A 72,089-nucleotide genomic window follows, 5' to 3' on the forward strand; every position below is an offset into this window, starting at 1 on the left:
AAAAATACTCATTTAAGTTCATGGGAAAAAATTGCTCTTTTTCAAGGCACATAGAAATAACAAAATTTAGAGGATATATGAGCTAATACTAATGTTTAAACAATATTGGAGCATGCATTAACTCATTATAGCGTATGCTACCGGCTTATAGAGTAGTAAACACATAAGCAATCATGTCAATGTACTTCTCAACTTACTGCTAATTTCGTGCTACCTGCACTATTCGAGCAGAAGGAGTTTTAATTTAAAAAAACCTTCATGATCCATAGTACACTATCATAGTCTACATTCCTTCTAATCTGTTTCCAAAGAACAGATATATTTCATACCCAGATGTATTGATATCACAGGAATGTACATTATCAAATGTAAAAAGGAACCATCATCCAATCATTTGAATTGAGAAATTTCTCAGGTACTTCACCCTTTCCATGTTTCATCTAGTCATTCTACATCATTGGAAATTTAGGTAAAAACCGTAAAATTAAATTAACAACCTAATCAATTGATTTGAAAGTGAAACTCCTCTTTCTAACTGGCTTACCACATTCTAAGATGTCTTAGTGTTTTTCAGTCTTAATATTTTTTTGAATGTTGGCCACTTCCTCCCTCAAGAAGTAGTATGACATACCAGAGCTTGTGGTTGCAGGAGAATAAAGCACCCAGAATTTGTGTCCTAGTGGCACACAGCAAACATATCTCTCTGGCCAAGAGAATAATGATAGTGAGGGCCCTTTAGGAGTCATGAATTTAACTGAAACATCACCTTCTTCATGGTTGACAGCTTCCACCAGTCCAACGTACCACACTGCTTGCTGTAAATACAAGCTGCATATGAAAAAACAGCCAAATTTTCTGGGAAACCCACCATTTCAGAACAAAATAAAATATCGTTCTGTACTCATGATCCAGGCCAGTGAACCTTGCAGTGACTTTTCCATCCGGTAAAGGCACAAAATTATGGATATTTCTTGTGCCTGGAATTGTTTTTGCCTTGGTGGATCTTTCAAAGGTTTACTATGTGTCCAAGCCACATCACTAGACTTAATGTAATGGATGTTGATGTCTTTCATATTATCTCTACAAAATTCATACATCCCACTACTGTTTGCTATTTGCTGTGTCATTCGTTTAGTGGTACCACCTAAACCATCACAGGAAGACTTTCCATGGCTTGCGGAAAAAAGTCCGGGTTGCATTCATTCCATAGTCATTATAATGATGGCACAAATTTATAAAAGACTTGTAGTTTTTACATTGCCCAGCACATCCATCTGTGAAGTACTGAACCTCTTGGATCGTAGGTGAAGTTCTCTTTTAAAATTTTATAAGGTGACATTGCTCTTCCATAACAAAGGTCATCAGATATGATACAATGGGATGAGGTAGTGAGAGTACCATCTTTCTTCAGGTAAACCAAGCAAGGGTGTAGGGTGCATGCTAGTTTGGTCCAGTGATAACTTTGAACTTCAACCTTAATTAAAAATAAAAAGTTTTCAGTAAAATCCGTCTTTTCACGGGTGAGGGTTTGTTTGCTTATTTTGAACAACTAGGATTGTTCTTTAGAGACATAACAATGTGATATCAGTTTATTCATTTTGAGGCATAGAATTTCCAAGAGTTCATCAATGGATGATGTAAACAATTGAAGTTCTATTCTACCAGAGGAAACTCACTGACTATATTTCACTGTATCAGTAGGGGTATATTCACAAAATACAGAAATGATGATATCCTTTAGCCTGGGCCATTTAGCCTTTATCTTAGGCTTTGGCCTTTAACTTGACAGTAAGAACATTTTCTTAGCATAAAATCTGCATTGTTTTTGTCACAGATGATGATATCCATCAACTCCTTATAAATTTCCTTCAATTGCAAAGCGCTAATTAGCAGTTTCACATTTTGATATATAACACAAACACAAACTGAGTGAGTCCCAGAAGCACCACCTATCACACACCATTTTGAATGAAGTAAACAAAATTTGGAGAACCCAATTTTTTCTTGTGGGTACTGCTCTTACCCACATTAACTTTATCTTTGGCTCTAGGAATCTGTATAGAATTCCAGTCAAGCTCGTAAAAATTTTTCACCAGCTCTACCGAGGAGATAGGAAGTGGTTTCCCAGCACATGATGATGGCATAGCAGGTATTCCCTCATCATCAATTAACTATTTTACTTGTCTCTTAGTGTAGCCTGAAACATGAAATTCACTTATAATCCTTTTCCTAGACCAAGATAAGGGGGCCAGGGTCAACATTTGAATTTTACCCTGCCAGCTAACTGTCGGCAATTTATTCTTTATTTTAGTCAGAAGGTCATCCAGGTTGGCTGCCTTTTGCTTGACCAGTTGACTGTCACCCTCATCTTCATCACAACTTACATTTTCCAGGATGGATTCACTAATTTCAATGCATCAGACACTATATAAACAAGGTAATGCTTAGCCAATGTTATATATCCTTTTCCATATGAGTGTCTACTATGAAAAGACAAAGAATGTAATTTCAAAGGAGAGCACTTTAAAGCCTCCAAGCTGCAGTTTCCTTCATCTTATTTTCTATGACCTTTTACCCAGACTTAACCCTTTGAGTGCGGATGGCATAGCATTGATGCCCAGCGTAGGTCCTGCCAACGGGCGGGTGGCATCACATTGATGCCACGCCGGCCTATGTCCTTCAATCGCTCCCTACGCTCCTCCGCTCTGTTCTATCTACTCTCATGATGGTTTCCCGCACACAAAATGGATTAGGCTACCTACATATGCCTTCCGTTTCTGAAAAATGGTTTATATTTTTTGAGTAAATTTTTTTTACATTTATGGAGTACTTTTTTATTTGTAAGATTTTTCGCCGTTACAAAAAAATTTAAATGTGATATTTTCTTTACTTTTCTGAATATACTAAGTGTTGCCACATTTGAAGGTTATTATTTTCGTTTTAGTCCTATTAAAATTTTTCAAACAATATTTCCTTTCATCTCATTGACGAAAAATATTTTCGTATTTCAAATTACGGTCACTATACCTACACACGCTAGACACAGTTGAATAATCTGCTGCTGTTTTTATTAATGTTTAAACTTAATATTTACATAATGCCGTTATAACTCCTAAAATTCTTCCATAATATATTTGCCACTCATTTTCTTAACGATCCTTTCAATAGGGGTCTGATTATATTGGCTATGGAAGAAGAAATAGCTTTCGACTTTTTCTCATTTATTTCGTATGAGTTTGTTAAAGTTACTAGGTTAATAATTACGATTTGTTATTCACGGGAAATAATGAAGGTTCTAGGGAAACTTTTATATTTTTTCCATTTTGAATGAGAAATTAGAATTGGGGAAATCCTTGGGGAAAAAATGATCGAATTTCGGTGCTCAGATAAAAAAGTCGTTTTCCGTCACCGCGGAATAGACTACAAGTCGCTCTGTGTCGCCTGCTATCTCTATTTTTAGAAGTATTTTTGCTATTCTAATAAGAAATCCATGCAACTATTCTGTTGTGTGCATGTCGTAGAAAAGGTCAGCTCTTCCTTCTCAGTTTTTGCGACTCTCGTTATTAGTACAGTCTCTCCTTCGGACATCTTTCGATTGCGTGCATTTTCACTCCTCTATAGAGATTTTTTTTTCTAATATTACCGTATGGCCTTTTTCCATTGAACATTTTGGTATTTTACATATATTTAGCCACTTACGTGGAATATGGGAGACATCTTCATTTTTAACTTTATTCCCATTTTCAAACCCCAAAGACCGTTTATGCATCAGCCTTTGGTCAACTAGGCTTAGAATATCTCCTCGCAATAAAACTACCTCTGGCACAATTTACTCAAGTGTATGCATGAACCACTGCATTGGGTCTTCTCCGCGAAGGTTTTTTTAACTTTGAAGCAATTTACATATTTTACTTCGACCAAATAGAGCTATTATGATCAGAAAAGAAAGTCAGCAAAATTTCTATGCGCAAAGAAACAATTATTTTTGGATTATAATACGTTGCCGTTTTATCTGGAGCATTCACGTTTAGATATTTCTTGTACGTCGGTTCTAAACTTTAACGCTTACATCTCTTTCTGACTGCAAAAGAGCAACCTCATCAGTCTTGTGCATTTTGTAAGTGTAATGTATTTTACTGTAGTATATTTTATAGGTGTTAACTGAGGTTTACGTTGAGGATGCAAGTATGTGGAGCTGGAGGAAATATTGTCGTCTGAAAGGCTTTGGTCCATATTGCCAATGCCTCTCAACATGCAGTTCTCCAAGGATAACCGAGCATAGGAATCTTACTCGTGGAGTATGGGAGACGTTTTTGGTCCGATATACCTAATGTATGATTGTATGAAGTATTGTAAGATGGCCATCCATTCCAGATTATTGGAAAAGGTAGAAAAATATCTTCGATTTTTCCCTCCTTCACAGCACTTTTTCCCGAGACCGATTTCAACTAATTTTCCATTGCATGCAGTTTGGCAGGAACCCTGGAGTAGATGATCCGATACCAAGAGACCCCTTACATAAAATTCGACCCCTTTTAAATTATTCACTCAAAGAATGAAAGAAATTTATTACACGTTTTAAGAACTCTGCTTCATTAGTGCATGTTGCTTTGGCGTCACAAACGCGGCATAACATTATGTATGCTTTTCTGAGCGTAATGGCCTCGTGCAAGATGCTATTATTTACACTGGGGCGAAGGATCCTGATGTTGGAGGCAGGGGACATGCAAACAAAGTCGTGTGAAAATTAATCGATAGATTTCTCCTCAGTGGGCACAGTTTATACAGTCGCGTAGCCACAATTTTGAAATGGGGGGTTTTGGCCGGAGGTTTGAGGGCCCTTCTGGAGGGTGCGGGGGCCATTTTACCCGTTTTTGGCACCTCAACGGGGGTTGTTACCCATAACCCCCCATCCCGTGGCTACTCTACTGAGTTTATACATGGAAAATTATAATCATCATAAAAATTATAATAATCTGTTCAAATATCTATTGAGTTACTCAAAAAGACACATCACTGAAACTCTTAGGACAAACAGAAGAAATAATCCTCCTCACGTCCTTAGAACGACTTAAGTAGCGAATCAGTGTAACTCTGATGGTGTATGATGTGTAGATGTTCCAGGGCTATGTTTGAACCCTTTTTTCAAAGAATTTCACAATTATTAGCTAATATTTTCAGCATTAACGCAAAAGAAAATGGCAAAAAGATAAAATAACTTTCATATGTTTGCATCCAAATCTAAGTTACTAGTAAATTTAAAAATTTAGATGTGAAAATTAAAATTCGAAAACTTTTATTTACCCAAAATTTGATGCATGGATAGTGGACGACATCTGAAAAATTATTCATCTTATTTTATTATTCAATTCCGCCATCATTTCAGAAATTATTTCAAGCTTCTTAGTCGCTATGTAAAAATTTGTTGTCCGTCGTTTCTAATGTTTGTGTAACGGGTTGCATAGATATCCGGAGCATTTATCACATGGGTGCGGATGGCATCACTGTGATGCCATTAACAAATTGTTTAATAAATTGTCAAAGTAATATAAAAATCCCTTTTTTATTGAAATTGTTTTCATATTTTCGAAAAACAAAGTGAATGCAGTGAAAAAAAATTCTCCGCCAATGTGAAACAACTCTGAGAAAATGTTACGCAATGAAAGGGTTAACTGATGTAAGTTCTTCATCGCTTTCGTCAATGCCATTGGAAACAATATCACTTTTGCAAATTTTGGAAATCCTAATGTCACACATACAGCAAATTTTCTCTAGGCTTCACCATGATGCCTGCTGCTCTCACGGACTTCCTTTTTTTTAGAGATATGGTCCTCAGATATTTCCTAACAGGACCTTTATGATAGGCAAAGGGGTACAGCATTTGAGCTGATAACACTCACTTTAAGTAGCAATGAAGATGATGAGAGCACACAGTCAACAGTGATGAAATAGGAATATTGCACCGCAGGGCAATGAATTCTCTGTCCACTTCTGGTAGTTATTTGAAAACAAAAGTTTGGGCTGTGTTTGTGTAGCTCTTTTGGTGAAATTCAGAACAGAGTTCTTTGCCAACACTGGACAATGCTATCTCTGACATGGCAAGACATACCTCAACACGAATAAGACATGTTACAATTAAGCTTGGCTATCAATCACACACACCAGTTGCTTAGTCTGAAATTCAACACACAATATCACTAAGGCAGCACCATACGAATGAGAATTGAATTAACTTCACTTGGACTGAAATTGGAGAAAACTTTCTGATAGCTCTCCTCTGCCTTTTATGCCATACTATTCAGTTACTTCATACCCTTGTATGAAATAGCTTGGTAGGAATAGTCCTGTAAGCAAAAAATTAGCAGTACGTTGGGAAGTACATTCACATGATTGCCTTTGTGTTTCCTACTCTAAGAACCAGGAGCATACACTATAGTGAGATAATGCAAGCTCCAATATTGTTTAATCATGAGTATAAGCTTATTTCTCCTCTGAATTGTGTAAATTCTATGTGACTTAAAAAAGAGCCATTTCTTTATCGTGACCATGAATGAGTATTTTTTTAATAAAAGGAACGTCAGACTCGCGACTTTTTTTCATCAGGATCTTTGCTCATACATTAATGATTACTTTTAACTGAACCATGTGTCTGTATTCGCATGGCCTTTTCCTGGGGATGCTGACAATGAAAAATGTTACAAGCGAGATTTTTTTGTACACTTCGTTTTTTTGCAGCTGAATTACTTCATGTACTGAATATTTAAGATAGTCGTGGGATCATTATAGACCACTTAGCTATAGAAAATAATAATGGCTTTTCATCTCACAGGAATGGAATTATGGATGAAAATAAAAATCACAATGTGTTGCATGTTGCGGCACTTTACGGGTCACGCCAAAGGTTCAATTGCTCATATTTCATTAAAAATTGACAATTGGAGGCTAAAATTGTGTACAATATCTAATTATACCAGGATGTACGATCACCATAAGTTTCATGAAAATCCGAATCGGTGGGTGTCATGACCTGGTTCATTTCAAATGGAATGACCCCATGTCAATTCAGATGTGACCTCAATGTTAAAAATTCTACAACAAGAATACTTTTATAACTAAACATTTATATTATTGTATCTTCCTATATATTTTGGTCATTAATGAGCAATTCTTTATACATTTTTTTAATTTTATGTTTCATTAAATGTGTGCAGAAAGGTTTCTCGGGTTTTCCACCGGTTGATATCGTCCATGTCTCCCGACGTTTCGATCTGCGACTTGCTGATCATCCTCAGGGGATCTTCTGAATGCCGTTCTTCAAAAATTTTCAGTATATATACACTCCATCCGAGTTCAGGTGTAACCTGATTGGTTCACGCTTGTTGAGGTTTTCCCGCCATTTTTGTCGTATATAATAGACTTCATTATTGGTCTCCAAGCATTGCTGATTTGGAAACCAGTGTCCCTGTTGAAGTTGTTGCGGTTGACGCGGATCTGAATGGCTTCCTTGACAAGGCGGTCCCAGTAGCCATGTGCTCGGCATAGCAGTTTCGTCTCCTTCCATTGTATGGCATGATCTTCATTGATGCTATGCTCCGCCACTGCAGACTTTTCCGGTTGGGCCAGCCGTAAGTACCTCTGATGTTCCTTCGTTCTGGTTTCAATAGTCCGACTGGTCTCTCCAATGTATTTCTTTCCGCACTCGCATGGAATTTCGTAGACTCCTGGTGTCTTCAGTCCGAGGGGATCCTTTACTCTCACCAGTTGATCCCTGAGCTTTGGAGGTGGTAAATGAATTGTCTTAATATTGTATCTGCCTAGAATGTGTTGTATCTTTCCGGATATTGTGGAGACATAGGGAAGAAAGGCTTTCGCGGTCGGCTCTTCTTGCGGCTCTCTTATGCCGCCAATGGGCTTGTTAAAGGTCCTTTTTAGGGCCTCAGAAATCTGATGTTTGCTATAGCCATTTTTCCGAAACGTAATCTTCAGGTGCTTTATCTCATTCTGGATGCTCTCGTTATCGGGAATCTTCTTCGCTCTGTGCAATAGAGTAGACAATACAGCTTGCTTCTGTGATGGGTGGTGATGACTCTGATTGTTGAGATATAGGTCGGTGTGAGTCGCTTTCCTGTATATGCTGTGTCCCAGGCTTCCATCTTTCTTTTTCTGGATTAGAATGTCGAGGAACGGGAGTTGGCCATTTGTCTCTTTTTCCATGGTGAATTTGATGCTCGGATGCTGACTATTCATGTGGGCGAAGAACAGGTCCAGGGCGTCTTTTCCGTGTGGCCAGATCAGGAACGTGTCGTCCACATATCTAAAAAAGCATTTGGGTTTCAGTGGAGCTGAGTTGAGAGCCTGTTTTTCAAAGTTTTCCATGTAAAAATTCGCATTTGCTGGGGATAGCGGCGAACCCATGGCTACACCCTCTGTCTGCTCGTAGAATTGTCCATCGAATGAGAAATAGGTCGAAGTCAGCACATGATGGAAGAGCTTGACTGTGTCAGAGTCGAATCTTTCTGCTAAGAGCCGCATCATGTCAGCCAATGGTACACAGGTAAACAATGACACCACGTCCAGGCTGACAAGGATGTCAGTCGTGTCCACTCGGATCTCTTTGATGGTCTCGACGAATTCCAGTGAGTTCTTCACATGATGTTCACTTACACCTACATGTGGTGCAAGAATGCCGGTTAGATATTTTGCCAGATTATAGGTTGGCGAACTTATGGCGCTCACGATTGGTCTAAGTGGAACTCCTTCCTTATGGATCTTCGGTAATCCGTAGATTCTGGGAGGCACCGGTGCCTCTGCTCGAAGGTGCCTCGCTGTCTCCAGTGGAATTCCCGCTTCTTTGATGAGCTTAATAGTCTTTCTGCTAATAGAGTCCGTGGGGTCTCGTGGAATTCTCTTGTATGAGTTGTTTGTGAGTAACTCCTTCATCTTCTCTTGATAATCCAATGTTTTCATGAGTACGGTAGCGTTGCCCTTGTCGGCTGGTAAGATGGTTACTGCAGTATTTTTCCGTAAGGATCGCAGAGCAGCTCTTTCTTTAAAACTGATGTTGGACTTGGGCGGCACAGCTTTCTTCAAAGTCATAGATATCTCTGCTCTTATATCTTCTGCGGCGTCATTGGGTAGTTTTCGTACTGCTTGCTCCACTCCACCGATGATGTCGCTGAATGGTATTGATCGTGGTGCCGGTGCAAAGTTCAGGCCCTTGGAGAGAACAGATAAGGTGTCTTCGTCTATCCTCTCGTCGGTGAGATTTATTACCAAGCGGTGGCGATCTGGTTTCGTGTTAGGTTTATTTTTCCTAGGTAGACGCTCGAACTTCTGCTTCAGTCTCTCCGTGTCACGGTTATGCAATGAATCACCCAAGGCTGCGGTGGCCCGATCAACATGCTCCCAGTCAATCTGTGAAAGAATGGTAGAGAGGCGTAGGTGAAGATCTCTCAAAGTTTTGGCGTTGTGATCCAGCATCCGTCGTTTGTTCTGTATTTGTTCTCTGAGCAGGGCAAGGCTGGTCCGTTGGAGAATTCGATCTACTTTCGTCGATTTAAGCGAGGATTTCACCTTGGCAAAAGTTGGAATAGCCTCTTCGTCGCGGCATTTCAGAAGAAAAGCAAGACTGCATAATAGTTTTGCCTTCTCCTTGCGTAGGTCCGAAAGTTTACGGACGCTGCGATGTGTCTCCTCCCCGTAGAGGTGAGTTATGTATGATCTTAGATTTTCCCGGCGTATCAGTTGCAGAAAGGTTTCTCGGGTTTTCCACCGGTTGATATCGTCCATGTCTCCCGACGTTTCGATCTGCGACTTGCTGATCATCCTCAGGGGATCTTCTGAATGCCGTTCTTCAAAAATTTTCAGTATATATACACTCCATCCGAGTTCAGGTGTAACCTGATTGGTTCACGCTTGTTGAGGTTTTCCCGCCATTTTTGTCGTATATAATAGACTTCATTATTGGTCTCCAAGCATTGCTGATTTGGAAACCAGTGTCCCTGTTGAAGTTGTTGCGGTTGACGCGGATCTGAATGGCTTCCTTGACAAGGCGGTCCCAGTAGCCATGTGCTCGGCATAGCAAGTTTCAAGTGTCCTGCTTTTCCTCCATTCATCCTTTCTTTTTAACCCTTTTGCACCTTGATGTCGGGAGGATCCAGCGGGTATTTTTATTCATAGAACACCTGCCAGTGGGTACGGTGCAGATTTTTGTCCAATATCCACGTGGATTTTTGAAAAGTGGGAAATTGTACTTCGAATTGAAAATTTTGATTGCGTGTATTGAAAATCTGTTAACAGCTAGGTGTAAAAAATGTAAAAATTGCTTGAGAAAATTAGGTCCACGAAATATATATATCATCACAGATCTAATAAATTTTTACATATCTAAATTATGAAATTAATGCAATATTTCTTCTTATCTTAGTTTTAAAACATTCAGTGTGGAGCACATCAATTGACAGGCTCTGCCAGTCAGGCCAGGAGTCCACTCTCCGCCTTGGTACGTCATTAATATCCAATCCAAGTTCTTCCACCGTGCCTATGAACTTCAACAAGAATCCCCCTTATAAACCGTGTGCACCATTTGTAAAAAGCAGTGTTTGAATGGAAGGTATGTTATGGAAAACTCCCTCTGATTTTTTTTCTTATTTTATTGACCAATTCTAAGGACTTTCATGAAAATCACATCCACATTGAATGTGCAATATGTTAATAGCTAACAGGATGATACGAATAAATAAAATGCTTAAGAAAATTAGATCCACAGAAAAATATATAAATTCATAGAGTAAATTAATTTTATTGATCCAACTTATAAAATTGATGTTATTTTCCAAGGGGCCTACTTTTCCTCTTATTTCTTTTTTAATAGGGTGCTGTCCTCCTTTTTCATCTCATGGTATCTGGTCTCCCTAGTCACACAAGCAAGGGTTACTTCCCGTATAAATGCATTCAGTTACATTGGGCTTAAGCAATTTTGTCGAGCAACATAGTAAATATAAAAAAATAAAGGTCGTATAACAAGGGTTTCACTTTGGATGAGAATAAAACTTACCAACATATTATCTCTGAATTGATGTGAGTCTGGCACAGGAATGTATATTTCAGTCCTTTGGACTGAATGAGTGAGATGTGAGGTGCCTTGTATCTCATCTAGAATGAAGTCTTTTGTGTCAGCAGAAGACCCCAACATGTCATCAGCTGCCTCATCCCCTTGGATACTCTGTGGAGAAAGTAACTGCGATAAACTCACCTCCTTCAATGTCAACAAATGAAACTTACTCCTAATATTGATGAAATAGGATTTTCAATCTTATACTCAAGCATTTGCATAAAATTGACATGTGTCTCTTATTCAATAAATCAAAAGCTAAATAGCTATTTATCCAAATTAGGCTAGAAGATACTTCGTATTCTCAGTTTACGTAGTGCCTGTATTACATCCTTGGGGCAACGGAAGCAGAAAAGAAATGTTTTCAACAATGGTGTCCTAAAATGTGATCCAATCATGTAGCATATGTTTTGGATTCATTTCTTTTATGATTAACCTCTTCTTTCTATGTGCTCAAAAATGGACTCTGGGATTAAAGAGGTATATCTCCTATGTTGGCCACTTTCTGGGGGGAAAAGTATGAAGTCATCAGTCTGATCCTGGATGGGAGAGTTATAGGAAAGTACTTAAGAGGAGAAGAAGATGTTCAAAGTCCCAAAACACCAAAGATGGGGCAGCAGTTAGAGATACTTGGGACCAATTTCAATGGGCAACAGAGCAATGCCTAAACAGCCAATCTACTGAATAGTGTACGGCACATCAAAGAACATAAAAAGGAATCTAAGAAATTCTGACATCTCCACACGAATAGTCTGGTGGATTAAACCTTAAATAATTTAGGAGATTTTTAATTTTCAAAGCACATCACTTATAGAAGTATATACAGTTAACATGCTATTTGAGTTCTACATATAGGTGAAAAGTTCTTGGCCAAAGTAATTTGCATACATTTGAAAGTAAAACAGAAAAAAATCTAAAACATCAAATTCATTCCATTCTGTGCTCAAGAGTTCTGCTCTGACTATATAATCATAATTCATTAAACAAAATTTACTTACAAAGTGGATTAACAATCCATTCCCTGTTCAATGTAAAACTTATTAAAACATTTTCCTGGAAAGGTAAACATCTACAAAATAACCTATAGAAGACATATTTCGGTTAAACAAAACATACCTCAAAATTTATCAAAATTACCAAAATACCCAGGGCCAATTTTACACAAAAAAACTTTCCTGAACAACCCCTAAAAATGAAGGATATGACATGGCAAGCCACGATTGTGAAGACTGTTACATAGGCTAACCATATCAATTAATAAAATATGGTATTACACCAAATAAGCCATCTTTAAAATCAAGTAAACAGAGCACATCACATACAGTGCATATCTTAGTTGGTATTCATAGAAAAAGAACATTTGATAACACGAAAATTTGAAACAGAGAATGCAATTTTAACTAATAGATTATTCAAATAAACTTTATTTTTACTCATAAAGAAAATTAGTAGTAATAGCTGAAGTTACATACATTATTCTAGCTCAACATACTCATACTAATAAAATATTTATGCAAAAATAAAAATGTAAATACAATCTTGTATCAAATAACTAACAAGCATACTAAACATATTGATACTTAAAAGATATGTCACATCTATCTTCTGATCGTTCTTTATTGTACGTCAATTGTTTACAACGTTTGTGATGACATTTTTGCAACAATCATCTCCAAAGCTCAAACGTAATTTTAAACACTTACGCATTCATTGTACCTCTCCTCTTTTCGCATTATAAGCCATGAAAATTGAGAAAAGTTTTTGAACCATCAGCAAGTATATATTGTTATAAAATAGAGAAAACATCAATAATTCACATTTTGTGTGTGTGCAGTTGAGCCTATGCTTGGGCACTAACTTACAGATGCATTTCAGTTCACCCTTACAATTAGCAGGAAATGGTAAGAGATCATTTGTTCATTTTGGCATGCTTCGGTTACCCAAGTGAGTAAATATATTATAAGGTATTGTTTCATAGCATAGTGGGTTCATTGCCTTTTTGAGTTGGTGAACTTGAATGCCCCACTTTGTTAGCTATGATTGTTTTACAAACACATATTTGAATGACACAAAAAACCTTTTTGCGTATCACCACTAAAACATCAATTGCAAGGTAACAAGCACTTGGCACGGAGATTGAGAAACACATGCTGCGGGAAACTGGGCTAGCTTCACTATTCCGTCAACCATGTACGACTGCCTTTAAAGTTCTCCAATATTATCAATTAACAAAAATAATGCTCTATTTATTTTTAATCTCTAATCCAAGTACTTTTTAAAATGAAGTTGGATTTACCACTTTCAAGAAGTCATACAATATTCTATTTCTCAAGTCGTGGCATCAAGTGAATAATCAATTACAACTTTGAGTAAATCAAATCAAACAAGTGCTTTGACAAGTTGCATCCACAAATAATGATTCAACTGGATTTCTCACTGCTGTAGACAAATCCAAAAGACCCTCACTTGACATTTACCGAAACATACCATGCACCAGTCTTCAAAAGAGAATAAACGAAAGTACTCACCTTAAAGCAATTCACCCCAGAAAGTTTTCTCAGCTTTGCATCCGATTGTAAACAAGTCATTTTGAAAACACTGAATTCCGTGAGCTTTTTCAAACATAGTGGTTACAGGGTGGTGGGCAGGCCATCTCCCACAGCAACCTAAGATAGAAATCATCACGCTATACATTGGGGAAGTGCGAAATGATGCTCATAACACGGAATAATGAAAGCAATATCAAAAAGATGAATCAAAAAAATGTAGGCAACGTGCCACTTACTACCAAACCGAGTAAACCATTTAGGGCATCCTTCACAGTTATTCTGCGAGCTACGTTGGAAGTGAATATGTTGTAAAAATAATCATTATTCTTCATGCATAGTCTGCACAAGGTATCCTCAGAATTCCTTTCTGATGAAGTGCTGAAAATCCCGGCGGTACGATTCATGTTTCAACTTCAATCACTCATTCAATCTTTAAATATGTTAAATCGTCGATGAAATTATCAACACACAACAGAATGAGATCTTCAGATTCGTCACGGGAACTACGTGCAATTCGATGATATAACCTATATTATGAATGCTCACGGTTAAAGACAAGTCTAAATTTCAAAATTTAAATAATTCATAAGCACCTCAACGGAAAAATACACCACAGCAAAATGGATAAGACGGTTGACCTTGCAGTTCTCTGTAACAACGATTATATAAGATCATGCAAGCAAAGATTTGTTTGCTTTCCATTAGTTTTAGTTTATATTTTCGTCGCTAGAGGCACATATAAATAGCAGGCTTCTAATGAAGACGCGTTCCGAAATTCACCGGCAACAGCATGGAAAAAGGAGGAGACTTTTCATTTAAGACTATGGGTGCTTTCCATTCATGCGACTCACGCGTCGACTTGTGTCTACTCGCGTCATTTGTTTATAACTCTCCTATTCCTGAGCGTTACCGTTTGTTGACTTGTGTCACAACAGTCGGCGACACACACCGAATGGAACACGAAAACCGCGACGCAAGTCGACTTGTGTCGACGTGTGTCAATGAATGGAAAGCACCCTACGCAAGCAATATTAATGCTTTCGGGACAAAGCAGTGTTGCACGGTGTTGATGGGACACATCAAACGACTATAAAATGGTAGAATGTTTAGAGGCAAATGGGTAAAGCAACCATGTAAGAAGTCTTCCATGAAGCAACATAAATACAAGTCTGCAAAGAGTAGATAACGTGAAAACTATCTATGTAAATGATAAATTATATTTCAATTGATATTTACTCAGAAAAATACGTTAATGACACAAAATTAACTTGGAAAGAAAGCCTTCGAAAACAACTTTTTCATTTGAATTATATAAGTGAAGGACTTTGAGTGGAATATTTTGTAAAGAAGATAAGAAGATTAACACTTTAAGTACCCAGAATATAAAAATACAAACCATATTCAATTTATTGGCATACTCCGTCTCATACTTAATATTCACTTCTACCCGAACGAGCCTTGATTAGAGGCCTGCTATGTATATCTGTTTCTAGCGGTAGAAATGAAAACTAACACTCCGCGAAAGCAAACTAATCTTTATTGCATGCTCTTATATTAACATTGATTATTAGCGTGAAGTAGAAGGTCAACCATAATATCAAATTTGCTGTGTATTTTTTCGTTGAGGTGATTTTGAGTTATTTAAATATTAAAATTTAAACTTTTCTTTCACCGTGAGCATTCTAAAAATATGTTGTATCATTGAAATCTATTTAGCTCCCGTGACGAATCTGGAGATCTCAGTCCGTTGTGTGTCAATGATTTCATCGACGATTAAACATATTTGCAGATTGAATGAGTGATTGAAGTTGAAACATGAATCGTACCGCCGGGATTTTCACCGCTTCATCAGAAAGGGATTCTGTGGGTACCTTATGCAGACTATGCATGAAGAATAATGATTATTTTTACAACATATTCACTTCCAACGTAGCTTGCAGAATGACTGTGAAGGATGCTATAAATGATTTACTCGGGTTAGAAGTAAGTGTTTCGATACCTACAACTTATTTATTTTTCTTTGTCATATTGCTTTAGTTATTCACTTTCAGTAGTTTCTGCTCTTCTTCAATGTATAGCGTGTTGATTGCTATCTTAGGTCGCTGTGAGAGATGGCCTGCCCACCAACCTGTGTCCACTATGCTTGAAAAAGCTCACGGAATTCAGTGTTTTCAAAATGACTTGTTTACAATCGGACGCAAAGCTGAGAAAACTTTCTGGGGTGAATTGCTTTAGGGTGAGTACTTTCGTTTATTCTCTTTTGAAGACTGGTGCATGGTATGTTTCGGTAAATGTCAAGTGAGAGACTTTGTTTTGTGTCGACAGCAGTGAGAAATCCAGTTGAATCATTAGTTGTGGATTAAACTTGTTTTAGCAGTTTTTTTATTGGATTAACTCAAAATTGTGATTGATTATTCACTTGATGCCACAACTTAGGAAATAGAATGTTGTATGACGTCTTGCAGGTGGTAAATCTAACTTTTTTTTAAAAAGTGCTTGGATTAGAGATTAAAAATAAATAGAGAATTATTATTGTTAATTGATAATATTGGAGAACTTAAAAGGCCGTCGTACAAGGTTGACGGAGTAGTGAAACTACCCCGTGTCCCTCAAGCTTTTTTTCTCAATCTCCATGCAAAGTGATTTTTACCCTGCAGTTGGTGTTTTTGGTGGTGATAAGTAAAGAAGTTTTGTTGTCTGATTCAGCTATGTGCTTGTAAAATAATTACGGCTAACAAAGTGGGGCAAATTAATTCCTCAACTCATAAAAGGCAATGCACCCACTGCGCAATGAAACAATCCCTTTTAAACATGTACTCACTTGGGTGACCGAAGCATGTTAAAACGAACGAAAAAATCTCCTACTGGTTCCTGCTAATCGTAATTGTGAACTTAAATTGAGCTGAAAGTTAGTGTCCAATTATAGGCTCAACTACACACACAAAATGTGAATTCTTGAGGCTTTCTTTATTTTTTATAAAACATGCCTGCTGACAGTTCAAAAACTTCTCTCAATTTTCACGGCTTATTATACGAAAAGATGAGAGGTGCAATGTATATAGAAGTGGCCCAGTATTTGAAATTAAGTTTCAGCTTTGAACTTGATATGTAGTTGCAAAAAATGTAATTACTAACGTTTTAAACTATATGCATAAAATTAAACAAAATGAGAAAATGAATGTGATGTATCTTTTAAGTATCAATTTGTTTACTGTGTTGGACAGTTACTTTGTTAGAGGGTAATGTTTACATTTTTATTTTAGCAAAAATGTTTATTGATATGAGAACATTATATTTGCTAAAACATTCTATGACACTTCTGCTATTACAAAATAATTTCGTTTTTGAGCAAAAAAAAAAACTTTCTTTGAATATTATATTTGTTAAAATTGCATTCTGCATTGAAATTTTGGTGTTTTAAAATCCCTAGGTTTTTTCTTTGAATACCAACCAAGATGATCACTGAATCTGATATTCTGCATTTTTTGGGGATGTTGAGGAAAAAATTTTTGTGTTAAATTTACACTTGGTATTTTGATAATTATGATAAATTTTGAGGTCTGTTTTTTTTAACTTCAATATTTTTTCAGATAAGTACTTTTGTTAGAAATTTACCTTTTCAGAAAAGTTTTTTGTTAGTGATTCTCTGTACAGGGAATGGATTGGTTTTCCACTTTGTAAGTAAATTTTGTTTAATGAATTAGATGTTTTAGAATTTTTTTCTGATAAAATTTCAACTCTATACAGGTTTCTTTGGCGAAGAAATTTTTCACCTAAATGTAGAGTTGAAAAAGCATGTTAGCTGTATTTACTTTTTACCTTATTCAGTGATGAGATTTAAAAATATAAGAATCTCTTAAATTAGTAAGGTTTCGTCCACCAGATGATTGAAGTGGACTTGTCAGAATTTCCTAGATTCTCATTTGTTTTCTTTGCTATGCTGTACACTATTCTGTGCATTGGCTGTTCAGGCATTGCTCTCTTGCCCGTTGAAATTGGTCCCATGTATCTCTAATTGCTTTCTCTTCTATAATGTTTTGAGTCCTAGAACAATTTTTTCTCCTGTTTACCGCTTTTCTTAAGTCTCCCATCCAATATCAGGCTGATGATTTCATACCCTTCTGCCTAAGATAGTGGCCAAAATATGATATATATCCCTTCTCTCCCAGAGTTGGTATTTGAGTACATAGAAACAGGAGTTCAATTCCAATAGAAATGAATCAAAAACATATTCCACATCAAAGATTCACATTTAAAGACACGTCTGTTGAAAATATTTGTGTATTTTCTATTTTCATGCCTCATGTACGTTGTACTACGCCCACTATGTGAACTGATTATACCAAGTATTCTCCTGCCTAATTTGGTTTCAGAAGCTTTTTATGTTTTGAGTTTTTGATTAAGAGAAACACGTCAAGCTTTACGCAAATGCTTGGATATCACATTGAAAATCCTATTTCATTAATATTAGGAGTATGCTTCAATTGTTGACTATGAATTAAGTGAATTTCATATCACTGTTACCCTATCCATAGAGTATCCAAGGAGGGGAGGCAGCTGATGAAGAGTTGGGGACTCCTGTTGACACAAAAGACTTCATTCAAGATGAGGTAGAAGGCACCTCACATCTCACTTACTCAGCCCAAAGGACTGAAATATACATTCCTGTGCTAGACTCCCAACAACTCGGATCTAATATGTTGGTAAGTTTTATTCTCATCCACAGTGAAACCTGAGTTTAATGACCCTAAGTTGTTGACATTTACTCGGTTGTTTTACATAAGTGGCCTTGTGCTGTGTAAATGAATGCCTTTCTACAGGAAGTCACCTTCGCTTGTGTGAATAGGGAGACCAGATGCCATGAGGTGAAAAATGCAGGACAGCTACCTATTAAATAAGCAATAAGAGGAAAAGTAGGCCAATTGAAAAATAATGACAATTTTAAAGTTTGGAAGGGTGAAATGAATTTGCAGTATGATTTTATATATTTTTCTGTGTATCTATTTTTTTGAGTAATTTATGTATTTGTATAAGCTAGCTAGCAATTAACACATTCATTGCGGATGCGATTTTCAAGAAGGTCGTCAGAATCGGTCAAATAAATAAGAAAGACAAAGAGGGAGTTTTCCACAACGTACCTTCAGTTCAAACAAGGCTATTTACATAAGGGGTGTACGGTTCGAAAGAGGGTTCCCTGCTGGAGGTCATACGCACAGTCAAAAAACTTGGAATGGATATTAGTTACTTACGTAGGCAGAGAATGGCCTCCTGGCCTTACTGGCAGAGCACTTGTATTGACCAGCTCCATTTATTGACTTGGACGGGACTACGTCAATTGACATGTTCCACGCGGAATGTGTTAAAAATGAGATAAGGAGAAATTAGGCATCTTGAAAAATAACTGCAATTTCACAAATTAGAACTGTATAAATTAATTTACCCTATAATTTTGTAATATTTTGTGGAAAAATTTTTCTTAAGCTATATTTGTATTTTTTACAGCTTGCTAGGTACCTGGTAACAGATTAGCTATGCACAAAATCATGATTTTCAATTAGAAAGAAAATGTCTCATTCATAAAAAATCCACCCCGATACCAGACGAATATCCCAACTCTACCCAATGGCAGATGTTTTATGAATAAAAATGCCTGTTGGCTCGGCCAGACATCTAGTGAGAAAGGAATAAAAGGAAAGGATGAATGGAGGATAAGCAGGACACTTGAAACGTAATTGCAAATTCATAATTTAGAGCAAAAGGAGTTATTTAGCACTGTGGTTTTGTTTTCTTTTGTAGATCTAACTTTTCAAGCAATTTTTGCATTTTTGACAGTGCTAAGTTTTTAACTTTTACTGAGGCCATGTTCCAATCCACGGTAAATGCACTTTTGCTCTACTCAGCACTTTTATGATGGTCACATTTGGGAAGTGATGTTGTCACCTATTGAGATTCCAGTCCACTACGGTCCTGCTCTGAAGAATGCTTAATCGAAGAGCACGAGAGAGGGCAAGGATTCACCCTTACTTGCTCTTCAACACTTTGGCTACGACCGATAGAGGTAGAAATTTCTGTTCATTATGTGAATTCGGATAGGATATGATTTGAGGTGATGAATTGGTTCTTTAAATTGTTCATAATGAATCGAGTGATTATCAAATCCAAATTAATATCGAACTCATGTGAATCTCAGTGTGCCCAGCGACCTGGAAGATCGGGAATTGTGATTGAATTTTAAGTGTCTGGAATTATGCATGAATTATTCATGAAAATTTTCTCCAGCCTGACAGTTAATATTCATTTCAGGAATAATTTTTTAATGATAATTTGATAATGAAAATCATGATTTTGTGCATAGCTAATCTGTTACCAGGTACCTAGCAAGCTGTAAAAAATACAAATATAGCTTAAGAAAAATTTTTCCACAAAATATTACAAAATTATAGGGTAAATTAATTTATACAGTTCTAATTTGTGAAATTGCAGTTATTTTTCAAGTTGCCTAATTTCTCCTTATCTCATTTTTAACACATTCTGCGTGGAACATGTCAATTGACGTAGTCCCGTCCAAGTCAATAAATGGAGCTGGTCAATACAAGTGCTCTGCCAGTAAGGCCAGGAGGCCATTCTCTGCCTACGTAAGTAACTAATATCCATTCCAAGTTTTTTGACTGTGCGTATGACCTCCAGCAGGGAACCCTCTTTCGAACCGTACACCCCTTATGTAAATAGCCTTGTTTGAACTGAAGGTACGTTGTGGAAAACTCCCTCTTTGTCTTTCTTATTTATTTGACCGATTCTGACGACCTTCTTGAAAATCGCATCCGCAATGAATGTGTTAATTGCTAGCTAGCTTATACAAATACATAAATTACTCAAAAAAATAGATACACAGAAAAATATATAAAATCATACTGCAAATTCATTTCACCCTTCCAAACTTTAAAATTGTCATTATTTTTCAATTGGCCTACTTTTCCTCTTATTGCTTATTTGATAGGGAGCTCTCCTGCATTTTTCACCTCATGGCATCTGGTCTCCCTATTCACACAAGCGAAGGTGACTTCCTGTAGAAAGGCATTCATTTACACAGCACAAGGCCACTTATGTAAAACAACCGAGTAAATGTCAACAACTTAGGGTCATTAAACTCAGGTTTCACTGTGGATGAGAATAAAACTTACCAACATATTAGATCCGAGTTGTTGGGAGTCTAGCACAGGAATGTATATTTCAGTCCTTTGGGCTGAGTAAGTGAGATGTGAGGTGCCTTCTACCTCATCTTGAATGAAGTCTTTTGTGTCAACAGGAGTCCCCAACTCTTCATCAGCTGCCTCCCCTCCTTGGATACTCTATGGATAGGGTAACAGTGATATGAAATTCACTTAATTCATAGTCAACAATTGAAGCATACTCCTAATATTAATGAAATAGGATTTTCAATGTGATATCCAAGCATTTGCGTAAAGCTTGACGTGTTTCTCTTAATCAAAAACTCAAAACATAAAAAGCTTCTGAAACCAAATTAGGCAGGAGAATACTTGGTATAATCAGTTCACATAGTGGGCGTAGTACAACGTACATGAGGCATGAAAATAGAAAATACACAAATATTTTCAACAGACGTGTCTTTAAATGTGAATCTTTGATGTGGAATATGTTTTTGATTCATTTCTATTGGAATTGAACTCCTGTTTCTATGTACTCAAATACCAACTCTGGGAGAGAAGGGATATATATCATATTTTGGCCACTATCTTAGGCAGAAGGGTATGAAATCATCAGCCTGATATTGGATGGGAGACTTAAGAAAAGCGGTAAACAGGAGAAAAAATTGTTCTAGGACTCAAAACATTATAGAAGAGAAAGCAATTAGAGATACATGGGACCAATTTCAACGGGCAAGAGAGCAATGCCTGAACAGCCAATGCACAGAATAGTGTACAGCATAGCAAAGAAAACAAATGAGAATCTAGGAAATTCTGACAAGTCCACTTCAATCATCTGGTGGACGAAACCTTACTAATTTAAGAGATTCTTATATTTTTAAATCTCATCACTGAATAAGGTAAAAAGTAAATACAGCTAACATGCTTTTTCAACTCTACATTTAGGTGAAAAATTTCTTCGCCAAAGAAACCTGTATAGAGTTGAAATTTTATCAGAAAAAAATTCTAAAACATCTAATTCATTAAACAAAATTTACTTACAAAGTGGAAAACCAATCCATTCCCTGCTGGGAAAACTGTCAGTTTTCACTTGTTTATAATTTTTGCAATAGTTACACTATCATGCTGGAAGAATCTTGTAAGAGATCAATTTGTTGTTACTTTCAGGAAATATTATTAAAGAAGCTGAAACTTCAATTGGTTGGGAAATATATATGCTCCAATTGTTTGAAAACAAGAAAAATGTTCCAACTTCAACATTTTTTAAAGCAATAAAATACTTTTTACTGTTCAGGGTAATGAGTTTCATCAACATTCATGGTAGGTGGGGTAGGTGTGACAAATTCAGCCTTAACTTTATGGAACCAGAATATTGGAAAAATCTCATTTTAAAGATATTCGACCATAATCATTAATAATCAGTGATAATTATTGCCTAAATTTGCAATCAAAACCATCTCTTTATATGTTAAGCTCCCCTCATTAATCCTACATTTTGACTTTGCTCTTGACCCATCTGAAAATAAATTCTTGCAGCGAACATAGCCACTGCGTGCTGCTTTGCAGCACTTCTGTCCAAATTATCTTGGAGTGAATGTGGCATTCAATGGATCGCACCAGCAATGAGCAAAGTTGAGTGGCAGTACACACCTATTCTTTTCATTACGATGCACAGTTTGTTTTGAAGGATGCAGTCACAAATGATACCTCTGTACTCAATGATTCAACTGTCATCAACTTAGGGAATATGTTGTTTTCCTGCTGAGTGGCATTGGGAATATTCAACCATGGAATGAATTTATATGATAGCACAACTTCACTGAACCATGCAAGAGTTCACTCACCAATTTATCAGCTGCCAATGGATCTGTTACATCTCTTGAAATTTCCAGGGGATTTGGAGTGTACATCACAGGATTATTCCCTTCACTGAGAGGGTCCTCGTTCTCCTTTTTCACGTGAAACTAGAACAGAATGCTAGGTGTTACTAAATAAAGGCAAAATAATAGTACTAAGACCCTCTTTAACACATTCAATGTAGGCCTCCAGGGAGAGGATAGAGATGGATGGGACGGGATATGAAAACAACCGTGTCCTTAGGGCAATGAGGGCCACTACTAGCAAAACCATAATTAGCTGTTTTTACAGGAATGAAATATTTTCCAATGAGGAAGAGAAAACCTAAAATTTTCTGTAGATAGTCAATAGGACAGCAAAAAAGAAAGGCCCCATTCCATCCTGTAAAACCTTGATTTATGTTATCATTATGGTGGCATTATAAAGGGTTTTCAACATGTGTGCAGCATGGCAATAAGTGAATAAGATCGATTCATTCTAATTATTTGCTAAGGACAGGAAACCATGAATTATCCGTGCACATTTTTGAAGCTGCTGATGGATGGAATTTCAAACAATCTACCAAGAAACTATCATCTACACTGATAGTAAATGAAAAATTTACACACATGTACTCATATGTTATTTTTTTCATTTATGAGCAAATGAGGAGATACCCATGAAAAAATACCTTCAAATTATATTGTGTACCAAATACAGGCACCCCACACATAAAACAGGTCTTGTTCAAGCAGTATGATTAAAATTTTTTGTGCCATTGGCTAGCTTTTCTGGGGGTTATTTCACATCCATGGCCATCAATACAGTTGTTACAGAAAAGTTATTCAAAATCCAAGTGATCATAACATGTTTAGCACACATCACTTCATAAATATAATAAATTGAGTTCTTCTTATCTTTTTCCTGCTTTAAAAGAAGTTCCATGACAGTTTTTGCCAATAGTTGAGGAAAAGCAGGAAGATGACCAACTACAGATCAATCTTGAGAGAGTCGTGTTATTGGGAAGAATATTTATTGGCTGGAAAGTGGACTTGAGACAGTTTAAAATAGACCTCCAGAGAATTCATGATATTTCAGTGTGAAGATAAGCTAAATTAAAGTCATGATCGAATTTTTCAGAAGTAATTACTTCATAGCTACAGGTATAGATAGAACTGTGTTCTACTTTGCTTTTCCAAAGCCTATACAGAGGTAAAATGAGAGTTTAGGCAAGATTCTTAATCAAGGTGAAGCAGGAAGATTGAACTAACAGGGAACAGCCTTTAGACCAATCAGTGTTATACATAAGAATATTTATTAGCTTGCAAGCAGAATTGAGCCACCTCATTTCAGGCCAACTACTTGGGATAAGCAAAATCTCTGCCTTTATATTAATACTGTTCTACTAAAAAAACCCCGCATGTGTAAATAGATAATCATGATTTGGCTATTTGAGTGACATTGACGTGTTGCATCGCACAACTGAAAGTAATAGAATTGAGAGTTGTACCTATTCACGCCACGCACACCAATTTTCATACTAAATATGAGAAATTTACCCAACTCAAGGCCGTCGAACTCAGGTGTTACAGTAGATGAGAATAAAACTTACCATAGCATCTGGTCTCGTTTCTTGGCAGTCTAACACAGGAATGTATACATCAAAAGTTTGGACTGCACATGGGAGCTGTGACGTGCCTTCATTGACAAATTGCAAGCAGTTGTATCTCTCAGCAGAAGACCCTAAATTGTCGTCAGCTGCCTCTTCTTCTTTGATACCCTGCAGTGAAAGTAACAATGAGATGAACAACTCACCTCCTTCAAAGTCAACAAATTAGGGGCACACCTAGTTGTAATGAAACAGGATAATTGAAATTTTACCTCTAATACTAGAAAAGATTCTGTGCGATTGAAGGGCCAAGCATGCATTGCTTAGCCACTCCAATTGATCTAAATTTAAGAACAAAAGACCTGGAAAACATTGTCTTGAGAAAGTGGTGAGGATATTTCAGGATGACAATAGTACGCATACAGAGGTATGGTTATTAAGGTGTATTCTTCAGCTAACATTTTATTATTTGGTTTATTTAAGAATTCTCCCCAAATAACTGCTGGAAAGGAGAGAAATGAAGCAGAGGAGAATTATTTTGGCTGAATACCTGAGCCTCTTCAATAAATTAGCAAGCAGCGAAGGAAATTTCAACATTGGGAGAAAAATATTGAACATCATTTATGCGAACCAGCTCTTCCCACTGACTAGGTAACTTAATGCATATTGGAGAACAACACATTTTCCCCAAACATAGGTTAGCTAAATAGAATCTTAATATTTCCCCAACACTATGCACTATTGACTGCCATAAAAATGATCCCTTCACCCTCAGATGACCTCTCAGCACTAAAAAGAGGCAACAAACTGAGGTCTCTTGAGGTAAAATTAGAACCAGTTAAAGAGGGTTTTGAAAACATGCAATCAGCATGGCCACAATGCACACACTTCCCCTTAGCTTTCTATCTGCAACCCATGCATCCCAGACCACAAAAGTCTTTACCACATTCTGCCTTCCCATTACTCAATGGACCATTACTGGAACAAAATTATGTCTCCTCACTCTTTAATAACTTGACCACATGTATTCCACTTAACTTCACACCCACCTTTTCCCTGGTGCTCCCAACAACTTACCAGGCTGCCTCCAGGATTTGATGCTGCTAGCCAGGGTGCATCCATCAGCAATGAACATTCTATGCACTCTTCATCAGAGCACTGAGCTTCAGTGATGGCCATACCAAGCACAAAATCCATGTTCTCCTGTACTTTTCTAAGACACTGGAAGGCCTCATTGTTCAGTAAGTAGGTTGCATGATGACAGAAATCAAATCCAAGGAAAGGGTTAATGCAAGCCCCTATTATTTTACAAGAATAATTTATGTCATCAGGTAACTTGCCCATGAAATTCACTGTCACGTTCCCACCAGTAGAGTGAGTTAACCTCTGACCATTCACCAAATCTTGGTTTTGTGACGGCAACAAGTTTTTCCCACAAAAGCTGTTCATAATTCGATACTCCTTCCATGGTAGAGAAGATTGTAGAGAGGTAATTACATATTCCTGAGATTTTATCAACACTTTCACTGTTTTTTGTTCACTGATCCATTCAGGAAGTCTTCCCAGACGCACCACCACATTAACAGTTTTGGTGTGTAATGATGATTTATATCTCATGATATCCTAATACAATTTATAAAGTCACTACAGATGAATCCAACAGAACTCTCTGCTTTTTAGTCAACAAATAATCTGCATGAAATTTGAGATGATGTTCGAGATTAATCTTCCACTATTTGCGATGTAAAATATGAACATCTACAGCTGTACATCATTTCCCAGGAAGGGTATCATTAAATGTCCATGGCTGATGTTTTAATATCAGTAGGCGAACAAACCCTGAAAAAATAAACATTATTATATATGTTAAGATCAAAGAAATTCACAACAGAAAAAAACATGGCCTCAATGTTGTAATTGAAACCCATGGAGACATTATTATCTTGTTAAGAGATATTAAAGAGATTGTATATGTTCCCCAAGTTTGAGTGCCTTTTGATCCCTTATTTTTCATTCTAACGACTCACAGTTTGGATGCAAGGAAGCTAAAACTATTCCCAACTGTTTGAGAGTGACAAATTTTAAAAAACCATGAAAGTTGAAGAAGGTGTTTAAACGATGCAAATATCTGCCAATTTTAAAACCAATGGCTCAATCGAATACCTACTGGTACTGTTATGCAATGCATAATGTCTTCAATGCAGCTGGTAAGAGTTTATAAAAGAGAGAATCAGTCAACCGTAACCCTCAATTATTTTAGGTAAAAAAACTAGTGCTGTTGCTGATCACGCCTTCTCCCATGGAATCTCCTTTAACATCAGTCTTGCAACGACGCAATAAATTTCAAGCAATTACTACCCAAAATGTTATCAAAACAACTAAAAAAAGGTTTTAACTAATAGACCTAATAATAGATTTTAGGAATTTAAATACTCTGAACATACATTATTACACCTCATTTGAGTTGGTAGCCCCAAAAAAATTAAAAACGCAATAACCTTGCCAGGCATTCATATAATATTAAGAATTATCACAGGTTTGCCCGGCATACATAATTGTGGAAGTTCACTTGAGAATTCCATTGGGTCAGGTTCTCCAACTCGATCTCACAATCAGCCGAAGTTTCGATGCACAAGTTGTCCATCATCATCAGGGCACCTGGGCAACTGGTACATAGAAAATTGAGCCGAGATTGAGTTGAAGAATCTGACCCAGAGTAATTCCTGGGTAACCTCCTGCATAACATATCCTTAGCCAAGATTTTGAAGGCTGCTACGTAGGATACGCACTCAGTACTTAAAAAATGTATTCCTCAACAATGGTAACAATAAAGGTACAGGTAACTTATTTATGCTAAGGTCATGTTTAAACTTAAACCACAATATATTTTAATATAATAAATAATTTTAACTTGTTAACCACAATATTCATAGAAAATTTTCAAAAGTTATAATGCATTTTAAAAAACAAACTAGTGTTTATCTATAAGATTATTTAAAGAAACAGTTTTTACAAGCACAAACACAAATAATTTCAAAAAAGGCACTATCAGGAAGGATTTTAGCCATGTATTTTGTGATCTAATTAATCAAATTTGACGCTAATATTAAAATTATATTTAAATATTGGAAAAAAGTACATACAAATAAACTGAACAGCTACAGAAAAGATATATCACATCAAAATTCCTGATTTTTTTCTAATTTTACATTTTTGATGAATATGTTTTCTAGGGTAATTTTTGTGCACTAAAATTAATTTATGATACATTGCCAATCTTGCCATTGTGGCACAATATCCGCCACAAAACGCAGAACAGAAAATCGGGAACGTTCCAGGAACTTCCAGCGCGGCGTTCGCCGTTACTGTATAAACAAGTGATCTCGGCCAACAATGATTCAGTCAGTTGAATCTGTACTTCGATGTAAGAACATTCACTTCATAACAGAAACGACACAAGTGTGTTATTTAGCGTACAAAGGTATTATTCAGCGTAGTAAATCGCTACACCTTCATTGTACTCACCATCTATTCATCGATGATGCCTTGAAAATAATCAATTTTCGAAATGTCGCTTCGATATTTTTAGTTACACATAATCTTAGCCTGATGAGATCATAGTTAAAGCTAAAGAAGAGGTCACAGAAAAAGAAATATATATTATAAATATTTATATTATGTTTACATTCACTTGGAACTATATTTGACAACCAATCGACAAACTATATTCAAGGTCTCTCACATTTCATTATTTAGCAGCATATGGTCAGAGAGCAGAGTATGGTAGAGCCGAGTACGTCGATTGCCTTTTTAAGTTGATAAATGGTGAATTTGAATCCCATACTTTCCTGAATATCACTGTCTAGTAAACACTAAGTTTTACCAGAAGACTGAATGTCTTCATTCTTTGCCACTGAAAAACCCACTGCAACATAATAGGCATCTTGCCAGGGGCTCAAAGATAGGGAAAAACCATTTATGGGATGTTGGACTTATTACACTTTTCCGTGTACCATAGACGAGGGCCTTTCATGTACCCTATTATTGTAGATTAACAAAAGGTATGCTAAATTATCTTTTGACTGTTAATCAAAGTGCCTTTTAAGTTAGTATTCGATTCAATGGCCACCGGTCGTTCAATATGTGTCCCCAAGAGATTAATCGATTACAATATATATAGAGTTAATCCTCACAACTTTATACCATAACTACTTCAGTCCGCAAAATTTAACTTTCAAGATTCCTACCGTTGTCGACAAAAACCGAAGAGTGTCACCTTTAACTCTGCCATACTTATACTGCGCCAGTCATCAAATAAGAAAATAGGAAAAGTACTCACCCTGCAGCAATTACTCGACAAACTTTTTTTCAGAACTGCGTCTGATTCTAAACAAATCTTTTTGAAGACACTGAATTCCGTAAGCCTCTTCAAACACAGTGGACACATGGTAATGGGCAGGCTATCTCCCACAGCAATCTGAGATATTAATAAACAAATTATACGTCAACATAAGTCGTAATTATCTTGGAAAAAAACAAAAAGAAGTAAGCACCATTGTAAAGAAAATCGACAGCATTTAATGCGCCACTCACATGTAAGCCGACTAAATCACGTATGGCACCCTTCACAGTTATATTGCATGCTACATTCGAAGTGAATATGTTGTAATAATAATCATAATTCTTCCCGCAAAGTCTGCAATTAATTCCTGAAGATTCCGTGAATATCTAGTCGCTGGTGCGACTTATGTTTTCACTTCAATATCTCATTCACTATTTAAATCAGGTCTATCGTCGAAGACATCATCTCCTCAGTGACCACAATCACAAAATCTCTCAAGGGAACTACACTCACATTAACTAAGTTGATGTTTGAAAATGAAAGTACTCAATACCCAACGAAAGGACCAACAACGCCAACAACAATCAACAATCGCCTGAGAGACATATCGCGACTCAATAGCATCGACTGAGAATGTTTTCAACAATTTATGAGACGATTGCAAATTCCAGGGAACACAACATTGATCCGCCACGCTTATTTGTTAATACAAGACCATGCAATCAATCCTCAACATAGAATCGATGATATCTAGTTGTCATTTTATCCGCAAACAGCACACCTATAGAACAGGCCAAACATCCGCGTTCGATGATTATTTTCTTTCCATTTGACAAAATAAAGGAACATTTATTTTAATTCGTCAATCTTCTTTCAATTAATGGTAGTATAATAATTTATAGTTGAATATTATTCAATACTTAGGCCAGAAACAGAATTTAAGCCCGTCTTCACCTTCCCCACGGTCACAGTACATTTACGGTCTTGAAAAAGATATCAAAATATCTTGACAGTTGAATTAAAAAATTTTTACAATATTTATGTTTAAAATAATACAATAAAGCTCAATGCAATATCACTCATCGTTGCAAATATCTTATTTATCTATTGTAGGCCTACTGCGCATGTTGTCGACTAGTGATGACCCACTATGCTAAATTAAAATCAAAACAGTTGGTACTTCTGCCGGTGAATTTCGGAACACGCGTTGATTGAAGGCCTGCTATATAGTTGTGCCTCTAGCGGTAGAAAAGAAAACTAACACTCAGCGACAGCAAACCAATCTTTCTTGCATGGTCTTACATTAACGATGGCTACTGTGAACTGCAAGGTCAAACGTAATATTTTGCTGTGGTGTATTTTTTTGGTTGAGGTGATTATAAGTTATTTAATATAAAAATTTAAACTAGTCTTTCACCGTGTGCATTCTAAACAATTGTTGTATCATAGAAATGTATGTAGTTTCAGTGACGAATCTGGAGATCTGAAATCTGTTATACGTTGATGATTTCATCGACTATTTAACATATTTAAAGATTGAATGAGTGATTGAAATTCAAACATGAATCTAACCGCCGGGATTTTCACCGCTTCATCAGAAAGGAATTCTGAGAAAACCTTGTGCAGACTATGCATGAAGGATGATGATTATTATTACAACATATTCACTTCCAACGTAGCTCGCAGAATAACTGTGAAGGATGCCCTAAATGGTTTACTCGGTTTAGTAGTAAGTGGCACGTTGCCTACATTTTTTTGGTTTATCCTTTTGATATTGCTTTCATTATTCCGTGATATGACCATCATTTCGCACTTCTTCAATGTTTAGTGTGTTGTAGTGATGGGTCGATCATGAACGATTCGATCAAAAAGATTGAATCACTAGGTGAATCAAATGACTCATGATTCATTTCGTTAAACAAGTCGATCATCAATCATCAATCACTCCGACTTCCGGTTTCATATCAATCATCTCGGTTTCCGGTTTGATTCAAAATTTGGAACGACCGATGCTTAATCTCTTTTCGTCAGGGCAGAAATAGTTGTGATAAAATTAAATAGTATGTTATGAAGAACTGAATACTTGTGTAATCTTTTTCTTAAATGTTTTCCAGCAGTTATCAGTATTAATAACACCAATACACGTAAAAGGAAAATATTAAGATGACTCCTGTAGTGCCCCGTTCACATTACCATCTTTCTTAACCAGCGTAAGATGACGTCAGAACCAACGCGCGTTCACACTCAACCATGGTTAGACCCTGGCGACATCTGATGAGTGGTAGAGTAATTCCAAGTGAAAAATGAATTGACAAGAGCGAATAACTTGTTGGAAGGAAATATAGAATGTGCAGGGAAAAGTTCTTGTGTTAATTGCAATGATATTGATGATGAATTTAAACATATGTGCATATTATGAGCTGCTTATGAATTAAAAATTGCATTCCAGCGTCGACAATCATTGTTCCTTGCTACGTAGAAGGTAATTCAAATGTGCTCGTCCAACTAATCATTTCATCCATAGTGTGGCTTGCATTCTTCTACTGCTCTATTTAATACGAATGAAAGCGAATATTACTGATAATTAGGTTGATATCAACAACATATACTACTACTTGCCCTTGATTCGGATGTGTCGACAAATCATTGATGTAGGTGAAGAAAATCGAGGACCTAATCTTGAGACTTGAGCCTCAATTTGAGACACTTGTGATTTGGGATGGAGATACACTTTTCGCTGCATTACATTCTTAGCTATTATTGTTTTCTGACTTTGACAAAGGACATGATCCACTCTGATGCTATACCGTAAATTAAAACTCTTTTACCTCTTCTTCAAATGTGGACGAATAACTTGCAGAAATGTGACGATTGATGAAATTTAACTTATGAAATAAGAGAGAGAACGTGGTAATTTTTGCGATATGTGGTATCACCCGACGTTTCTAAATTTATTTTCTATCGTTACATCTGACTAGCCGTTAGCCTGATACTTTATATTGATATGGGAAGAACATTTGTTCAAGGATGAACATAAGTGATCTTTTTCAAACTGGGACAAAGAACTCTAACCAAAACATTAAAATCATTGTGACCTTCGGATTTTTATTATGGTAGTTTCGCACATTTTACTTAATTCTAGCAAAATATTAGTATAGATTATTCAATCTGTCCGTAACAATACAATACGAGCTAATAGCTAATTCACTACGAACTATAAAGTATATCGCATAACTTAAATCAGGTTTAAAATCTCATACTATACAACACATTACGGAATGAATCAATAGCACTTTCCTTTGAATTAATTCTGACGAATATAATTCAACAATAACGGCCGTCTCCTCTTCGAAACTTTATTTTCTGTTTTCTTTCCTCCTATCCCACTTCGTTGCTGCTTCGCCTTCTTCTTTTTCTAACCAGCTTTTAACCAACTTGCGTTCACACACGCATGAACTACCGCCAACCATGGTCGGAAAACGGTGGTCAGAATCCCAACCACGGTTAACGGGAACTTGCGTTCACACCTCGTTTTGTAACCATGGTCGGGGCTAACCGGCGTAAAAAGGACGTAGTGTGAACGGGGCATAGGAGAACGTTAGGAAGTAGAAGTTAAAGCTGGTTATATTTTATTGTGCCGTTCATAAAATTATCCTGCAGATCAGATTCATGCATAGTGTGTGGTGTATTTTGTGTTATATTTTGATCAACTATAGTTAGAAATTATTTTATTAGTGTTAAGAAACTGTGGCAGTTTCGCCTTCCCAAATATTTTCATGACACTGCTTCCTTCATTTTTGCAATCTAATTTACTCATCTAGGAATTCACAATTAAAATAGTATATGAAATGATAATATGGATAGCAATCAGCGTTACCAATGCTCTTCGCAGATGAGGCAGTATTTATTCGATTATTCAAAGTGATTTATTACATCCATTGATTGAGTCTTTTCGATCTTGATTCCTTTTGAGTCTTTTCGATCATGATTCCTTTTGAGTCTTTTCAATCATGACTCCTTTGAGTCTTTTCGATCATAGTGATTGAATCTTGATTTGAGTCTTTTCGATCATAGTGATTGAATCAATTGATTGAATCACTTATGTGACTCGAGTCAAAATGATTGAATCACTAAAATGATCGACTTTGCCCATCACTAGTGTGTTGATTGCTATCTTAGGTTGCTGTGGGAGATGGCCTGCCCACCACCCTGTGTCCACTATGTTTGAAAAAGCTCAAGGAATTCAGTGATTTCAAAATGACTTGTTTAGAATCGGACGCAAAGCTGAGAAAATTTTCTAGGAGTAATTGCTATAGGGTGAGTACTTTCGTTCATTCTCTTTTGAAGACTGGTACATGGTATGTTTCGGAAAATGTTAAGTGAGAATCTTTGCTTTGTGTCGACAGCAGCGAGAAATCCAAGTAGATTATAATTTGTGGATAAAAAGTTTTTATAGGAGTTGATTCATTGGATTAGCTATAAATTGTGATTGATTATTCACTTGATGCCACAACTTGAGAAATAGAATGCTGTATGTAGGTGGTCAATCCAACTTTATTTTAAAATTAATTTGGATTAGAGATATAAAATAAATAGAGCATTATTTTTTTAAATTGATTATATTGGAGAACTTTCGCAATCTCCATGTAAAGTGCTTGTTACCTTGCAGTTGATGTTTCAGTGGTGATAAGTGAAGACGGTTTTGCCTGATTCAGCTAAGTGTTTGTAAAATAATTATGGATTACAAATTTGGGCATTCAAGTGGACAACTCATTAAAGGCAATGCACCCACAACGAAATGTAACAATCCCTCTTAATATATTTACTCACTTGGGTAACCGTAGCATGTTGAAACGAACAAAAAAATCTACTACTGGTTCCTGCTAATTGTTATTCTAAACTTAAATTGAGCTGTAAGTTAGTGTCCAATCATAGGCTAAAGAGCACACACTCAAAATGTGAATTCTTGAGGTTTTCCTTATTTATAAGCAAACATACCTGCTGATATTTCAAAATTTTCTCTCAATTTTCACGGCTTAATCGTTATACGAAAAGATGAGAGGAACTGTGATTGCATAGCTGGCCCAGTATTTAGAATTAAGTTTAAGCTTTGAAGTTGATAGTTGCAAAAATGTCATTGTTAACGTTTTAAACTATACACATAAAATTAAACACAATGAGAAAATGGATGTGATGTATCTTTTAAGTATCAATTTGTTTAGTTTGTTGAATACCCTGTCGATTTCTGAAACAACAATGCCTGTTCACTGTCCGTTTGATGTCTGTTAATAGCCTGTTGGAGATTAGTGAACAGAGTATAAACAGCCAACGAACAATCTAGGGTCACACACAAGAAGGAACAACTTACGAACAGCCTTCCAACAGTTTTACTCTGTTTGCAGCTTGTTCCTTAACAGGCAGGCAACAACCATTTCGGGAACAATAGTGAACAAGCTTTTAACAGGCAGGGGCCAGTTGGTAGTATGTTTCACCGAACAGGGAATGAACAGACAAAAATGAACAAACACTAAACACCCTATCGATTTACGTAAAAATAATGCCTGCTCGCTGTTAGTTTGGAGCCTTTTGGAGATTTTGAGAACAGATTATGAACAACGTACGAACAATTGTTTTAACAGACGGGCTGGTTGGTTATAGGATATACGTAACAAGGAACGAACAGTGAACAGGCACTAAACAGACAGGGGCAGGTTGGTTATCTGTTTCACCTAACAAGGAACGGACAGTGAACAGGCACTAATCAGACAGGGGCAGGTTGGTTATAGGATATACCTAATAAGGAACGAACAGTGAACAGGCAATAAACAGACAGGGACAGGTTGGTTATCTGTTTCACCTAACAAGGAACGAACAGTGAACAGGCAATAAACAGACAGGGACAGGTTGGTTATTTGTTTCACCTAACAAGGAACTAACAGTGAACAGGCGATAAACAGACAGGGGCAGGTTGGTTATCTGTTTCGCCTAACAAGGAACTACCAGTGAACAGGCACTAAACAGACAGGGACAGGTTGGTTATCTGTTTCACCTAACAAGGAACGGACAGTGAACAGGCACTAATCAGACAGGGGCAGGTTGGTTATAGGATGTACCTAATAAGGAACGAACAGTGAACAGGCAATAAACAGACAGGGACAGGTTGGTTATCTGTTTCACCTAACAAGGAACGAACAGTGAACAGGCAATAAACAGACAGGATCAGGTTGGTTATCTGTTTCACCTAACAAGGAACTAACAGTGAACAGGCAATAAACAGACAGGGGCTGGTGGGTTATCTGTTTCACCTAACAAGGAACGAACAGTGAACAGGCAATAAACAGACAGGGACAGGTTGGTTATCTGTTTCACCTAACAAGGAACGAACAGTGAACAGGCAATAAACAGACAGGGACAGGTTGGTTATCTGTTTCACCTAACAAGGAACTAACAGTGAACAGGCAATAAACAGACAGGGGCAGGTTGGTTATCTGTTTCACCTAACAAGGAACGGACAGTGAACAGGCACTAAACAGACAGGGGCAGGTTGGTTATATGATATACCTAACAAGGAACGAACAGTGAACAGGCAATAAACAGACAGGGACAGGTTGGTTATCTGTTTCACCTAACAAGGAACTAACAGTGAACAGGCAATAAACAGACAGGGGCTGGTGGGTTATCTGTTTCACCTAACAAGGAACGAACAGTGAACAGGCAATAAACAGACAGGGACAGGTTGGTTATCTGTTTCACCTAACAAGGAACGAACAGTGAACAGGCAATAAACAGACAGGGACAGGTTGGTTATCTGTTTCACCTAACAAGGAACTAACAGTGAACAGGCAATAAACAGATAGGGGCAGGTTGGTTATCTGTTTCACCTAACAAGGAACGGACAGTGAACAGGCACTAAACAGACAGGGGCAGGTTGGTTATATGATATACCTAACAAGGAACGAACAGTGAACAAGCAATAAACAGACAGGGGCAGGTTGGTTATCTGTTTCACCTAACAAGGAACGGACAGTGAACAGGCACTAAACAGACAGGGGCAGGTTGGTTATAGGATATACCTAACAAGGAACGAACAGTGAACCGGCAATAAACAGACAGGGGCTGGTGGGTTATCTGTTTCACCTAACAAGGAATGAACAGTGAACAGGCAATAAACTGACATGGACAGGTTGGTTATCTGTTTCACCTAACAAGGAACTAACAGTGAACAGGCAATAAACAGACAGGGGCAGGTTGGTTATCTGTTTCACCTAACAAGGAACGGACAGTGAACAGGCACTAAACAGACAGGGGCAGGTTGGTTATAGGTTTCACCTAACAAGGAACGAACAGTCAAAAGGCAATTAAGGTGGTCCAATAACACAGATAATATTCTTTTTTCAAAAGCACTTGTAAAAAAGTACTCTTTATTTAATATATATATAAATACCCAAACAAAAATTCTTTCATATACTCTGTACAAAAATTATTTTTGAGTAACAGTATTTTTTTTTAAATATAAATTAATTTTTATAATCTTGGATCATAGAAATGTTTATGCAGACTAAATCCTCATCCATGGAAAGCATGGCTACAAATTACTTTGTAAAGAAATTATCTCAAGTGTAGCAATTATTTAAAAAATTAACTTAATTTATTACAAACGACATGAGGGCAATGAATATGCAGATTAATTATTATACCATTGAAAGAGTTACTTCAAATCTACACTGCACTAAGATAATATTTCAAGAGTAGCAATTTTTAAGAAATTAACTTCATTAATAACAAAAAATATCACAGATATGTATATGCTGATTAAACACTCAACCATGGAAAGCATTGCTACAAATCACACCATACAGAAATTATTTCAGAGTGGCAATTAAAAATAATAAACTTCATGTATAAGAAACAAGATCAGTGAAATGTATATGCACATTACACACCCAAGAATGGAAAGCATTGCTACAAATCACACCATACAGAAATTATTTGTAACAAAAGTTAAAAAAAATTAATACATAGCAAACGAGATCACAGAAATTGAAAATGCAGATGAACATTTTTACCATTGAAAGAATTACATCAAATCTACACTGTACACTACAGAAATAATTTCAGGAGTAGCAATTTTAAAAAACTTAACTCAATTTATTACAAAAAAGATCAGTGAAATGAATATGCTGATTAATTACTTTACCATTGAAAGATTTGCAGCAAATCACATGATACAGAAATTATTTCAGGGCAGTAATTAAAAAAAAATAACTTCATTTATTACAAAGAAGAACAGTGAAATGAATATGCAGATTAGCTATTCAACTGTGCAACCAAACGGAATAATCGACACATAATTATGACACCCTTGAGACATGCGAATGCACGGCTGTGCAAGGTTTGCAGGATTTATGCACTGAAGTTTTCCAGAATTTTCATAGAATTTGATGTGATCAGTATTTGCCATGATATTTGAAACCACTCTGGTATTTGAAATATTTAACACCTCTACTATAATCGCAATAGAGCCATCGATCAACAGGAGAATATGATTCACTGACACATAGCGCCCATCAGATAACAATGCACATGAATCATCATTCTTCTTTCCCTTGCTGTACACAGCTGTGCAATATTTTGTACGGCCACAAAGTATTCTCTGGTAGCATTTGTAATACTGTGACACATTGGCATACTCTGTAAGAATTGTTTGTTCATCCTCAGTTAGAGCACACAGATCTCCACCCCCTAGGAGAACGAAACCATCCTCGGACTGCAAACACTTCTTCAGTCTTGATGAATTTTCTATTTCGGAGCAAAATTCAATAGTTTTTTTTGACTTCACCAGCTTTGATTGCAGCTGTGGTAATGAGCGGAAGACTATGAATTTTTTGGCCATTTCCAGAATAATTGATGATGGACACTTAGATAATTTTCTGAGGTACCTGTTTTGAGCCTCATACAAGAAAGCATTATGGGTCCAGAGAGGTCCAAAATTTTGAACGCCCTCGGCTACATGTGAGAGGAGATGAACATTATAACGCATCTCCTCTGGGCCAAAGTACTTCTGGAAATAGAAGGAGTAAAGCATCAATAACTTGTGGGCCGCATTAATTTCTTCCGATGTTATTGATTTCTTTAAAAGAATGTATGTGCTACTGCTTAGCATAGCCAGATGACGTAAATGCTTTTCTTTTAACAGATCTTGCAGGCTAGGAAACATGTAGAAGAGTAGCCAGGCCCTCCATTCACTCGCTCGCCATGTTGCAATATCAGTCAGAGGGCGACGGTCCCTAATCACTGAGGAGTTGGACTGCAATCTGGAAATCCTTTTATCAATGATGCACTTTAAGTGCTTCATTCCCATTCTGTCGTTCATGCCAACCCAAAATTTATCTTTCCGTTCTGAGGCCAGAAGCATTTCCATGTGGTGCTTTGTTGTCCCAAGTAGAATGTTGTGCATATAGTCCACAACAACACTACATTCAAAATTAAAATTACTCAAATGCATGAGAGGAGTCAAACCGTTGACACCTCTGTAAGACTTGTCTTTGACCCCAGGCATATTCATACGTTCAAGAACTTCTTTTAAATCCCCACGGATGCTCTCATTTGATCTCAAAGGTGCAATCTCACCAATGGGGTATCGAATCCCCTTTCTCGTATTTTCAGCCCGTTTGTAACAAAAAGTACAGCCATGATAAGCATTAAACTTTTTCATGTTGAGTATTTTGTGCCGAGCACCAGAATCTGCTATGCAGCATAGCGGTATGAGACGGCTTGTCACAGGCTCACCATTTTGGAGCCATTGGACTCCGTGTTCACTTAGCTCATTGGCCTCAGTCACAAATGGTTCCAAAATGTTTTCGAAATTGGGCTCCTTTTTTCCTACATAAAGGCCAGCTAATATTAAATATTTCGACCTCTGACCATAAGGCAATTCATTGATAGTGACATATATAGGCCAAACACTTTGAGTAGATGAATCTCCATATGCCAAGCCATCAAGGAAATAAGAATAAGAGAAGTTGTATGGGTTGGACAATATTCCTCCATTATCAAAATATTTCCTGTACACAGATCCACCATAAATGTCTGAGTATACTCCATCACAGGTTGGCTTCTGAAACCTATATTTCAGAACCATTTCTATGAAGTTTTTGTCCTTCAGATATGAGAGCAATTGCGACTTCATAGAAAGTGATAAAAAATAGTTCTGGGAACTTTTCATTTTTAAATTTGCCTTACAGTCCTCATTTGAACAATTTCCATCTAGCAATTCATCTCTGGGCCCTAAATATTTATCACATACATGGCAAAATATGAAATTTAACATTTACTTCATAATTCTCAAAATTCTTTAACAGAGATTGAATTTTCTGTGGAAATCTCTTACCAGAAATTGACTGGAAAGCTCTCAGAATGTCATTCTGGGCTGCCCAAGTTAATCCATGCCTACAACCCAAAGCTAAAGTCATAAAAATGACATCTCCAGCAGTTACATCAGTGCATGGGCATAGCTTTTCAAAGTACTGCCTATTGAATGGGTCATCATCATCACTTTCGGGGGGAAAACTGTGGGGGTTCTGAGATTCAACGTTAGTTGGAGAGTGGCAGGGTGAAAAGGTGGATTGCATTCCAAGGGGTGTTGGTGGTGCAGATACCGATGACCAGGAATGGTTCAAGCCTTGCAAACCTTGTGAAGAGTAAGAATAGGATCCATCAGAAGAAATGCCACCAGAGCCTTCTTCTGAAGTATTGGGCTGAGAAATGTCCTTTTTATACTGACAATGAGGCTTCTTGTATGACTTTCGCTTCTTTCTCCTCCTCTGTCCCTGAAAAATATAAGAAATAAAATTATCAGCTGTGAAATATATAATAACCATTTCATTATGACATGAAATATTGGTAACCAATTTGGTGAAAAGTTAACCCCCAAAATAGTCAGATTTACAGAAGGAAAGTGAGACACTTACTTCCCTAACTGCCGTTGAAGGAACATCACAATCAGAGTTACTCGAGGATGTTGAGCCATCGTAAGAGACATAAGAGCAACTGAATCTTTCGGAGTCTCCTACCTGTGCATGAGAAAGTGAAAATAAACAACACACTATCAGCATCATTGGATGAAGTCTACCACAGTCATTGCTCATCATTACACTTAGCACTGAAGCATTCTTCTTTAATCTCTGGGGGATTTCACTTCAAATCAGGCAGAGGGGTGTCAGGTGACCATCACCAATTTCTCTGAAAGTTATATACTTATATGAAAGCAGTATCCTTACAATGAATAATGATCACTTTATGTCACTTCAAAACCGAGCCGTTAGAGAGTTATTATCCCTTGAATGTTGCTAAGTTAGGCCTCACAGTAAAAAATGAAAAATCACATAAATGCTGATTATTGTTTCATTTAGAAGAATATGCATTAATTCACATTATGACATAACTTTCAAGTAATTTTAAATAATAATGTACACATAGGACTTGTTTAGTAAAAATGAGTGATTATTTAACAAAGTATTATTTAAAAAGGCCACCTTTTATTTTCTTTTAAATTTCTCTTATATACTCTGCGTAAATATAAATTTGTTAGTGTCACAGCTTGTATGCATGTGTGGTTTGACCCACATTTCTGAATGTACTCCCCAGAATTGAAGTTTCTCAGGTTGTAGTTTGTGGCATAATGCTTGTCCAATTTACAACTCCAACTTATAAATTCAGGTATAAAGACACAATATTCCATATCCCACCATGAATGACTTCATTGGGTGTTAATATACCCGTACATACATTTAAAGATACCCTAACATTCAATTTCTTTATGTCCCAATCGTCGTCGGTTTACATAGTTAGTTGAAGGTTTCCTCCATTATTCAGTCAGTTTGAATTGCGTTCTTTGTGTTAAGTTCTATGTATAATATTTTTTAAAAGTGAAATATGTGTGAATTTCAAAAAAAACTTTGGGCGCTGATGGGTTAAAGATCTAAAAATATGAACTCTGTTCAATCTTTCTTGTTGTCTTCTCCATAAATACTATGGTAACAATATTTTAGTAATGAAGGATCTAAGGTTTTCCCGGTGAATAGATTGGAGGAAGAGTTCTCGGGTTTCCAGCCGGGTCCAAGGGTTTATCAGCACCGACGTTTCGAAGGCTAAGTCTGCCATCGTCTTCAGGGTCAGTCACCCTGAAGACGATGGCAGACCTAGCCTTCGAAACGTCGGTGCAGAAAAACCTTTGGACCCGGCTGGAAACCCGAGAACTCTTCCTCCAATATTTTAGGAAACTTGTAATATTTGCAAACCTTATTAGTATCATAATTAACCTCAGCTAATAAAAGTTAAGTGATCAAGACAATAATGCTTATAAAAATACTCACTTTTAATATTGAAATTTGCTATCAACCTTCTGATAAATGTATTTGAAATACCACTTTTCATAACATGAGCCAAACAAGTGGTTGACCCGGCTTGTCCTGTACATAACGGGCACTTCTTTAACTAGCAACAGTAACGACAAATGGTTAAAGCAAATACTATATCTTGAAAAATGGTTTAGGCCAACACATAACAGTAAATAACCCTTTCAACAAAAACAAAAATTATTTGTAGAAAATAACATTTTGATGTTGAGTTGAAAAAACAGTACAAATGTCCCGATCGCAATGATGAAATGGCCCTTTCACTTACATAACTTTCAAATACATCGGTGATGGTCACCAGATATGATTCTGCAATATCTGCCTGATTTGAGATAAATAGGCCCCTCTGATTTGCAATTCAGTACCACAGGTTGTTAAAAACGAGGCAAGGGAAAGTATTGGTAATTTTACTTACTTGTAAGTCATATACCTAAGTAATCTAACCTCAAAATAAACTTTAAATGCTATAAATAGAGGCAACATTAAGTTTTTAACGCTTTACTACAATGAAGGCAGCCATTTACTTCAGCTGCAGAGAAATGTTTTGGAAGAGGCAAAAAGTCATAAGAGTGAAAGCAACTCTACTTTAATCTCTCTGCCATAACCGTACAAGCCCACAATAAGCTTCTTTGTATTCACTTACATTGTATTCATCTTCCAGGGCCCCATTTTCATAATCAGTAGAATTCCTGGTACCTTGTCTCTGGAGGTTCACTCCCTATACAAGAAAAAAGAACTTGAGGCGTTAATTTTTTCTCATTTGTCTAATGCCTTGGCAGTGTAAAACAAAACATCAATTACAAGAAACTCACCTCTTGAAGCGCTGCTCTCCGCTGCTGAACTTTCCTTCTGTTGTAAAGCGTAGTTCTCGGGACTTTCCCTCCATTTAGCAAATACAGCCGGTATTTCGGCATTTTTTTCACTATCAAGCTAAAGTTGTGCTGACCTTGTCGTCAGTTGTACCTCGGGATCGTGATATGTATAAATATATATATACATATATTTAACAGCAAATTTATGAACGCAAATAAATGCCAATAGCACAAGGTGGGGAACGACGATGTTTAACCATACCAACTTCAACATCCGCCAACTACTATTTTAAAAACTGTAACAAAAACTGTTTGGCGTTCTCACCCTTGGCCTGTGCGCTTGTGACTTTCTTTTGTTAGAATATGAAAAATATTCAAGAAGAACATTCTAAAAATTTACTCACTATATATATATATATATATATATATATATAATGTTTTGGAAAATATGATATGCACGTGGCACGTAATATAAATAGTTCAAGTTAATAACGATAAACACAGAGACACAAAAAAGAAACACTCACATTGAAAAAATAAACTCGTCGAAGCTATCGAAGCACTTCAGGCTTCTTCGTCAGCTGAAGAATGAATGGTGAGGAAAGGAGAGGGTTGGAAAAGGGAAAAGAGGGGTAAGGGGAGAGGTGTATGGGGAGGGGGAGTTAGGAATAGGGGTTAGGATGCAACGTTCAGACCCGGAGAGCTATTGGCTTGAAAGTGCCAAATGCACGCCAATTCGAGGGTGTGGAGGTTGAGGGCGGAGTCGGTGGGAGGGAGGGAGGCAATAATGGATACTTTGTAGCAATGATTGAAAATGGAATCATGTGAAAGACAATGTGTAGGAACTGGTGAGAGGTGGACTTGTGTTTGGAAAGGATGGGGTACAGGTCCTTCAATAAGTTTTGTAGCAACCTACTTCCCTGGTGCTCATTTGCATAATCAGATTTTCTCTCTCAGATTTTCCCGTCCACTCCTCGGATAACATTTAAGAGACCACCGAATTTAAACACCATATTTAAAGCCACCCGCCCTCTCCAAAAGTCACAGTCAGTCACTATCTCCACACCCTCACCTTGCAATCGTCCCAGGTGTAAAACCTGCAAGATATTCTCTCCACCCCCTGCCTCTTTTCTCCCCAAGCTTAAATGCCTACCGATTTTCCCCTCCACTACTTGTACTTCCACCAACATCATCTACCTTCTTCATTGTAATTTCTGCCCTGCTTTCTATATTGGCCTATGCACTACCCCTCTCAATCTCAGAATTAACAATCATCGCGCCTCCTGTTGTCCATCTTCCCCCCACTCCTCTCTACCAGTTCCTACACATTGTCTTTCACATGATTCCATTTTCAATCATTGCTACAAAGTATCCATTATTGCCTCCCTCCCTCCCACCGACTCCGCCCTCAACCTCCACACCCTCGAATTGGCGTGCATTTGGCACTTTCAAGCCAATAGCTCTCCGGGTCTGAACGTTGCATCCTAACCCCTATTCCTAACTCCCCCTCCCCATACACCTCTCCCCTTACCCCTCTTTTCCCTTTTCCAACCCTCTCCTTTCCTCACCATTCATTCTTCAGCTGACGAAGAAGCCTGAAGTGCTTCGATAGCTTCGACGAGTTTATTTTTTCAATGTGAGTGTTTCTTTTTTGTGTCTCTGTGTTTATCGTTATTAACTTGAACTATTTATATTACGTGCCACGTGCATATCATATTTTCCAAAACATTATATATATATATATATATATATATATATATATATATATATCTTATATATCTTATATAATGTACACAAAGTATACCAAAAATGAATTGATCATAACTAATTTTTTTAATTAAACAAGTATGACATGTGGAATAGGTATAAAAGATAACGTTGATAATTTATCCGTATGAAAAATTTTCTGTGACACAGATACATTGCCAAAAGGTAATTTATAAGGGACGTAGAAAATTAAGACAAATCCAATAGTAAATGACGAAACTTACTACTGAAATTTAATCTCTCCAAATGTATTATTACTTTTTTGTAATTCATAAGCTTTCATCTTTACTCCCAAAATGCACTTGGCTTAATCCCGCGCATATTCTTGTGACGCTTGTGACCTCATGCTGCATGACGCCATTAGCTGCCATTAGCACTGATTTTGTTGTCACCATAGAGTCACATAGCTGTAGCTGCAACATTTATCGCTCTTTTGGTTTAGATACTGCGTCTAGTGAAAGATGGCCGATGTTCCATATAAATTAATGTACGCCACCGTGAAGTACAAGGATGGAAAGGTGGAAGATGTGCCCGTTGTGGATATTTCGGATGTGGACCATAGCAAAGGGTATGCAAGAACCCCTTTCCTCCCAAAAAGTTGTGCCGACCTCGAAGCTGGAAAATGGTACAGCGTCAGAACAGCTACGGGCATGGCTGACGGTCGGAAGCATTCCTACTATGCTAGGATCGGAAGGATAGCAGGTAAGGTTATAATATCATATAGGCCCATCCTGTGTTCATGTGTTCGCTTTCATGTGAGATAATATTTCATGGTGAACTAGAGATTAGTGGATTTCATTATTATCGTAATTGATTTCAGCTTCTAAATCAGAATTGAGGGATTCGAAGCGTGTAAACTGGCCCGTGATAAGGTCTGAGGAGGTATCCGGAGACCCTTTGACGTCCGGAACGGAAGAGGAGCTCTTCAATGCCTCCAAAGTATTGCAGGATGCCAGAACGGTGAAAGTAAGTGCATTTTCCTATGCGAAACTGTAGGGTTGAATTTACTTTTAAATGTATTTATTACTTAAGCGTGATTTTTAAAAACCATAACGAAATAAAATTGTTTCATTTTTAAAAATATTTTTGCAGAAACATAATTCGGCGCTGCGGTGGAAAAATGATAATCTAACCCTTGAGAAGCTATCGGAAGACGGTTTTTTCTCGATGCGAGATGGAGTAGGTGACGCCGAAAGTAGTGGGTCTTCCGAAAAGGGTTTAAACGGGAAAGAAGAATTGGTAAGGCTCCAGGAGCGTGTTAAGGTTTTGGAGGGTGAATTGAGGAAGGAGAGGGCCTCGTCAAAGCTGAGGGAGGAAGAGTTACGAACAGCTAAGGATGACGAGTTATTTTTTGAGAAAGTGGAGGCCATGATAAGTTCTAAAATGGAAGCCCTTCGCGAAAGCCTGGCAGAGGAAATTGCCGGTGCCATTTGTGCCAGGATGAGCCCCCTCCTGTGTAAGTGCCTTTCCTTAATAACATGTGTGGGACTTGCTTTCCACCCTACCTCACTAATTGTTTAAGTTTTGGGCTCAGAAGAGTACCATTAGGGTAAATGAGAGGAAGTCATGGTAATAGAATAATTTAATTTCCTTGCTATGTTTTTGTGAACTAGTCCATTGATACATTTAACTCGTTGGCATGTGTCATTGTAATGAAAAAAATCTAGTTCTTGTTAATCATGTTTTGAAGGCTATTAAATTTTATTCCATATTTAGTCTTCATTCTTGGAATCAGGATATTTCATACATTGCCATTTTGATCAATTATTCCCTAGTAAGTATGTAACCTTCTCTGCGAAAGGGTTATTCCGGGTCAAATCACCATTAATCATGCTAGATTTTGCCCACCATCTAAGAATTTCACTCGCTGATATGTTGAACCATGTGAATTATTTCCTCTCTTTGCAATTAAACGTGTGCTTGTTGCCTTGTGGCACTCTTTTCCACTTAGGAGAGTGCTATAGATTAGTGAGATTGATTCTTGTCAAGGTTCATTTAAATGTAGTCACTTATCTTCTTACAGGTGATAATTTTCACTCAATTATATGCATTCTTTCATCTTCTTACAGCCGACCGTGGTAGTAGCTCAAGAGGGGCCAGCTCTGACGGCAAACTTGCATTGGATGGTGAAATACCAAGTGCTGAGTCTTCCAAGGTGAATGCCTCTTTCAATACGTTATTTCATTATGGTATTTAAAATTATGGTTTCCTTAATGTTTTCCTTTTCTACTATAGGTTCTAATTGGGGACGTCTGGTGCAGTGGGGGAAGCTATAAATTGCTGAAGTGCAATCCAGGCAACCTGAGTTTGTGGCATAATGCCCTCTTAACAGGCTGTTATGCTGAGCCTCATAAAATGAGGGTGCGTAAAACTGCAAATACTGAAAAGTTCTCAAGAAAGTTTTTAGTTGCTGCCCAAGGTAAGACAGTGAAATCAAACTGATTACAATCAGGCTTATGTTATTAGGAAAATAAATCTAATGATGAATTATCTTTACACAGATCTGTATATGGAATGGCTGGAAGGCTGCAAAGGAGAAGGAGGAGAGAGGAAGTACAGCCCTTCCAAAGTGGTGGAGCTGGTGGCAGACTTGCCTCGCAAGTTGGCGGAGTGTGCCACCAACATGGGACCGAAAAGAGGCATCGATGCCAGAATTAAGGCAGCAGTAGCAGAGGGGCGCAGTCCGAATGAAGTTTTGGCAATGGTGTCTCCCAAGGCGAGAGCTAAATTTGAGGAGCGCCAGGTAGTGAGGCAGGCCAAGAGGACTGCAGATGATTTACTGGGGCAGGCTGAGGCCCCTTCCGATAAGCAGGCAAGGGCCTGTGAGGACCAAGGCAGTGAAAGAGGCAGTTTCAGAGACCATTCCCCTGTAGGGTCCCCTGTCTCACCTCCACCAACGTCCCCTGTTTTACCGCCACCAACAGGTGGAATGAATTTTTAATGTTAAAACAATTTTACTATGGAATTAAATAATCAATTTTTTATCTTCAGTTTAAGTGTTTTGATTGCATCAGAATCCAAGACCTTTTCTTTTTGGTCACCACCTTAACCTTAACATGGTGTGTCTGTGAGGTAAAAATACTTGCCGGTTATCAAGATGGATGTAGTATCACATGATTATTAGCTGGGCTCCTTTAGTAAGATTTAATGCTGCAAACTATGTTGTCTTTTAAAAGGAGAAAACATTGCATCCTGGAATAATGAGAGTACAAGTATAATTTTCATGGTTTAATCATGTTGAAGAGGAATTTCAGTAGAGATTTGTACTAGTTTTTGTGTCACTGTCTTGAAGTATTTTTTGTTGGGGTAAAAAAATGATTAGTTGATCAATAAGTGCTTAATACTCAAGTGTTTATTAATCTCAAAAGAGTGGTAAGTTCGTAGTTTCATTTCTGCATATTTTGGCCAGCTATAGTAGACCAACGAACTTGAACAAACAGACAAACAAACTCTCAGCTGGAGGACTTGTTACATAACGCCTTGAGAACGGGCTATGAACAGCGTATACACCATCAGCAAGCAAAAAGGTAAAAGAATATTACAAGGTAAGAACCGTCTAGTAACAAATTATGTGGCCAGGGAGAGAACAGACAAGGCGTTCCAATGTACATTCTACAAACAGTTGCCTGCCTGTTCTCTCTTGGTCAAGGAACAGGGAACTAACAGCCTAAAAAACAGGCAATGAATTGACAGTGCACAGTCCCCCACCTGTTCACTGGCTGTTTTCCAACAAGTAAGGAACAGAGAATGCTGCTTCCTTAACAGGGAGAGAACAGACAAGTAACCCTTTTCTCACAGACAAGGAACAGACAAGGCGTTCCAATTTACATTCTACAAACAGTTGCCTGCCTGTTCTCTCTTGGTCAAGGAACAGAGAACTAACAGCCTAAAAACAGGCAACAAACTGACAGCGCACAGTCCCCTACCTGTTCACTGGCTGTTTTCCAACAAGTAAGGAACAGAGAATGCTGCTTCCTTAACAGGGAGAGAACAGACAAGTAACCCTTTTCTAACAGACAAGGAACAGAGAAGGCGTTCCAATTTACATTCTATGAACAGTCGCCTGCCTGTTCTCTCTTGGTCTACGAACAGGATACGAACAGCCAACTGAACAGACAACGAACAGACATTATTGTTACAGAAATCGACAGGGAAGTTACGTGAAATTTACTGTTGGCAATAAAATAACCAAGAGCATATTCCTTTGGGTCAACCCACTAATTATCATCATTAGCTAAATGACAAGAATAGTGAAAGATATATTTATGCATGAACTAAGGCAATGTTCTTCTCGGACACCACTGAAAATATGAGAAACGGCAAGCAGAAAAATGGATGATAATGGACGATGGTTACTACTGTAAACGATTAAAAATATGAGAACTTCCTTCAATTACTTAAATGGCTCCGAGCATTTATAAAGTTTGAAATTTTAATAAAATCTCATCAAAATATTCAATAAAAACAACTGAAAGATTGCAAAATCGGTGATAATATGTATACACCAGCTTTTTGAACCTTATCATCTTTGATAAATAGATTGCATAACAAAATTTTGTGGTTGCAGACACATGATTCCAAACCACTGGCAAATGGATCCCAATTCAATGGGCCAAGCAATGCCGTAGAAATTAAACAAAATAAACCAATGCTCATCGAAGAGATAGAAAAACATAATTGCATGAGGAAAAATATAATTCCGGCCACCAGAAAAGAGCAGCCAATGTTGCGAAAGGATTTATGTATACATAGACTTTCAGTTACGTTGTGGAACTAATTAAGTTGGTAAGCCAAAAATGCTGTATTGCGAGCAAAAATGTATGGCACACATGAGTTTTGAAATGTAATCTTATAAAGAAATGCAAGTCCTCCAGCATAATAACTAAAAATGTATTTGAAGAAAAGTCCCTCCCGACAGATGCTCGAACTGAAAGTGAATATCAAACAATTATTGCATAGTAAAATCACGATAATAGATTTTTAAAAAATAATGAATAGATAAACTACGCTACATCTCATGCAATTATACTACATGGTATCAAAAATTAAATAAAAGATCCACATAGAAAAATGGCTAGGTGAACTATATATGAATATCAGGAAAAATAGAACACTCAAGACAAGAAAGAGCTGTAAATGGATTTATGCGTACGATTGCATTCAGAAAACTATAAATAAAATTATGTTGATTAGTCAAAAGACTATTTTCTTACAGAGACTGCTAGTTCTATTATTCCCTTCCTTAACATACTCCAAATCGAGGCAAATGAGATGCTTGCAAATGGAGCATGTATAAATAAGCAAAAATTAATGCAATTTATATTCCTCACTCGGAAAATTAAATGATTAATCCACTTAATAATTGAAAACGCACATCTCTGAGTGTGTTTATCAAATTTATGTAGGCAGTGCGATGTACAATAGCATGATATGAATAAACAAGATTTAAGTTTTAATATACAATAAGAGTTATGAATACTCGAAACATAAGAAAAAGAGAGAATAGCCTGTATTACGAAACATTTATAGCCAGGATGAAATTAAAATGAATGTTAAGGAATATTCCTCTTAAGGACTGGCCCTATAGAACATTCCGAAGTACATTAGGCCACATTCAGCACTGAAAGAAGAAAAAAGAAAAAAAAATATGTCACCTTGATAAGTGTTAAGCAATTATAGCGAAAATGAAACAGAAATATTGGGTCAATATATTTATAGTAAGACAAGTTCCTGGCCCGATTAACGAAACAACTTAAACAAAAATTACATAACCGTTCGCATTGTCCCTAATCTGAAAAATCTGTATTCTGACAAAAATCGTTGTCTTAATGAGTCAAAAGTGAACACTTTAAAATAATGTATAAAACCTATATAAATAAACAACATACTGAAGTTAAGTGGATTTATACTTTCACTCTTCAAACATTTGACATTCAGGAGCATATTGTAGACATAAAAATTTTTATAATAATGATGTAAATGATATTGTCACTCGAAGTATGGATTATCATACTTCGAGTTCGAAATTCGAAGGGAATTCACTTAGGCAGTTGAGAGCTTAGTAACGTTGCAGTTGTTGGACGCTGAATGTGGACTTCTTTCTGTAAATGTGACTACGAAGTAACGGAGTAGACTCACATAGTAAATAGATGTAAATTTAATAGTGATTTAAACATATATATAGCAAGCACTGTATCTCAGCAGATATTCTTGTATCTCCCCCAAAATGAACTCAAATGTCTCTGGAAGCAACATTTACATTCAAAAGGCAACATAAAATTATTAAAAGGGACATTTACTATAAGAAAGAATTGTAAGAACATATATCGATACATCAACTTATGCCATAAATTAAAATCTGAAGAGAAAAAGGTTAAAAATGGAATGGATTAATGTTTTATAATAGTTGTTATCCATAATACGTTAATGTTTCAAGTGAGAAAACGGTACTTTTTCCTTTACTAAGGTAATGAGTTTCAATTAGAAGGGGTAGGCGTGAGAAATACGGTCCAAAGTTTCTTGCTTTACTTTGTGGAACCTCGATACTGGAAAATAAAATTTATTTAAATGATATTCGAACATATTTATTAATATTAAATGACCACAATCGCCTCAATTCGCATTAAAAACCATCTCTTCGATTTCATAATCCCAGTTTGCCCACCCTCGTTCATTTCCGCCATCTTCACTTCGCTCCTGACCGGTCCGAAAATAAATTCTCGAAGCGCCGGTAGTGCCTATGGACCGGACCTCCGGAGCAATACCGTCAGTAGCGTCTGGTAGCGAAAGTAGCATTCATTGGACCGCACCCTAGATCTCCTTCCTCGAGGCTGCGGTGTTGTCGGATAACCCTTGCTACTGCGCGGGATTGGCCTGATTTCTACACACTCTCTTACAAGCTTTGGTAGGGAGGCAATAGTGATCATTAAAACGGACTAGTATTTCAAGAGATGATAAGGATAGAACATAATTAACGCCTGTAGGAGTGTTCAGAATTCCGGCCAATCACGGCCTAGCAGCAAGAGTAACCGGACAACATCGTGGCCGTGAAGCCCGTATGACACTTTCCAATTTATTGGCCAATATATTGGCGCGCAATATTGGTTAAAATATTGAACTTTAGGCATTGTACGACACGTACCAATATTTACACCAATATTGGCCGTTATAGTGTTCTACTACTCCACTAGAGAACGCCACATAACACAAAATGACAAAAGAGCATCACAAGACGCAGATTAATTGCCAATGAGCTACAAAATGGGAGGTGGCATAATAATTGTAAATTTAATAACTATTTCGAGGGGCTGCAATGGTATTCTCGAATTGCTCGAAATTTCATTCGGGTGAGTTCCTTGAATGATGAGAGATAGGAAATATTGTGATCTCATAGGTGAGCCAAGATAACGTAGCGGCTCGTTTTGGCTGGAATTTGTTCATCGAATAAACAGAGAATTTGTCATCAATTGGGACTTTCACCCGAAACTTTAGCGCTCAAATCATGAAAAAAAGTTTAATAACTGTAATTTAAGCAAAATGTAGACGCAATCGAGGAGAATCACGACGTTTTTATTCATTAAATATCCGAAATGTTATTTCCGAATTACCCACTCTAGACAGTTGATGTTTGTGAATTTATGTTCTCTCAAAGTACATATTAATTATTTGAGCTATTCCATGGATTGCTTTGCTTCTAAAGTTTTTATATATGATATTAAAATTCCGAGGTGAAATGTTTTGCAAAGAGCTTCTAGATTTGGCCACTAGGAGTCGACGAGACTGAGTTCTGATTGGAGATTGGCCTCGAGAAAATAGAACCCGTTCTAAAATCTAGATTGGCCAAGAAATTGTGCCCAATATTGTGAAACGGAGATTGGGCTAGAAATTGGTGTGTGTCAGTGGGTCCACAATCCAATATCCAATGGATTGGCCAATAAATTGGGAAGTGTCATACGGGCTTGAGGAAGTAGAACTATATAACGCGACAAAATTACGGAAATTATCACTTTGACCTGAAGTAGCCTGGTGGAATTTTGGCGTAACTGTTGTCACTTCTGATGACTAAACGCGCCAGAAAACCGGGAAAAGAAGAGATCTCTTTATATCTGAATATGAAGTTCATGACTACAGTGTTACTGAATAAGGTAAACCCAAGACATTTCTCCAACGTAAAATTAAACATCTTATGGAACACAAGGAAAGAAATTGTATTTTGTGCCAGAATTTAAATTTCACCACTATATGCAAAACATTTCTTCAATAAATGACCCACTTTTGGGAAAACTGGGAAAATAAAATGATAAATAACTAATACAATCTTTCAAAATGGCGTTATATGTCTATAAAATCGTATATTAAGATATTTTCATTTATTTTTTTGCATTAACAATGAGGAACAAGTCTGAAAGGCATTTCGTCCAATTATTAGGATGGTTCAGAAAAAAACTATTACAATAAAGAGGACCACTTATAAGGCAGCAAATAATATTTGTTGAGGTGATATGGAGAAAGGGGAAGTTAACGTGTGAAGAATAGAAAAAAAGACTCACCCTCGTGTTGGCTAGCATTGTTGGCATCACAAAGTTAAAGTACATTGCGTGGAGAAGAGGGGATTCCTCCTGCAGTTTAGCTCTTCCTTCTTTGAATCCATGTAAAGCGATAATACGTGGGATACCTGCTGCAAGATAAAATATCTGTGCGTGCTGTGTCCTCCGTTCAAATGCAAAAGTGAGCCAAAAACTAATTTCCTCCCCAGTCTTCTTCTCAACCTCTTGTAAGGACCTCATCCACTCATACTCGCGTTCGATATCTCCCTTTTTGTAAGGCATCCATTCATTTTCAAAGACTAACTTCAGACATAATTGTGAGAGGGCCTAAGCTAACCAAGCACATTTGTTTATCTCACTGTTAACATCGCTAACCTTTGCACCCAAATATACAGTCTCACTTTGCAAATCACAAAATGAATTCCATTCTCTGCCACTCTCTTGAGTCCAATCCAAAAGCACAACCTCATTCTTCATCCTTTCTATGTTCTCAGAACCACAGTCAACAACCACCTTCACCCGATCATATCCACTTAAACACTTAACAATACAAGCAGTGCCATCGTCTTCATCATAAAGTCTCTCATACAATTTTCGCATAATGTTAGATCCATCTCCGTACTTCACTATCGTCCTTTCCAACATGGCGTCCACAAACTCATGTCTAGCTGTAGCTCGATCTGAAAGAGATGGCCACACCCCAGCCTCTCCTCTTAGTACTAACTTAATTAACCCTACATCTTCAACCACTGACGTCACTGCCTCTTCCACGGAACGCAACACTATGTCGCGTCCTGATACTTGCGCCTTGAGTTCCTCCAAGGAGAAGTGCAACTCACGCACAAGAGATTTCATCTGTTGCCTCAATGAGTCCACGGAGGAATTCAAAGATTCAAAATGTTGATTTGGAGAACCCAAATCTTTTTTTTTTCTGTGAGCACTATGACTTGATATTGACTGCAGATGGTGCATCATCTCCTGATTTCTCATGTAAGCCAATGTCACCAACTTAAGGACTTGCAAGCAGTCCAGGTCGTTAGGGAAACGGCGACACCTCTCTTCGGCCGAAGAAATTGCGTTCAATCCGGTACCATCAACAAGGCATGGGTCAGCTCCCCTAGCTAACAGTTCCTCCACCCAATCGGGCTTCCCTAGCCGCACTGAAACATGCAAGAGTGTTCTTCGCCAATCTCCACGCACATTTACACCTCTCAAAATGTCCAGTGGCTCTTTATACTGGAGCACTGAACCAGAATGCAATCCTCTAAATAGACTTTCCAAAACAGATTCCTCACTTCTACTGACAGAAATTTGGCTCGCCATTGTTGCTAAACAATGAGGTAATTATTTTAAAGTTTGTTGAACTTGGCAGACAGAAAGTTGCAAGTAGAAACAATGTGGTGGCGGTGGTCAGCGAGGAGTAAGAACCTTTCTCAGTGTTAACACGTAAGGTTGAAAGATTGACTGGAAGTAAACAGAATGAATATGCCTTTATAACATAATACGTTGTCAATATTTGTGTTTGAACAATAGAACTAGCGTAAGCGTTACTTTTGAAACCAAAATTTCCCGCCTACTGCGCAACCCGGACTAAAAAACTGATCACAAGTGGCATCCATCAAATTTCATCACATTCAATCATCGTTTTTGCGACTAAATAACAATCTCTAAATGTACTGAAACAATCTGGTTGAGGAAAAAGATTTCGGAGACGGTAGTGAACGTGCAAAGAAAACTATTGCCTCATTGACTACGTAAAAATATGATGGGGACAGTGCACTTGGTTTTAAAGAATGATTTTGTGCTTTCCCGGCGAATGCTGCTGATAAAGTCTTCACGGGAAATCAGCCGGGTAAGGATGGACATTGTTGACCACCCCAACGGTGTACATAAGCCAGGTAACAACCAGGTCCATGATTCGCCTTGAAGACGATGGCAGAAAAGGCAATTGAAACGTTGGCAGCAATGTCCATTCACACCCGGCTGATTTCCCGTGCACTCGGTTTTGTTTCATTATTTAGTCACATGATAATTCTGAATTGTGGCATAGCCAGGAATATGATTAGTGGGCATTGGATGGCCTAGAAAACACTTCCCATGTATTGGTGGTTCCAGGGAAGAAATGACATGCCTGGAAATTCATTTTCCATCATTTTAACACAAAACCTTTAAATAAAAGCCAAAGTAGTAATTAAATTGTTAAACAAGGCAATTTTTAAATATTTTTTAATGTCTGAAACTTTTGGAGGATCTACCCGATCAACCTCTAATATTTACGCCACTGATTAAGTTATAGATAACAAAATTCAAAGCTTCAGAAAAATCTTTGTAACCAATCAGAGATGACCCCAGTAGAAAACTGCTGAAAAGAATATCATGAAAGCGTTTAATATTAATAGCATCGTAGAATGATGCTATACATTGTCCAAGTCCAAAGACACTAATTAGTAATGTGGATTTGGGCGCATTTTTTTTAATAAGAGGTTTTTTCTCAAAAGTAAACATATAATTTTCATCCTAACTCCCTTTCACTGGAAAAATGCCTTCTCATGATATCCTGTGCAAATCACTACTAGAATTAGCGCTGATAAACTGCAACATAAAAACATAATACCATGCTGAAAAAGATTTATAATGATTGACCACACTGAAAAAATGCATGCCATTTACCCTTTTCAAGATTTATAGATAGGAGGGGAAGATGACTTAGACGATTACTTTCAGATTCCTGACATGCTCCCCATCGTTGCGGAGATATTTCAAAAGTCTTATCCAATTTCTATCCGATTTTTATCCCATATCACCCCACATGGAAGAATGAAGCTTATTTGCGTCATATCTTTACTTTTCAAAGACAGCGTAATTTTTTCTTGGTATTGGGTTTGATGCTAATTACATAAAATGACAGAAAACTTCAGGTCACCCTTAAAAGATTTCATGATACTCAGCCAAACTTTTCAATGCATAAGAAATCCTTTTCCAGGTTTTTTTTTATTTTTGTTCAAGTTAATTGGAAAATTCTGATGTCCTTCTTTTTTGCAGTAATTTATGGTCACTATGGACACAAGTGACGGAGAATTTTCCGGGGGGGCATAATTCTCTCTTCATTTCGCTGAGAAAGAATTGCAAATAATCAGTAAAAATATTTTCTATCAATTATTTATGATATCACCTGTCCAATATTCTCACTCATTTTACTATCATAGTAGGTCACTATAAAATGTTTCTATTGAAACTTTTATTAAAAATTGAAAATTTTATCAATCCTCGATAGTAAGCCGAAAGAACATTGGAAACGATATGTAAAAGATAAATCAATAACCGGTGAATTGTATTTTATGTTACGTAACCAGAAACGCAAAGTTCTGAGTAACCCCAACGAATCAAGTAATAATAAAAGGTGTAGACGCAATTTCTATCGCTTTGTTTAAAGTTTATAACTGCTGAATTATTCCTCAACTTATATTTCATTTGTGCGTTAACCATTTCCCTATTAAAGACGTAAATATGCATCTGGACGTTTCTTGACCCGAAAGACGAAAGCCTCATATTTTCGTTGGAGATATTTCCTACGCAGGTCAACAAATGCCGAATATATATGTTTCCTAGCTCTTCCCCTTTTATGACAATCGCGGGTGTGCCATGTCTTTCTTACGGGACCCAACACTGCGGGGCATAGGCCGTACCCTCGAAATTCATGAGCAGGTACCCGGACCACACGCCTTATATTACCCCTCCTAGCGGTAAGGGGTTTGCGGTCATACAACCGTTTATCCAGTCATTTTGCGAAGTAATATTTATTCGTTTCTCAAAATATGTAACTAAAGGATTGAATTATTACCCTTTTGAGCTGCGTTTACAATTTTAAACAAAATTCTTCGATAATCACTTAATTATGTCTCGATCTCAGTATAAACATCAGCATGGAAATACTTACTGCATTAAATGCGCTAATATAGACAGTAAAGCTCCGTTAAAAAAATACAATAGCTAAAATAAAACAAAGAATTCAATTCAAAGTCTGCCATTTACGTTCAAGCAACAATAATCCATACAGCTAATTCATATAAACAAAGCATGAGTGATTGCAAACCAATGCCACTGGTAGAGTTGTAAACCCCGAAAGGAGGGAGCCCAACTACCCTCGGAGTCCGAGATGATGCGGAGTCTCCGCTAGGAAGGGTAAAAAAGGTTAATGCTGTGAGTGTGTGATTATCCGCGACACTCTTTTTTACGAATATTCTGCAATAATGCTCTGTACTAAGGGTACGTAAGATTCTCTCGGGGCTCAGTACAGAAGTCATGCTAAAGCGAAAACTTCACCGTCTCGAAAGGGTTAACTATTCGAACCAATATTTCGGTAAATAGTTATTTGAAACAGAATCCAAAACTGATTTAAAAAATAATAAATCATCATTTTTAATAATCAATACTCCGCCATGTTTCTAAATATGCTTATAAATGAAATAAGAAATGAAATTTAAAAGGAAAAAATAGAGCTTTTTTCGTTTTTTTTTCTTGTTCTGGATGTACCATTCTACGGGAGTGATGTGAGGTGTTGGATACAGTCGGGTACACACACAAATGAAAACGTGAATTTACAAGAATATTTTTCCAGAAGCATAGAAAATATTAAAATAACGTCAATATTTCACATATATCATAATCATTTAGAAAGTATTGATGACTTTAAAAACCCAGCGGTCTCTCAAAAACTGGTTATGGGTAAGTTCATCTAAAATTAGAGCCAAAAATAATTTCGCTTGAAATATAGTTTTGAAATAGCGTTTTAACTCTGTTTGTGTGGCATAAGACTGAGGTACACTGTGGGGAAAAACTTAATATGGATACAACAAAACAAATATTTTCTAGGTATTATATACCTATCATATATTACGTTCAAACTCCGTTGGTCGATTGCATTAAATTAAACGTTTCGCTTCACGGGCATGATTATTTAAAGAATGGCAACCACGTAAGAATCGATTATTCAAAGAAAAGCATAGATTAAATGCATTCGCAACTACTTACCAAATAGGCTAGGCAATCTAAATGAAAATGAAATTTATTACCCCCTTGGCTCCTGAGGAGGTCCTGAAATGATAAAATAAATTACTTCAGTAACTGATATGGGAAAATTATTACAATAGTATAAGGAAAACATCTTCCTTCCATTCTTATTAAGACTTACAGAAATCTAAATTCAAAGTGACGGATAAATTCTTCTCAGGAGGCACGAAGGTGGTTATTTGAAGAACCGTATGGCGGATCAGTTTGTCAGATTCAACTCGCTCAGGATGTGCTCCTCATTTAGCTAATATAGAGGTATTTATAGCCACAGATAGCGGTAGTATGTAATCATTAGTGCAGCATTAAAATGAAGGTATATAGATGGTCTAATACCGGTACTGTCAGTCAACGCTCGGGCTAAAATTACATTAGTAATCTCAACTGGACATGCTGGATAGATGAATATATATCGCTCTTTACGCTTTTTCTTTGGATTGTTTGCGATCGTTTACAAGACGATTGATGCATAGGGCTACGAGATAAAGGTGAAGGAAATCGATTTTAAGCTGAGTAAACATGGCTGAGTAAACGCTCCTCTCAATTACCCCCACGGAAGACCAGGTGGAGGTAATAGAGAGGTAACGCAATCTGTTAACCGTGGTCATGCGCTAACATAGGGTTAGAATGTCTAGTGACCTGAAATAAACATATGTATTATGCAAAATAAGACATAATATTGCATTGCATAATAAGACATATAATGCATTGGGCAGTGACCGGGGCACGGCGCATGTTGAGTTGTTCCTCAAATCGGAGGGACGAGAAAACCAGGGAAACTTCACCCCAAAATGGAGTTCCATTCAAAGAGGTTTAACTCCTTATCTTCAGGAGTAGCACTTATAATTAAATTAGGATATAATATTAGGATTAAATTAGGATAAAATGTTAGCTAACAGCCTGTGCGGGAAGAAACAGAAATATTTTACCCTCTACCCTGCCCTAGTGTCTCGCTTGGAGTCTCAAGTTATTTTATATCCCATTTATTAAGCCATTTCCGGGAGCCTTTTCCGATTTACTTTCTCGATATCAAGGGTAGCAGGCGACCGTTACTGACTGCAACAGTTGTGAATTACAAACGCCTAGTACCATCAACACTTAAGTTCTGCATTTTTTACATCACTAATGTATTGCATTCACTTAGATTTTAAGTTGATCGAACAACGAAGGGAAGTGTTTAAGTGAACAACGTCAAAATCGAATTGCATTGTTAATTATTGTATTGTAATTTTCAATTCAGTAAATGCTCAGGCTTGATTTTTCTTTCGTTTACCTAAAAAATGTTTCGCTCTATCCGTAAATTTAAATTGAGAAGCAGGCATATTTTCGATTACAAACGTGCATTTTTAGTGACAGAGCGACTCTTTTCCCGGAGGTTTTCGGCGAAAATGTAAAAATATAAATAGAAAACAAAGTATAAAGATTATTCGGTATTATGCCACTGAAAACATTATCTTACTTTGGATTTGTCATTAATATATATCATAATTTGGCGTTTTTAACGATGAAAAGTTACATTCGAAGAATAAACGATGGTTGCATAACAATCGCACAAAACCATGAGTGTACCCAGCGGGAGGCGGAAGGGGGCAACTGCCCTTAAAAACGGAAATAACTTTAACTCAAAACGAAAATTACATGGAAATATAATAGAAATAATTTTTTTTGTCAAGCAAATAATTTTATTAACTGATTAAGACTGTCATAATTTATGTTAAATTTTGGTTCCCTTAACATTTTCTGTACAAAAACGTAACAACTTGAACGATATTGGCTTGAATTCCCCAACCCCACCCACTGCTGGTCCTGGATGCCCCATACCCAAATCTGTCTTTAGTTTCGGGAATAGGATACAGAAAGTTGAAATTATTGCAATTTTCGAAATGACAGCTGTTATTTTGCCAGCAAATGTTGGGTCAATCGATTGAAAAAATACCGAATTGTCTATTGATAATCCTGCCTCTAGGCAGCACATTAGAGGAAAATGGATGTAGTGGTAAGGATATTAGGAAGAGAATTGCATTAGCAAAGGAGGCGTTCATGAACAGAAAGGAGCTTCTGGGAGGTTCACTATGTAAGAATTTAGAGAAAAGGTTAGTGAAGAGCCTGATCTGGAGTGTAGCGCTTTACGGTGCAGAAACGTGGACACTTAGGAAGGAGGATGAGAGAAGACTCGAGGCATTCGAGATGTGGGTGTGGCGAAGAATGGAGAAGGTGAAGTAGACGGAGAGGAGGAGGAACGACGAAGTGCTGGACATGGTGGGTGAGGAGGATAGGTAGCTTTTAGATGAGATACGGAGAAGGCAGAAGGTATGGATGGAGCGAGTACTTAGCGAAGATGGGATGTTGAAAACAGTGTTAGAGGGAAGAATGTTATGTAAACGAGGGAGGGGAAGGAAAAGAATAGGATTTATAGATAGAATGAAAGGTATAAGGTCTTACTGTGCGCTGAAGAGGGAAGTGCAAGATGTAAGGGAATGCTCCCGGAATCCTTCGTAAACACTCCATGGAGACCTAACTTAATCGGTAGAATACTTTAATAATAATCCTGCCCCTACGGGAAAAACTGTACTAATCTAATGCAAATTAATTCATTTCGATACGTATCACTGCTTACTATCATGGAACCTACCGCGAAAAATCCCGAAAGGCATTATTTTAAGAATAAAGAGAAAAACTTGATCATTCCCCCCAAAGACTGTTATAGCTGTGCCTGGGAATATGGCTAAATGCGCCAGCATGCAGCGACCCCTAGCCTTCACTTCTGGCCATTACGGAGAATATGAGTCGCCCCCTCCAGTAAGCTCTATGGTGTCCCCTTTGTCTTGTCGCCTCGCCTCACAGCTCTCCATTGTTAGTGGGAGCTGACGATCGATCTTATCCCCACAGTAGGGTGTTGCTTATTTTTTATTTTTTCTCGGATTTTCTGGGGCCCACAGCCCTATCTACGTCGGTGTGGCCCTTGATTTGCAGATCAGATACATTTAACACGAAATTATATCACATTCCATCGGGGAAAGCTATCCTGTTGCTCATTCACCAAATCGCAAAATACTGAAGACTTCGCCCCTGCAGTTTACTGAGCAGTCCGGTACACTGCATAATTCAAACCAGGTCCGTATGAAAGGGGGTCCCAGGTTCCCCACCCCGGGAGCATCCACCAACCAAGGGCCATCCACCGAGAAAAAGCCTTCCGTCAATATAGATTAATTCACACATAATCGGAAAAAATAGAAATAAACCATCGCGCATGAGAGGATTCGAAGCAAAGCTGCGTTTTTTTTGGCTAACATGAATTCGTTATCATTTACGCCACTAAATGTTAAACGCTGCTGATGAAAAAACACTTTATTCAATGGTGTTGTTAATCTCATTAACCCTTTATATCCCAGTTTTAATGCTTCTAAGTAACATCAAAAACGCGTACATTTACAGTTTTGTTCAGAAAGCATTTTAACCCATTAATGCCCAGACGTATCTTTAGATACGTCATACTTTAAAAATTCCTAAATACTTTTAAGTATGTTGTTTACGCAATTTATTTATGTAATATGACAAAAGGCAGTCTTCGAATGGCATACAAGCGATTTAGATTATTTAAGCCTATATTTGCAATTTTTATGCTTAATTTCACATGGCTGTCCATGAACTACTCTGAAATCGCTACGCTATGGTCATGTGAAAATTTAATTTTCGTATAAAGTATTTTAGTTATCTGAATCCAGTTTTTACCTGTTTTATCTTGAATGTTTAAGAAATATTATCTGTATAAAGACATTTATTTTTCTTTCAAGCTCATTACAAAACTAATCAGTAAAGTTTTGACGTATCTAAAGATACGTCTGGGCACTTGTGGCACTAAAAATTCAAGTTTTGACTTGTAAGTATGTTTCATTTTATTTATTGATTAAATAAATAAATAATTATTTTATAAGCCTAATTATGTGATAGCTTGAAGACAATTTTATATTTCTGCCATTTCATGAAGTATAATATTGAACAATTAGGTAAATACAGCAATAAACAGTTATTTTCTCCGAATTGTGGTGTATCCTCATTTGAATTGTGATAAATTACCTTCATTGGTAGCATGAAATGAATCAGTATTGAATTTATGGAGGCGCAAATGCTCGCTATATCAAGTAGCCTATCCTGGTACAGTTGCGCAAACAGAAAAAAATTTCAAGGGGGGTGCAAAAGATATCTTGAGCTACCTATACTTGTATCGTAACGGAAACTAATCAAGTCACGTTCAAAGTTTAGGAAAGGTATTTAAAATTATTATACACGTATATGTACAACGTAATGCCATCTTATGATGTCAAGGAGTTACAATTGTAGTTCTGCAATGTTAGACAATGCAGGCGGCCACGTAAGAGGGGGGCGCGCGCCCCCTTCCCACCATGCGTACCTGCCGCTGTCGTGGCATCACTTGTATTCTTTATCGCCGACGGTGGAATGGATTGATAACTTTGTTTCTCGTTAAACTTTCCGCTGGCAATGATATTCAGATTGCAAAACGGAAATCAGAGTAGGAAATAAGTAACTTTAGTGAACATTGGTAAAGAAACTATGTACCACGCTATGTCACCCCATACTTTGTATTTTGTATTCGAGTCTCCGATGGATACACCTGACATAAGGAGGAATCGGAGCTTTAAAAACTTCTCTACCGTTTCTTTTGTAAATGATTTTTTGTTACTTTTGTTGCACACCCCTTGCTATGTGAGTCAGGAAAACATCATAGGGGCTCCCATTTACCGCTGAGAAGAGAAGAGGTACCTTCGTGAATGAGCTGAGGTGAAACACATCTGAAATAGCTCTACCATCAACGCTGTCAAAACAAAAATTCAAGACAAGTTTTCTGAACAATTGTTAAAAATGTTAGTACATTCGTACGTACAAATCGAATACATATATAAAGTGTTATTTATAAAGGAATATCGTTACTCTCAGGTTATCATCGTCTTCCTAGTCGATGGCTTTATCGGAGGTCATCTCCAGACTGCACCATCGAAATAGTTTCTCAATCAATGCGAAGGAACAAGTTTGAAGATATTTTAAGGTTTCTGCATTTGGCAGATACTTATTATAATGGGAAAAATGATGGCAAGGATAGGCTACATAGAGTTCAACTTTTGTTTGAGATTTTGGTCAAGACTTTCAAAATTGTAGAGAACAGATCTTGGTCAAGGAGGAGATGTAGTTTTAGGACTGGTGGATGAGTGTAAATTACCACTAGGTACAAACATACTTGTTTAAATTTAAACTTATTCACATCAGAAAAGCTGCTTACAAAGTTGACTGGAAGGAGCTTGTGTGGCACTTGAACACTTCGTGAAAATAGAACCAATAATGTATATAACCTACCAGAAAAAGCTGCATTTCAAAAATCAAAAGCTGTAAAATTTCAAAGTGCAAATGCAAATTGTTCACGCAAGAATACTACAATAAAACTCAACATTATATTATTTGATGCACAAAAATTCAAATTCACTATAATTACTTCATTACTATATTAAGAAACTACTGATGAAGGCATTAGTAATGAATTATATAACAAAAACGTGCATTAACACAATTTAATGATAAAGTAAATTTTTTTGACCCCACAAGTGCCCAGACGTATCTTAAGATACGTATAGGATTAAGTACTATGCAAATGTTAGAGATTTTTTTGAACATTTTTTCCCGCATCTAATATGATGTCTAATCAAATTTAAGCAAAAAAATTAAAAATTTTTGAAAAAAATCTTCTGGGCATTAATGGGTTAACCACGTGCTCCTTTGTTTGATGGTAAAGTATGGAGCTTTCACAATAATTATGATTAGTAGAAAATTTTCACGTTTTTAACCCTCAGGTAACCTGCCCACATTTTATTACGTTAGTTACCGTTTTTGGTCCTTTAGGAACTCAATATTTTCAATTTTTTCTTTCGGCCCTAGTACCTTTGTCATCCAATCACACGACTCTCATCATGTTTTGAAACCTTGTGCGGGACATAAATGCTGTGAAAGAGCTCTACAAATGCTGGTATCAGTTGACCCTAACTCCTTTACGTTCTTATTCGCACATTGAAGAGCACCTGCAGTGAATACTAATCCATTATATGCATCAAGTTCATCTATACTCAAAATTTCCAATTGTTTTCTTCATAGGGCGTCACTGACAACTCATTTAACACTTTTTGGGGGCACAAATTAGTGCATTTACTTATAATACCTTTGATATCGTCGTTCATAAACAGATTAAAAGTTTTTCAAATTGAACAAACACAACTGGGATACTTTGAAGGACCTTATTTACAGTTAGTATGTTTCGTTGTAATGTTTTTGTAGTTTCTGAAGGATTTTTTTCCCACGCACGCCTTGATTTTGACACCCTAATATCAGAGTAATCTGTGCTTTTAATTACCTCCACATCACGGTAAATATCTTCCTCTTCAAGCAGTTGGTCAAATGGCCCCTCCTTGACTTCTTTCAAATTATCTTCTGATTCAGATGTGAATTCTGCTGGGAGGAATTCACTATTACTGTCAAAAAAATCGTCGCAGTCACTGTCCTCGGCGATTCTCTCAATTCCCTGCTCTGTTAGTAATCTTTTCGAAGTCATTACTATTTAAAAAAATATTTTACCTCAGTATGAATATAATTATTTCCCAACATAGTGAGTATTAGCAAACATTAATAAGAAAACAATATTTTGAAAATTTAAAGTATCTCATTGAAAGATAAAAAAATTATTTAAGCAGTCAATTTAAAAATTACTTATATTTCTATTATGATTCTTGTAGTTAAAATAAACGTAAAAACGTTTAGCGCTAGCGCAGGCAGCATAGTCGTGAGTGACACTTGCACGTTTTTATCTAAACATTTGTGAACTTACCTCTATGCGTGTTTGCACGTGGAGAATATTCTTCCTGGTGCACTGGTTAGTTGAAGCTGCTCTGGCACACTAATAGATATTTCTGCAGCAATTGATGTCACTGAAACGGGTAGTTAGCTTTGCATGTGAATAATTACACGTGAATATTACAATGTCTGTTTACAGATTTCTGCATACACCTTCGTTGAGTTCATCTTACTTTTCATGCCTCGATATAACATCTTTCGTTTCATGAAGATATGCATACTTGGTGGGAGCTCACTTCTGTCTTACAAATATTCTCGCCTAATTTTGTTACTAAATGTATGTAATTTATAGTGGTATGATTCGCACGTTGTTTAATGACAGCACATAGTTTTTTTGAAAGTTCGAAGTGGAACGAAAGCATGGGGATGGCTTGATGACAATTGCAAGAAATGTACGGCCGTGCATTCGCCCCGATCAGGTTTGAGTACCTACCTAATATTACTCAAAGTCAAAGATTAGCGATAGATAGCAGCTTCATTGGTAAATAAATGTATTTCAATGCTAATTTGGGACCAGAGACATGTGCAGTTGATGTCAATTTCAGTTCAAATTATAAATATTCTTCGTTAACATTTCATCCGCTTATTCCATTCCGTTAGACAAATTTATAATCATCGAATTTATCGCACATTTTTGTGAATTGGCAGAACGTAAGTTCTGGCTAACATTCGTCCCAAATTATCAAACGCGAATCGGCAGGGTCAAATATTATCTGATTAGGTAATGATTATCTAGTGCAAGCAAATCAAAACACAAATTTGCAATTGCAACAAAATAAATTCATTTTTAGTGTTACAGCACTCCTGTACATTTCCTTTGTCAGGAATCTGCTCATACATAAAATATGAGTAAATTAATACATATGATCCTGTTTTATTGAAGTATTTTTACAGGTTGAGTGAGCTGATTTCAGGCATGTATCGATCCATCCAATGAAATATCGGATGACAAATATTGTTAAGACCATTTAATTTTAAAGCTAAAACCCCTCTGAAATCTGAAAAAGGGTTAGAAATTTAAAATTGTCAGTAAAACATTATCTCAGACGATAAAAGTATGATACAAATGAAATAATGTTCACCCATCTAAATCTATTTCCCACTTTTGCTACAGTGATCCATTGTTGCTGAAGGCTTCCGCATGCAAATTATATTTTTTCATTGTTGCTATAAAGAGGCCTTTGCAATGTAGATGTGTAGGGGGTTATTTCCTCTAAATATACAAAATACAGGTGAAGGCATAGTAAATGTGAGGGGGCGGTGAGGTATCGCAAAGGGATAGCAAGCCCCTCTTACAAATTCAATGCTTCTCCATTAATTAATGGACGCTAGGATTATCCACGACAGTTGAAATACTTGCAGTGCTATTACAATTTGTTAGATTGGCTAATATCACATACTCGAAGACTTCATACTAACCAGAAACTAAACTGAAACTTCGAGAAATATGTCATTTTGTGGTAGAGATAGGTACATTCCATCAGCGTTTCAAATGAAATCAAGATCTGCGGACGGACAAGTCAATTTTTTACTCTTTTTATTGAAACGCGGTAAAAGGATTCTTATTTAATTCACGGCTCGAATGAAAAAACATGCATGATCGCCTCAGGGAGCAAATAATTACTGTGGAAACTCCTTCGTGGGAAAAGGACCGTGCGAACTTGATTTTTTTCGGTGAGTTAATAAATCGATCAAATCATACGGCAACTTCTCCGTTTCTTAAACCAGCTTTCATACTAACTTTTCCCATGGACTTTGATGCATAATTGACCCCACCGTAAGTTTTCCTTACGAATAAATAATAGCTTTCCTTTATGACTGTAACTCAGATCTCAGAATCATGAGCAGTTTACATCAATTTTATTTAAAACTGTAAATATTCTTCGTTTACATTCGAACCACTTGTTCCATTTCGTTCTACCTATTTTTCGCACATTATTTTGAAATTTACAGAATTTGTTTCGTAAGACGTAATTTTTAGCAAATATTTATCCCAAATATTCGTACGCGACTCGGAAGGAGCAAACACTATGCGATAAGAAATATGCTACTTCAGCATATAATATTCTAATGTAAATAAATCAAAACACAAATTCGCACTTGCAAACACATAAAATACCTTTTGCGTGACCACACTTCCTGTACGTTTTAATTCTCAGCACAAGGCTAACAAGATGAGTGTGTTGATAAAAATGAAACTTTAATATTTGTAAGGATGGAGTGAACTCTTTCAGAGCATATATCGCTCCCTCCAATGAAACATTGAGAGTCAAATATGTTCGAAGTTTCTTTAATTTTGATGCTAAAATCTGCATTCTTTTTTAGAAATGTCTATAAGTGCAGGTAAAGTATAAATCTCGCGTAAATGATTCATAAATACAAATAAACATATGCTTCGACAAAATAACATGAGAAAAGTGAATTCAAAATACAATATAAACCATAAAGCTAGAAAGAAAAAATAAGTAAGTACCACGAGTCGTATTATTGATTACCAGGATTGATTTCTACTGTTATCAGCACAACAATTGTCTCACTCGATTGAGGAGAAATCTTAATGAATATGTCATCTCAAATACGTGTGATGTGTAAATCTATTTCACATGTTTACTCTTGCAAACCCATCTACCTTAGTACTTCCACTTGCGAAGGATATTTAATCCATCACTTCTGTCAAGCGGCCTTAGAACCAATCGATGTTGGGAGTTATTTCCTCTTAATCGAAAAAAGAGAGGTGAAGGCAAAGTCAATGTGAAAGGGAGATAACGGTAGCGGAACAGAGAGGTCCTTACCAACCTCAACGGCACTTTGCCTCTGGACTTCTCATCGCTTTGCAAACATTTCAAATCACCTGGCTAACGCCTGACTCCAAAGATAAAGAGCCATTGAGGTTGCAACTGCAGAGACCCATTATCCCCCTCTCACATTGACTCTGCCATCACCTCTCCATTTTCGATGAAGAGGAAATAACTCCCAACATCAATCTGCTACTAAGGCCGCTTGACAGACGTGATGGAAAAAATATCCTTCGCAAGTGGAAGCTCTAAGGTAGATGGGTTCGCCAGAGTAAACATGTGAAATAGATTTACACATCACACATATTTGAGATAACATTTTCCTTGAGATTTATTCTTAATCGTTTGAGAAAATTGTAGTACTGATAACAGAAGAAATCAATCTCGGTAATCATTAACACGACTCGTGGTACTTACGTTTTTTCCTTCCAGCTCTATGGTATATATTGTATCTTCAATTCACTTTTCTCATGTTATTTTGTCTAAGCATAGGTTTATTTGTATTTATGAATCATTTACGCGAGATTTATACTTTACCTGCACTTATAGACATTTCTTAAAAGAATGCAGATTTTAGCATCAAAATTAAAGAAACTTCGACCATATTTATCTTTCAATTTTTCATTGGAGGGAGCAATAAATGCTCTGAAAGAGTTCTTCACTCCATCCTTACAAATATTAAAGTTTCATTTTTATCAACACACTCATCTTGTTAGCCTTGTGCTGAGAATTAAAACGCTTGGGAATTTTAGGCATTTGCAAGTGCGAATTTGAGTTATTACTTATTTACATTAGAATATTTTAAACTAAATTAACGTCTTTGATATGGCATGTGTGATTCTTCCGGGTCACGTTTTCACCATTTTCAAATTGCATGATAAATATTGACCAAATACAACTTAAAGTAACTTTCAGAGGCATATTACCGAATTACCTTGATACTATATTTTCTACTTGTATTTTTTTACATTTTTGCCATTTAACTCTGGAAAAAGGGCCGTTCTCTCGCCAGAAATGCGCGTCTGTACTAGAAAAAACGTATGCTCTTAAATTTCTCTTTAGGTAATAGCTATAAATAATATTAATAATAAATTCTTAGGTAAATGAAAAAAATCAAGCATGATCAATTATTGAAATGAAAATTACAATGCAACAATTCTAAATAAATTTCTATTTAGACATTGCTTAATTATAAAATTTACCTTTTTTGCCGATAAACTTAAAATCTAAATGTATGCTATGCATGAAAGAAGTTATAAATGCAGAACTGATCTGCAAATATTATTAGGCGATAAAAATTCACAACTGTTTCAGGCAGTAACGGTCGCTTTCTACGCTTCTTCACGGGATAGTAAATCGCAAAAGGCTTCCGGAAATGGCTTAATTGAAGATTCAACAAACTTGTGAGGATATTCTGAAGAAGAGGAATAGAACGGCTAAGTGACAGTTAACTAGTTATAATAGTTTGTAATAGCTTAAGAAAATTCATCAAGATATCAAACTCTTTTTGACTACCCTGCAAGCCATCATGACTATGTTTGGCAGTGGAAGAATTTCAGTCGCATTATAACCTACTCATAACATATTACTCACGTAATAATTTCCGTAATATCTACTTTCTTTGGTAAAATAACATAATTTTTGCAGTTTACTAATAATATGATATCAACTGTTCACTTATTGATGCATAAGATTCAGGTCCAACGCAATAAGTTACCAATTCATTGCTAATCAAGTGTAAAGTCCACCTCATGAAATACTGTATTGGTATGACTATGTACAGTTTTTTAACTTTCCAGTTTAAGGTCAGGCCAGTCTGTGCATTTACTGCAACCGAAAGCGCAACAGCAAAACATCTACGAATGCAAAATTAGAATAGCATATTTCTTACTTACGGAATGTTTTTCGGATAAAGATATTAATTTTCAGAAAACTGCACATACTATTAAGTATTTGTGTACCTTTATATGACCTCTGTAGCCACTTCTTTCTGGAAAGACATCATATTTTGCTCTCGCGGAGACTTATGGCAAATTGACGAAGCTGCCCAGATAACACGGCATTTGTATTACATCTGTATTACATCAATAATACACAAAAAATACGTGACCAAATACATAGGTATAAGATGGAATACGGTCGTATCACATCGGTATATTTCACGTAAAAGTGGTTCAAAAGTCCCTATGGATGTATGTATACGTGCGTATTACAAATTTGAAATCTGAATACCCATACATGAATTATACATATGTATATGATGGAATACAATCGTATTTCGTCTGTATATTTCACGTAAAAGTGGCTCAAAAGTCCCTCAGAATGTATGTATACATGCGTATTATAAATTGGAAATCTGAATATCCTTACATGTAATATACATATGTATCTGCAGGCCCTCGTACACGAATTATACATATTGATTTTCTGACCCACATCCACTTAATATCAATATGGATCAAACGGATGAATAAATATAAGGAAACCAGAACATACAGATAATAAAACATTTATTCAAAGATAAAAATAAAATAATACACACAAATAACAAGTGTGGCCATGAATATTGCTAACAAGCATTAAGGGCCAGCAAACAGTAGGTGGAACTTAGTTTAAAAAAATGGCACAAAGATAAATCAAGTACAAACAATGGTTTGAGTTGGAAAATAGAAAAAAATGTTAGCACGGAACAAGCGATGTAACCCATTGCACAAGAACAAACCTGAACTCAGGAAACCAACTCTGCACAGTTAGCCACTTTCTGACAGGAGAAAAGAAGAAGTCAAGTTTAAAAGTCATGCAAAAATATATCTTTTTGTAAGATCTGAATAGGAGCTCAAGGCCTTTCAATTTTTTTTTCAACTCATACAGGCAGTCAGTATTCTGTGAAGTCTGTAATTTTAGTACTAGTTCTGTATTCTGAATTCAAATGAAAGTTTGGCTTCTCTGCTAGATTCCAGACATAAGTTTCAAATTTTTTCATTTACCAATTATGTCGAGGTCCCAGCTAGCACAGATTTGACCTTGTCCTTTGAGAAATCATATATTTTGGGATTATGCTTTCATTTTACAAAATTAATAGCCTTTCTCTTAAGAAGAATGAGAAATATGAGAAAAGATCATATAACTATTTTTAAATATAAATGAACTAGGAAAACGTGAATCCATTGGTATCCCTTATTTAGTACATGATACTAATATATTAGTACCATGATTTAGTAGCGGATGACTCACACAGAAAAAATATAAACTTGTGATACCAAATTTTCAAACAAATACATTTCATACATAATAGATAATTTCAGGTTTAACTTTAAGAAACCTCTCCATTATGGTTAAAAAAAATTTCCCTCAAAGCTTACCTCGGTATTAACAATTCCACCTGGTCTTCTTGCTTTGCTTCGTCGTCTTTTCCGTAATCCATTCTCCTCTTGTCCCGGCCAAGCTATTTACATCGTCGCCTGCTGGGTATGCGCGAAAGAGCATGAAAAGAAAATTACAATTAATTAATTTGGCCCGTACGCACCTTTTTCTTACATATAATGACAAACTTTCGCATGAAAATTACGTATTTCTCTTGTGTTAATAATAATGACGAAATGCACCTTGATTGACTGCATTTCAAGATGAAAGAAATATAACATTTTGCTTTAAGGGAACCGATATTACACGACCAATACTTCTTGTTCGTTAAATAATTAGAAGTAAAGGGCAAAACCGCTCGGAACCTCGAGGAATCTATTAGCAAAGAGTAAGTATATACATACTCTATGCTATTAGTGACAAGGCTACGCTGATAAGTCTAAGGTCAAAGATGTTATGACTAAAGCATAGGATAACTAGAAATTCAAGAACTACAATACAGTAGGTTGTGGTAATAAACAGCGATAAAACAACTTACACGTGAACGAAAACATTACTTTAAACAATTTTTTCTGCTCTTAATTAAGAGAAGAAAAAATGTAACTTCAGCCGCCAAGCACGGAATTACTATACGACGCATAATCTATTAATTTATACGGACAAGATTGACATTACTATGTTTTACCATATAACTTCAATGGACACCAGTCTCTTCGATACATAACTCAACAAAAAAGGAAAACAATAGCCAAACATAAACAAAATAATTACCTCTATTGGCGCCATGTGTTGACCACATTGCGCCAATAGTTATATCCAAATATACTCAAATAACATAATTAATGTAGTCTATGTAGGCGTACAATACAATAAAAGATAAATCATACCTTACCTTAATAATCCAGTGACAGGAAACTGCTGGAGCTGGCTTGCACGAATCGCAATAACGTGTGGGATTGAAGCACATTTCCAGCAAAACATAGCTTGGCTTCGGGTTGAGCACACAGCCACACGCACCGGTTATTGAGGATTAAATCACTATGTCAATTCTTCCAATAAGTATAATAATAAAAACAAATATAAAATTAACTATACATCAGTAGCTAGTTAATAACGGATTTCCTTTTGTTTATTAGCGTAGATGCCGGAGTTCCTCCAACAGCACGTTCTCGTAGTCTCGAACGAAATGCCGAGGTTTACTGTCAACGAGATTATAACTGTGTCACTCCCACTCACTTCCCTAGCGACAGTGAGCCGCGGAATGGAGAATTTAATTTTTTGTCTAAACAATTACATTAAAATATTGTTTAAAAAATCAAACTTCGCTTTTAATTTTGATCTGTGCAAGTACTATGTTTTGTATTTTTCATGTATTGTGAACCATTTTTCCATGTGTATATTTCGCGGATAGAAACTGAATTTTACATATGTAATACGTCTGTATTTCGCATGCATTTACAAATTAACATAAATAGCCGCCATCTTTACTACCCTTGCTCACATCGACTAGTATATGATTTTTTTTTAAGCTTTCTGGGTATAAATTCGAATGGATGAATGATCATTAAAATAGGGAAATCTGGCGTTTGCTGTGAACATATTATTTCTGGAAAAAATGCTTATGAACATTTCGCAAGACGCCACGAAAATCTACCTCCCAAGTATTACAGGAAATTTACATAATGTATATTTTGTGTATTTTTGACTACATTTACAGATGTATTTCCTCTGTGTTCATACATATGTAAAAGTGGTACGTGTTACACGATAAATACATTTGTATTTTTGTGTATTTT

The 72,089-nt window shown here is 36.7% G+C and overlaps 4 protein-coding genes and 2 long non-coding RNA genes across 6 annotated transcripts; 3 read left to right on the top strand and 3 right to left on the bottom strand.

The window, feature by feature from the left end:
* Nucleotides 1-13,755: 13,755 nt before the first annotated feature.
* On the bottom strand, nt 13,756-14,312 carry LOC124172421. The gene is made up of 3 exons (XR_006868161.1): nt 14,256-14,312; nt 13,899-14,165; nt 13,756-13,779 (listed from the first exon to the last, which is right to left on the bottom strand). It is a non-coding gene; the product is annotated as an uncharacterized LOC124172421 (long non-coding RNA).
* A 947-nt stretch (nt 14,313-15,259) lies between these two features.
* Nucleotides 15,260-18,476, top strand: LOC124172405. Its single transcript, XM_046551859.1, has 3 exons — nt 15,260-15,645; nt 15,761-15,898; nt 18,198-18,476. Exons 1-3 carry the CDS (start codon nt 15,478-15,480, stop codon nt 18,396-18,398), a joined length of 507 nt encoding a protein of 168 aa, XP_046407815.1. The 5' UTR covers nt 15,260-15,477; the 3' UTR covers nt 18,399-18,476.
* A 2,172-nt stretch (nt 18,477-20,648) lies between these two features.
* LOC124172545 lies at nt 20,649-26,115 on the bottom strand. Its single transcript, XM_046551990.1, has 4 exons — nt 25,351-26,115; nt 24,277-24,444; nt 22,673-22,792; nt 20,649-20,726 (listed from the first exon to the last, which is right to left on the bottom strand). The coding sequence occupies exons 1-4, from the start codon at nt 25,888-25,890 to the stop codon at nt 20,649-20,651; spliced, it is 906 nt and encodes a 301-aa protein (XP_046407946.1). The 5' UTR covers nt 25,891-26,115.
* A 3,788-nt stretch (nt 26,116-29,903) lies between these two features.
* Nucleotides 29,904-32,836, top strand: LOC124172418. The gene is made up of 3 exons (XR_006868158.1): nt 29,904-29,987; nt 30,065-30,344; nt 32,795-32,836. It is a non-coding gene; the product is annotated as an uncharacterized LOC124172418 (long non-coding RNA).
* A 6,017-nt stretch (nt 32,837-38,853) lies between these two features.
* On the bottom strand, nt 38,854-42,174 carry LOC124172395. The gene is made up of 4 exons (XM_046551850.1): nt 41,844-42,174; nt 41,675-41,749; nt 39,586-39,687; nt 38,854-39,444 (listed from the first exon to the last, which is right to left on the bottom strand). Exons 1-4 carry the CDS (start codon nt 41,943-41,945, stop codon nt 38,914-38,916), a joined length of 810 nt encoding a protein of 269 aa, XP_046407806.1. The 5' UTR covers nt 41,946-42,174; the 3' UTR covers nt 38,854-38,913.
* A 1,633-nt stretch (nt 42,175-43,807) lies between these two features.
* LOC124172386 lies at nt 43,808-46,600 on the top strand. The gene is made up of 6 exons (XM_046551837.1): nt 43,808-44,312; nt 44,431-44,576; nt 44,703-45,066; nt 45,680-45,765; nt 45,846-46,029; nt 46,112-46,600. Exons 1-6 carry the CDS (start codon nt 44,072-44,074, stop codon nt 46,549-46,551), a joined length of 1,461 nt encoding a protein of 486 aa, XP_046407793.1. The 5' UTR covers nt 43,808-44,071; the 3' UTR covers nt 46,552-46,600.
* The last annotated feature ends 25,489 nt before the right edge of the window (nt 46,601-72,089 follow it).

This window comes from Ischnura elegans (assembly GCF_921293095.1).
Source record: "Ischnura elegans chromosome 13 unlocalized genomic scaffold, ioIscEleg1.1 SUPER_13_unloc_1, whole genome shotgun sequence".
NCBI lineage: Eukaryota > Metazoa > Arthropoda > Insecta > Odonata > Coenagrionidae > Ischnura > Ischnura elegans.

What these genes read in the sequence shown, in the direction of transcription:
- LOC124172405 (XM_046551859.1), top strand. Translation starts at nt 15,478, where the DNA reads ATGAATCGTACCGCCGGGATTTTCACCGCTTCATCAGAAAGGGATTCT. An exon ending in ATGATTTACTCGGGTTAGAA is followed by an intron (nt 15,646 to 15,760) that starts GTAAGTGTTTCG and finishes TTGCTATCTTAG; the next exon opens with GTCGCTGTGAGAGATGGCCT. An exon ending in CTGGGGTGAATTGCTTTAGG is followed by an intron (nt 15,899 to 18,197) that starts GTGAGTACTTTC and finishes CCCTATCCATAG; the next exon opens with AGTATCCAAGGAGGGGAGGC.
- LOC124172545 (XM_046551990.1), bottom strand. Translation starts at nt 25,890, where the DNA reads ATGAGATATAAATCATCATTACACACCAAAACTGTTAATGTGGTGGTG. An exon ending in CAAATCCTGGAGGCAGCCTG is followed by an intron (nt 24,445 to 25,350) that starts GTAAGTTGTTGG and finishes CTTTCACTGCAG; the next exon opens with GGTATCAAAGAAGAAGAGGC. An exon ending in AAACGAGACCAGATGCTATG is followed by an intron (nt 22,793 to 24,276) that starts GTAAGTTTTATT and finishes ATTCTGTTCTAG; the next exon opens with TTTCACGTGAAAAAGGAGAA.
- LOC124172395 (XM_046551850.1), bottom strand. Translation starts at nt 41,945, where the DNA reads ATGCCGAAATACCGGCTGTATTTGCTAAATGGAGGGAAAGTCCCGAGA. An exon ending in GGAGAGCAGCGCTTCAAGAG is followed by an intron (nt 41,750 to 41,843) that starts GTGAGTTTCTTG and finishes TTTCTTGTATAG; the next exon opens with GGAGTGAACCTCCAGAGACA. An exon ending in CCCTGGAAGATGAATACAAT is followed by an intron (nt 39,688 to 41,674) that starts GTAAGTGAATAC and finishes TCTCATGCACAG; the next exon opens with GTAGGAGACTCCGAAAGATT.
- LOC124172386 (XM_046551837.1), top strand. Translation starts at nt 44,072, where the DNA reads ATGGCCGATGTTCCATATAAATTAATGTACGCCACCGTGAAGTACAAG. An exon ending in TAGGATCGGAAGGATAGCAG is followed by an intron (nt 44,313 to 44,430) that starts GTAAGGTTATAA and finishes AATTGATTTCAG; the next exon opens with CTTCTAAATCAGAATTGAGG. An exon ending in AGGATGCCAGAACGGTGAAA is followed by an intron (nt 44,577 to 44,702) that starts GTAAGTGCATTT and finishes ATATTTTTGCAG; the next exon opens with AAACATAATTCGGCGCTGCG.